Genomic DNA, 72,089 nt, shown 5'->3' on the forward strand with positions numbered 1-72,089 from the left:
TTATTAATAAATTTTCATATCGATTCTCAAAGCTATTGCGCTGTTCAACTCTTTTTGCATTCATCCTATCTTTCACGGGACTAACTACCCCGGTCATCAAACAGCTGCAGGCTAAGCTCACTTGTGACATAGCGCCCCCTAGTTCTGACCCCCAGGGGACAGTCCTATTATACGTACCTCCAAGTATGTCTGCTGTTACCCAGTTTGTTTTATCACTGTCTACTATTGTAAAGCGCAACGGAATCTGCTGCGCTATATAAGAAACTATAAATAAATATCATACTAAAGTTCTGCAACAACAGGAATGCTGTTTAATTGTTTTAACATGATATAAATGGTGTTAAAAGTTCACGTCCACTTTTTTGCGCTTGTGGTGTAGGTTATTTATTTTTAGAAACCCCAACAAAATAACTAAAAAAAATTGTGTTTTTTCAAAACTAAGGGCGATATGTACTAAGCCTTGAAAAGTGATAAAATGGAGAGTGATTAACCAATCAGCTCCTACCTGTTATTTTTTAAACACAGCCTGTGACATGGCAGGTAGGAGCTGATTGGCTGGTGGTTTATCATTGTCCATTTTATCACTTTTCAAGCTTAGTACATCTGGCCTCCAATGTTAAAACAAACATTTAAGTGGGTATTTATCACAGCTCAGAGAGAGATAAAAATTTGAAAGAGGAAGCACTAGCCACCTCTCACATTTCTATTTGGAATTCAGTATGGACTTTTTTTTTTAAAATAACCTTACACATACATGTTTAAACAGTTTAAAAAAACCTTGCACATCTCTGCAAGATATCAAAAATGGTAGGGGAGCCGCCACCTGTCTGCTATGCCTATTTTGTCATCTTTGACTTCTCTTGCACTTTGTAGGAGAGGTTTTTTTTGCAGGTCTCCTTATTCCTGTACACCAGTGATGCACAGGAATAACGAGCTGCCGATAATACTCATAACCTCCACCAGCGCCATATTCTCTGCAAAGGAGAATCTAACTTTGCAACCCATATTGGTTCTGGTATGTGTTATGAGCAGCTCCTCCCCATCACTGGACTTTGGGATCCTGGGCTGCCACCGAACTCTTCTCCTCCACCACATTATCATCTGCCCCGTAACATCTTCCAAACACAACAAAGAACACTGAAAAATAAATACAACCACACTCCCCCAATACTACTATTTTAACTGTGCATAACTTTTCTATTTTGCCATGGCGCACTTCTGATCCACAGGAGGTTTCTGTCCTCCCTGAACTCGCCTTAGGACCCTGTGTTACGGTTATGGATTATTGGATAGAAAGCAACTACGTCGACACGCATGAAGCTTGACATGACTGAAGGTCGACATGCAGGAAGGTCGACATGGGTTAGGTCGACAGGGTTATTAGCTCGACACAAGCATTAGGTCGACATGGGGAAGGTCAAAAGGTCGACATGGGTTTTTTACTTTTTGTGGCCCAAATGTCGACACTGAAACATAGCACCACGTCCCCTCGCTGTGCTCACCATGCTTCAAGCTCGGTGCCTCGCTATGCTCAGCACACTTTTTTATTCTCCCGCCATGCCCTAGTGGATGGTAGGGCATGAAATACCACCTATTGGCACATGTCAGTTCTCCAATAAAAATGAAAAACCCCATGTCGACCATCCCCATATACACTTATGCTTGTGTCGACCTAATGACCCTTTCAACCTAACCCATGTTGACCTTCAGTCATGTTGACATTCCTGCATGTTGACTTTCAGTCATGTCGACCTTCATGCATGTCAATCTAATGCTTGTAGACCTAGTGACCATATCCTATACATACAGACAAACACACACACACAGAAATACTGAGAGCAGTAGACAACTTAAAAGTATTATTCAAATATGGACCGGAATACGAACACAATTGGAAAACACAGGAGTATGGCCATTCATGACTGAAACACAGCTGACAAATACGATTTCATACGCCATCTAAAAACATGTCTGATTCGTCACCAGGCTAACATCGTAGTTGTCAAATCATCCCCTTTAAAAAGCGCACATTTGAATTACACAGGTTCTTGACTAATTTTCAAACTTTTCAAATGTTATGACAGCTGGTATGATTGGGAGGTGAAAAAGGGGGAGAAGGGGTATGGGGAATGAGTTCATGCGCAATCAAAAATAATAATCAGAAATCCACCATTAAAGACAAGTCTAAACCAAGTGGTATGAATATCACAAGTGGAGGTGCACCCCGGAGAGTCATATACTGTAGGTTTGGGGAGAGAAAGGTACACTCTCTTTGTGGGGGCACTCTTGTTTGTAAAATTTAACTTTGAATCAAATTTTTTTTTACAATAAGTCAATTTTCAAAGACACACCATGACACATATAAGACATAACATTACATTATAAAAAACAATACATTTTAGATTTTAGACACTGTATGTAACAAAGACAGGTCAATGTAATGTATGTATTAAGATTTAAATATCAGCGTAGTCTTTGTAACAAATAATGTGATAATTGAAGCCAAATGAAATATAACAAACAGTCAGAGGAAAATAAAAATAAATAGACAGTAATATCATGAAGTATTAGCCTAAGATCTGGCTGTAAGCTCATCAATGCCCTGGAGAAAAAAAAAATTGGTTTTGCAAATGTAAATCCAGCATAAATTGCTAATTAATAGCCAATCATTTCTGAAACAAAATAAAGCCTTCTGGAAGTATAATAAGAGTAATTATTTACAAGTTAGTTAGTGGGGATAAGAAGGTGGTAAGTGCTCCAAAATGTATCCACCTGGGGCAAATACCCCAAAGTGGTGATACCCAGAAAGGGGAAAAGGTGGTGTGAGAGAGAGCACCTGTCCGTGATAAATTCAGCGTGTTGCTTTCAGAATAGACAGCTCCAGGGCATTGGCTGGTTTCTTTTGTGCACAGTAGAAACTCTGGGAGACACACAGACGATCGTTTCACCGTGAGGCTTCCTTAGTGTGTGTGAGGAGAGAGTTCCTGAGGCTCTCATATAGTGATAGGCTCCTCCCCCCAGCCAGTCATTGTGGAGGGGCTGGATAATAGCAGAAATGGCAGGGGAAGGGTTAGTTTAGTTTAGGGACATGGGAGAAATGTCCAGTAATCTCAGATGTATATGCTGTGAGAAACACAAATAATAATAATGATGATAATAATAATAATCAACACATACATCGAAAAAACGCATATGTTGACAAGTCATAAAAGGAAGATGTGGTAAGAGGAGTAGTAATTTAGGTATTAATAAGATGACCAATATATAAGAACAAGCAGAAATCAACAATATCAAAATCTACACAAACACTGTGGTTTAGCATATGACTGATACAATCATCCAAAAGATCACAAGAAAACCAAACTTCCATAAACAAAACAAAGAATAGAATAGAATGAGGGACCCGTTAGTCCCAAGGTAAAATATACATGGTTACTTAGAAATTAGGCAGAAATCTAATGCCTCCATGATTACACTGAGTCTAAAAGGAAAATAAGTACCAAAAAACGTATATATAACTAACCTGTAGAAGCATGGTGTGTTTGGGGGGAGGAAAAAGCACGTTCCTGGCAAATTCCAGGATCCAAAAGGTATATATGTAGATATAAATGTACTCGTTGTCTAAATTGAAGAGGGTTATATTCCTGGTGACTTCCGGGATCCAGAATGTGTGAGAAGGCTATGATATGTCCGAAAGCACACCAAGCTAACTGGTACTAGATTAAACCAGTCCAGATCTCAAAGACACACTCACAAAATCTACTCCCATAAGGGATGGCCTTTAATCTCAAAATAGAATTATCATCAAAACGAAATATCAATGATGATTTCAATGACATTTTCTCAATAACATCTAATGACTCTAATCAGCCTCTTGGTCCCTAAGGTCCCTTTACAAAAATCTTCAGAAACAAACCAGGATTAATTGGGAAGTTACAACCTTAAATAACTACATCAAACAAAAAATTGTGCCTAGAGGATTGCGACCTAATCTATTCCCAACTTTCGAGCTTGCTACCAGTAACCTAAAATCTGACTGGGAAACATGCCTATTAAGATGTTCAAATGAACTGATGGGCATATAAAGTAAACATCATATGCTAGTTTTGAGTGATGTAGAAAAAGAAAACGAAACCCTAGGGAAAAAAATGGAGACTTTCGAAAAAGACCTTGAATTCCAAAGAAACTTTGAACGCTGTAAAGAGGAACTTAATGAATACGAAAAAACAATCATTCAAAGGAAGACAAATAAGTATCAGAGGGACAAACAAGACTTTATTAGTGTGAACCTCTTTAGGTGGAACTCGACATCGTGTAATACAACTCGCCCACATTACTCAGGCTATAGTTCATCTGAGACAGACCGAGGAATCTCTTCCAGGACTCTGCATTCTCTTTTTTGGAGGAAGGACCGCAATAAAGAACATGGGAACTCCCCATGCCTCAACGCCAATCGCCCAGGCTGAGGAGGGACTACCAAACACCAACCTAAGGGTGATTAATCTCTCCCAAAAACCAATTCAATCAAGACATATTAATGTCCTGAGCAAAGGACTCTCCATTTTCCCTAGAAGTAACATGGATCAATTTACGATAGAAAAGCTTCTCTATCTATTTGGTAGGAAACACCTATTAAGAAAGTTTTTCGTAGACAAACAAAATAACCCAGATAATCAATTTACATCAGCAACAAACAAACCCCCCCCCCCCCCGAAAATGATACAGTAATTACTGAAACAGACCAGGGGATTTTGGAAATACTAGAGGAATCAGGAACACACACTCAATCAATTACTCCAAGGAGACCTATCTGTAAAAAGAGAAGCACGTTAATGCCACAGGAAAATTCCTGTCCAGAAGTAAAGGTCTTCATGGAACTAGAGTCCAGAGATATGGACCATGTGTGGAAACAGAACAAAAACAACAAATGCCAAATAGATAATCTGACTGAAGAAGAAAGACACATTGAAAGAAATAGAGGATTGGGATGATATCATAATCAATCCTTCGGACAAGGGCGATAATATTGTCCTTTGGCACAAAGAACTTTACATCATGGAAGCCAAAAGACAGTTACAGGATACCACCTGTTATCAACAAATTATTTTTAATCCAACTGATAATTATAGAATATTTTACTACCGCATCATTGACAAAGCCTACAAAGAAGGAATCTTACTTAAAAGTGAATATCAGTTCCTCAAAAATGACAATCCAAAAACTCCTACTTTTTATATGCTGCCCAAAGTTCACAAGAACTTGGTGAACCCACCGGGTAGGCCAATTGTATCTGGAATACAAGGCCTATCCCAACAACCCAGTATATTTATTGACCAACATCTACGGCATCATGTCTACTCACTCACTTCCTATGTACAAGGTACTTGCTAAAGTTCATGACATACATCTAGAGGAAGACCAACTCTTAGTGACATTGGATGTCGAGGCTTTATATACAAGCATAAATCATGACCAAGGTATTGCGGCAGTAAGATATTTTCTTCAAATGGAGGGCATGGATGATTTTAAAGAATTCCTACTACTTCTTCTAGATTTTGTTTTACGCAAGAACTATTTCACCTTTGATAACAAGTTCTACCTACAAATCCGGTAGATGGTGGGAACAAGAAGTAGTTTTCACAGAATCCAACGAACGCTACACCAAACAGATAATATCATGGGTTCGATATATCGATGATATTATGCTGATATGGCAGGGTACCCAGACGGATCTTCTGGATTTCATTCAAACTCTCAATACTAACAACCTCAACTTGAAACTGCCACATACATTCAGCAGAGATCTTGTTACATTTCTGGATCTATACATCTATCGCGCAGAAGATAACACACTTCAAACCAGACTCTATAGAAAAGAAACTTCAACTAATAACCTTTTGCACAAAGATAGTTCCCACTTTCCTCCCACGATAAAAACCTTCCAAAAGGAGAGTTCTTGAGACTACGAAGGAATTGCTCTACTAGGGACAACTTTGAGAAACAGAGCGTAGAGCTGGTGGAAAGACTAAAGGAACAGGGCTATAGTAATAAACGTATTAAGTCCACTAAATATCACGCAAGCAGGACAAACAGGGAGAAACTCATATTCCCCAAAAACACAGACACAGGAATCTTCAGAGGCATCGGTTCGTTTTGTGACAAATTTCTGCAACCAGTGGAAAAACTTACAGGAGATTGTTAGAAAACACTGGCCTGTCTTACTTCCGGATCATGACCTTAGGAATTCATTAACTGAGGAACCACAGTTTAGTTGGAGACACTCGAGAAATATGAAGGACAGACTTGTCCAAAGCCATTTTCTGGCGAGAACTAAACCAAAACCTAAACTTGTGGGCACATTCCCATGCATCAAATGCATCACCAAAAAGAATCAAGTGATTAACCGATACGGGGACAGACTAAAGATCCAACATTTCATTACATGTGACAGCTCTGGGGTGATCTATTGTTTGACATGTACATGTGGCCTGAAATAGGTGGGCATGACCTCACGCAAATTAAAACAACTGTTGCTTAAACATGTAGGTAATATCAGAAATGCAGAAGCAGACAGAATTAAGATGAAGAAACTGACATCAGTTGCCCGACATTTTCTGTCAAATCATGGCGGATCCCCACAAGGTTTACAAGCTTTTGGCCTAGAATCTATAAGATTGGGCATTCGAGGGGGTAACTTCTTAAAAGAGAATGCAAATGGATTTTTCAATTAAACAACATAACTCCTTTTGGACTAAAAGAAAATAATAGTTTTGTTCCCTTCTTCTAAATATAATGATTATCATACAGTCTTTTAACATATGATCCTATCCGCTCCCCCCCTCTCCCCTCTTATCTTTAGCTTTTTCTTGTTCCTTCTCTTTCTCAACCCTTTTTTCTTTTTAATGACTTACATATTCACTTATCACAATCCCTATAGGGGTTTCTCACACATATTACTATTTCACTATTACATAAACAAATGTGATTTTAATCAAAAACTATGATAAACACTCTTCATTTTATTAACTAATTTTTCACTTTATGTTCCTTTCTTTCCACCAATAAGCTAATTATTAATAAGCCCCTCCCCCCTTGTCCTTATGCTCGCCATCACAGTTCTAACAGGGTCTTTTTCTTTCTCACACACTATTTTACATCCTATAGATCCCTAATAGTGTCTTTTTTTCATCCTCAACACATTCACATTATTGCACGTATTCCTATAACACTCCCTTTTTTTCTCTAATATTAGGTGACACCTAATTCCTCCACTCCTGATACCTAATTCCTCTATTAGGCTATAAATCTTTTCTGCACGCAAACATCGTAGTGTTAATCTCTTTAGATCAGAACTGCACATGCGGGTAGTGGCCATACAAACATACGTGACATACTTTCACTATATGGCCGAGCAATCTCTAAGATCCCTCCCACATTACACACGTTATGCCGATACACATCACAGGCATGTAATGTCATGCCGCTTCTTAGATTTGCTTCCGTACTTACCATTAAACCGGCAACAATACATTACGTTATTAGGTACACCTCCACAACGCCCCTCAGACGGCATATGTCATGCCGCTCCGTTAGCTTGGGGTGCTTTCGGACATATCATAGCCTACAAACACATTCTGGATCCTGGAAGTCACCAGGAATATGATCCTCTTCAATTTAGACAATGAGTACATTTATATATACATATATACCTTTTGGATCCCAGAATTTGCCGGGAACGTGCTTTTTCCTCCCCCCAAACACACAATGCTTCTACAGGTTAGTTATATATCCGCTTTTTGGTACTTATTTTCCTTTTAGACTCAGTGTAATCATGGAGGCATTAGATTTCTGCCTAATTTCTAAGTACCCATGTAAATTTTACCTTGGTACTAACGGGTCCCTCATTCTATTCTATTCTTTGTTTTGTTTATGGAAGTTTGGTTTTCTTGTGATCTTTCTGCTATTATCCAGCCCCTCCACAATGACTGGCTGGGGGGAGGAGCCTGTCACTATATGAGAGCCTCAGGAACTCTCTCCTCACACACACTAAGGAAGCCTCACGGTGAAACGATCGTCTGTGTGTCTCCCAGAGTTTCTGCTGTGCACAGCAGAAACCAGCCAATGCCCTGGAGCTGTCTATTCTGAAAGCAACACGCTGAATTTATCACGGACAGGTGCTCGCTCTGCCACCTTTTACCCTTTCTGGGTATCACCACTTTGGGGTATTTGCCCCAGGTGGATACACCCTCTTAATTTTTCTATACTCTAACCTTCTTTTCCATTGTGCTTCTGGCCCTGGAAGATTATCACTCACTCCCTACCTCTGGTACCTAACAAGTGGGGAGAAGCAGCATAATCTCCAATAGTCATTACACTATACTTTATCTCTTTCTCTTTATTTTTCTTCTCTCTTCCCCTTTCTCCTCTGTCATTTTGTTCTTTCCTTTTCCTTCTCTCTTTAGACACATTTACGAGTACTCTCATCCTGAGTAATCTCGCCTATGAGCTCCTGCAATGGTAACCTACTACCAGGCACTCATCTAGGTGTGATAGAAAAGGACAGCAGATACCCTCTATTTTTATCCCAAACCAAAGGTTCAATTGAGACACGCTCACTTCCCCACCAACATCTACCCAGGAGTATCTCGTAGCCCCAGGGAGGTGCTGGGGCAGCAGCAGCTGTCTCATCCATTGGTGGGAATTTTGGAGCACTTACCACCTTCTTATCCCCACTAACTAACCTGTAAATATTTACTCTTATTATACTTCCAGAAGGAAGACTTTATTTTGTTTCAGAAATGATTGGCTATTAATTAGCAATTTATGCTGGATTTACATTTGCAAAACCAAAAAAAATTTCTCCAGGGCATTGATGAGCTTACAGCCAGATCTCAGGCTAATACTTCATGATATTACTGTCTAATTATTTGTATTTTCCTCTGACTGTTTGTTATATTTCATTCGGCTTCAATTATCACATTATTTGTTACAAAGACTATGCTGATATTTAAATCTTAATACATGCAGATTACATTGACCTGTCTTTGTTAAATACAGTGTCTAAAATCTAAAATGTATTGTTTTTTATTGTAATGTTATGTCTTATATGTGTCATGGTGTGTCTTTGAAAATGGACTTATTGTCAATTGTTTTTTAAAAATGTTTTGATTAAAACTTACATTTTACAAACAAGAGTGCCTTTCTTTCTCCAAACCTATGGTTGGGAGGTGACATAGTTCAAGAGTTCATACAGTACCAACTGTCATTACATTTGAAAAGTAGTCAAGAACCGGTGTAATTTATATGTTGGGCTTATTAAAGGGATGATCTGGCAACTTCCCCTCTACACTATATCTTCAGCTTCCCCTCTACATTATATCTTCAATAATTCACTATCATCAGGAAAGGTAACAAAAGACTGGAGAATAGCAGAGGTAGTGCCATTATTCAAAAAAGGAGGATCCCGCTATATACAGACCTGTTAGTTTAACATCAATAGTGGGTAAACTATTTGAAGGATTTTTAAGAGATGGGATCCAGGAATATTTAGACCTTCATAGTTTACTCAGTTATAACCAGCATGGGTTCGTGAAAAATCGTTCATGCCAAACTAATCTACTTGGTTTCTATGAAGAGGTTAGCAAAAACCTTGTTAACGGAAATGCTGTAGATGTGATTTTCCTAGATTTTGCTAAAGCCTTCGACACCGTACCACACAAGAGGTTGATAAATAAAATGGAGGACCTGGGATTAGGGGCAAATATCTGCAGATGGGTAGGGAACTGGCTGTGTAATAGAGAAAAAGAGTGGTTGTGAACAGTGCAGTTTTAAATATGATACCAGTACTAAGTTGAGTGCCACAGGGTTTGGTTCTAGGGCCCATTTTGTTTAACATTTTTATTAATGATATTGGGATAGGGTTACTCAGCAATGTATCCATCCTTGCGGACGATACAAAACTGAGCAGAGTTATTAAATCATCAGAAGATGTCACCACGCTTCAAAATGATCTTGACAATCTAGATGAGTGGGCAAAAAAGTGGAAGACGAGGTTCAATGTGGACAAATGCAAGGTAATGCACCTTGGGAGACATAACCAGTGTGCTAGTTATAACCTAAGCGGGGATGAATTGGGTAATTCAGTACTCAAAATGGATCTAGGAGTCCAAATAGACAACAAACTAGGGTGTAGTGCTCAATGTAATATAGCAACTAAAAAGGACAATAAAACTCTAGCATGTATTAAAAGGGGCATGGAAACTAGGGATTTAAAAGTGATTATGACTCTGTACAAAACATTGGCTAGACCGCACCTCGAATACGGAGTACAATTCTGGGCCCCACACTATAAAAAGGACATCATAGAATTAGAAAAATCCAAAGAAGAGCAACTAAGCTTATTAGGGGAATGGAGACTTTAAGCTATGAGGAGAGATTAAGCAAGCTGGGACTATTTACACTAGAGAAGAGACGTTTAAGGGGGGACATGCTCAACATGTACAATTATATCAGGGGCCAATATAAGGAACTGTCAAACACCCTTTTTTCTGCTAGACCGGAATCTAGGACGAGAGGGCATGAGTTTAGAAGAAAAAAGATTTTGTTCATCTAGAAGAAAAAATTTCTTTACAGTCAGAACAGTCAAACTTTGGAACTCTCTTCCTGAAGAAGTGGTGTCGGCAGACACTATAAATACGTTTAAAATAAGGTTGGATAAACATTTATTGGTTAAACATCCACGGGTATGAATAAGTAACAATCTGTCTTTAAAATATCAGAACATACTATACAACAAGGGATTAGCTACTATAAACATAGGTTGAACTAGATGGACGCAAGTCTTTTCTCAGCCTCACCTACTATGTAACTATGGCAAACATGGGTCAAACACATATCTTAGTAAATTTACCCCAAAGAACGAACCTCTCCTATTGGTTGGATGTAACTGTCTTTATAAAGTTTGGACAGAGAACCAAAATGTTGCCATAAAGTATTGAGGTGAAAATAAATTTGAAATGGTTATTACCCTTCGTAATTTATGTGTGCAAAACAGCAAGAACTAAAATGTTATTTTAAATACATAGATATGCCATATGATAAAAATAGTCAGCCTGGCTTTGGGATTTAAAGATCAGCTAAAAGAAATAAAATAATTGATTGTGAAACATGAGTAATCAAAAAATTGCATTATGAGGGTTATATACAGTATATAAGGATCTGCTGGCTCTAATATCATTGATTAAAGCCAATAACCTCATGATGTTACAGGTAGTAAAACCAGAAGAAAGGATATTTCATCTGGATAAATATACTGTAACTTAAGTAAGAAATGATCATGCTCATTCTACATAAACTTAGCACTAGTCAACCCAAGGCGACTTGGAGGAACTCATCCAGTCTGTTTTGGCTGAAAATTGATATCCTTCTATTGACCTAAAGGTCTATCAACTTTTACCATAATTTTGCAGCAATTAAATAAAATGGACCTATTTCATCACTGCTGGACAGATGGAGCAATCTCCCAGAGTCCCCTCCACTGGTGTAAATATAGCAGTGCCATGGCTGTCAAAAGCTGGCTACTCCACCTTGTGTTTGCAACATTTTAAAATGTTACTGTGCATGCCTATGACAGAGATTGCTCATGTGCAGTAAAAACATGCCCAAATCTCCATGCTCAAGCCAATTTAAAGCTTGAATTCCTAGTCAAACCTTGCACCTGTTCCATTAACTGCACATTAGTGCAATACAACACCCTTTTGTATATTTATTTTGCTGAAAGTGCAAGGGCAGAAACGCCCACTTTTAGTACCCTTGCATACTGTAATGCTGATTACTCTATCCTTATACATAACCATTGGTCGCACCATTGAGACTTGCATAGGCCCTATGTCAGTTGCAGTTTCTTCATCTAGGTCAGTGGTTCCCAAACTTTTTTGCATCACGGCACACTAGATTATCAGAATATTTGTCACGGCACCCCTAGGTGCAAAGTTTGCTACAGAGAATTTCAGAAAACAATATTAAATAAAATAATTTGTGCTTCTATGTCATCCTTAGGTCCAGTTATGTGGTGAGGGACAGAATTCACTTATGTTTATCCACATATTTAAAAACGGGAAGCCACAAGCACTGATTTTGCCTATTACATTAACCATAAATAATTTGAATCGGTTCTGGACAACCAAACCGAGGCACCCCTGCAAGTGCTCCGAGGCACCCCAGGGAGCCTAGGCGCACAGTTTGGGAACCACTGATCTAGGGCTTTCTATGATTGCAGATGTGCATCTTTGAATGCAGCCACTTGCATTGACTGCTCCCATAATACACCAACTAAATTAACCATGTTTTTGTGCACCACTGATCACTGCCCATCACTTTTCCACCGCCACCATCACCGCCAACTTCCTGATAATAGTCTGAATTGATTGCAACAGCATCTTTGTTTGTCACTATGGGGGTTATTCTGGTTCACTCCTTCTGGCAAAATCCTTCTTAGAAGTGTGCACTGCAGGGGGGCAGATGTAAAATGTGCAGAGAGAATTAGATTTGTGGGAGTTATTTTGTTTCTGTGCAGGGAAAATACTGACTGCTTCATTTTTACACTGTAATATAGATCTCACTTTGAAGTAAATCCCCACCCAAATCTAACACTCTCTCTGCACAAGTAACATCTACCCTACCTGCAGTGCACATGGTTTTGTCCATCTAAGAAGGAATTTGCCAGAAGGAGTGAGCCAGAATAACGCCCGAAGGGTGACATTCTATGCTTTGAGATAAATGCGCATGTTTTTTTAGCGCACCACATCGCCGCTATTCGCCCTTTTTCAAATCGCACTTTTCAGTCATAATTCGCATATTTAATGTGATGCGGTTTGGAGGCTGAAAAGTGCGAAGAGGTGCGATTTGCGGCAAAGTGGTGCGATTTTAAGTAACAAAAAAGTGCGAGTTCTTCCGCCGGTCATGTGCGAGTTTTGGACCAACCGGAGTGCGATTTACAAAACTGTCTCCGCATGAGTAAGAACCCCCCAACCTATTGGCCCACCTCTGTCCCCTCCATTTCACTCTTTGATAGGAAGTAAGGAGCATGGAGAGGAGCAGTGGCAGTGTGAGTACAGGAAGAGGTGTTGGTGGCAGAGTGAGGAGTGGCAGAGGGAGCAGTGGCAGAGTGAGGAGTGGCAGAGGAAGCAGTGGCAGAGGGAGCAGTGGCAGAGGGAGCAGTGTCAGCAGCCAGCCAAGTGGGAGAGGCAGCAGTGTGGCAGGCAGCATGGCCACAGCAAGGGCAGCCCCACACCAGGCCCTGGGCGTCCAGCCCCAGCAGGAGGAGGTGGAGGATCCGCTGGCATCCCCATCCTACAGCCAAAACCTTGACCATACCCCACAGCAGCTGCAGGAGGGCCACATGTCAGAGGTGGAGGAAGATGGTGGTGAGGAGGAGGAAGACACTGGCATGGAGGAGGAGGGGTACATGGCTGGAGTTGAAAATGAGGAGGAGGTAGAAGCTGGCCGCACCAAAAGTGGCCGGAAGGTCAGATTTTCATATGAGGAAAATGCTGCACTTGTCCGGGCTATCATGCCAGTGTTTTACCGTTTGCTTGGCAAATCTCACCACAAGACCACTGCACAGCGCAAAAGGGCTATGTGGAAGGACATCACCCAGGCGGTCAACGCTGTCAGTCAGCACAAGCGCCTGGTCCGCAATGTAAAAAAAAGATTTAACGACATCAAAAGGCAGTTGAAAAATAAAATGGCCATGGAGTTGGAGGAGGCCACCAAGACTGGAGGAGGAAGCCCCACCACTGTGTGCTACAATTCGTATGAGGTGAAGCTGAAGCGCATCATACCCCCTGAGGTCCTGCCTGGCATGCACGTGGCGGATACCGATAGGCCGCAAACGCCATCCAGAGCTGGTAAGTGTGACCCCATGCAATGTTAAACATACATGCAAATGTTTTATAACTATAATGTTCACTTGTATTGTTATGCTAAGTAAAGTGCTGCTGTGGAACTACATAGCCCAGCAAGGTCATGCACAAGAAATTGCCTGCTCCTACTTTCAAATTGCTCATAATGCTGGGCCCTGTAGTTCCGCAACTGCTCATATTGATCAACACTGTAACATTCTTTCTAGCAGCCTAACATATATGTGGCCACAAACACAGAGGTACTGGTGGTTTAGCTGCCATGACTACATACCACAGATTATCCAATAGTTGTCATGTGGCCACTAATTTAATAATAATTTAAACAAATAATAGTGTTGGAAAAAAAAAATGTGGTGAGGAAATAATGCAGTCCTTATCCAAAGGAAGTATTGTCCATTACAGTCATTTCAATGCATGTGTTTTGTAAATGCTTATCCATTGTAAGGTCCATAATGGCTGCCCATCTTTCCTTGTACAGATTGTCCATCCCGAAGTGCTACGGCATCCAAGACAAGAAGGCCCGTTGCTGCAGAATCTGCAGAAGCAGGTAAATGTTAAAAAAAAAACGCCATTACACATACAGTACACAAACAATATCTCACACTACATTCATCTCCTGCTGCTACATTGCAACGGAAATGAATGTCAGCTGAGCTAGGCATGTGACATATTATTCATGTCAATGTTACATGCTGTATCGGGGTACATGTGTAAGTACATAACACCCCTAGGTATGTGCGTCCAGCATCTCAAGCCCTATGTAAAACAGTCTAGACGACAGTGTGGCCTATATATGCATCAGTACTTACCTCTTCATCACCGGTGCTATACAACTAGGGACCAACCAAACAGATTCTTTAATAATGGTGTTAGACGAAATGGACAACATTCTTGATCCGGTCGAGACCTTTGCGGCAGAGGAAGAAATACAGACCTCATCACAGAGTGATCTTCCCCCAAGTGGGGTGTCTCCCAACCCACCCCCACCCACAAACACACCCCATACAGCCGCTTCGGCTTCCCAAGTAGCTAACTCCTTGGTCAATTTCAAGGACAAACAGTTAGAATTCATGGCCTCCCAAAGCCTGCAAATAGGTAAGATCCAGGGGTACATGCGTGACACCTTTCTTCAGTTACGCAAAATTGCACGTAGTGTACGGGTAGGTGTAGGCACTCATGTGCGCATTGCTAACAGCATTGACACCCGTTTTGCAGAACAAACTTCTGCTGTAAGGGAACAGAATAGGCATATTGGCAGCCTTGCGCAAAGTATAGCTGCACTAAGCCAATCATGCATAGCGCAGACCAATGCCTTACTAGCTATGCAGGCCCAAATACAGCAGCTGGAAGCCAATGTGGGAGGTGGCGCAGCATCAACCCTCAGCAGTGTATCCAGCACCCCAATAAGTGGCTCCCCCACTTCCCCACCCCGTCGGAGTGTTAGGACCCGTGGTGGGCTTGGTGCAGGTTCTAGAAGTGGTGTAGGGGTGCCTGATGCTGGGAGAAGGTAGCTCATATATATGTTTGTTAATTTTGTCAAATCCCAAACATCTTGTAACATGCCCCCACAGTTGTTATGTTTCACCTGCAAAAATGCAGATTGCGTCTGAAAAAGTAGGCAGAAGTAAAAATGTCTAACCGCATACCATTGTGTTTGTGTCTTTTTATAAAAACCAATTATTGTGTGCATTATAACATATTGTAATGGTATATGACAATGGGATTGCACTAAAGTAGTGTGGGGTAACTCCATGGCCGGCAAAGGTTGTGGATCTACATATTCCAGCAGGCTCTGACACTCATGGTTTGGACTGTAATGGTTGTAGTGTGTCAGGGCATGCTGGCACATGTAGTTCCACAACACCAGTGAGCCATGTTTGACTGCAAACTTCATTCATACATGTATCAAATGTACTTACAAGCTAGATACCAGCAAGGGATAGGTTAGCACCACCATGTGCATCCGTTGGGCACTGTGTATTAGGCTAAATGTTGGTGGAAACAGATGGTATTGGTCAATAATTTGTTTATGAGTACACTTACAGCACAGGTACATTTTGGAGTACAGGGCACATGTGCTTACCAGAAAAGTAACGGCTGATGATGTATGTCCACCACAACTTCTTTAAAGCAAGTAACACTTGAGTAAAATGCTTAGAGAAAGTGGCCTGTGATACCACCAAGGCCCATGAGGTCACAGACTGAGTGGAGCCTGTGGCCAAATAGTAGAGGGCACACATTAATTTGTGCTGGCCAGACACTGCATAGTTGGCTCCCCCAAAAGGGTCCAAATCATCTCTCACCTGCTCATATAAGTCCAACAGGTTAATGCGGTTCAGCCTAAACATCCCCACAACCTGTTTATCCGAGAGGGAGTCCAGGTACAGGCGAGCACGATACATACGTGGGGTACGCAGTAGTCGGGGGGCTACCAGGATCTGGTGCGCAGCTTCCTCCCTCCTGCGCAGCTCCTCCAAATGGGCCACATCACAGATAAGCAACTCCAAACCACTCTGCAAAATCTCCATGTCTGAAACCCTCACAGGTGTCCTTAATGATGTTGGGGTTTATGTAGGGGTGTTTGTGAGTGAAAATGAGGGCACCTGTGGTGAAATTAACCATGTGTGCACTTGACCAAAATGAGTTCTGGGCCAAATCGCCAAACAGAACCTGGTCTGAAATAAGTGCGATTATTAGACACCTAAAAAGTGCGATTTGCGAATGTGCATTGCATTAAATAAGCGAGTTGTATACTTTTCTATACGAAAACATCTGGATGCGATACAAATGCAAATTAATTTCGCACTTTTGGTCCGCATGCGTTAACGCACATAATATGCGATTTCAGTCCCTATTAAATTGGCGATTTGACGGGAAAATGCGATATCGCCATTTTGTTGCCTAATTAACGCCAAAAAACGCAAATCTCATCCCATAGAATGTCACCCGATGTTTCACGCATGCAATGTATGGGTTTTCAGCAATGATACCGCAAGTGCAGTTGCATGCATCAGGCCCTATTTTTGCTCCAGGAGCTGTGATGTGTCATTTTCTGCCATTTTATTAATTACATAGATCATAATTCCTATACTATACTAGGGAGACACAATCCACTCCACAATTTAAGGAACTGATTAAGAAATAGCTGATTTTTCTGTGGCAACATTTTTGTTGAAATTGATGTAAAAAGCTGGTTTCACTACCTCAAGTCACTACCTGCCACTACCTATCACTACCTTCCTCTAGTCCATTAATTCCCAAACTTTTTTGAATCACGGCACACTAGAGCATCAAAATATTTTCAAGGCACCTCTAGGCCAAATGCTTCTTATCGAGAAATTCTGAAAAAAAAAAAAAAAAATTAAATTAAGTGCATTGTGTTTATATGTCACAGTTATCTGGTGAGGGACAGGATTTGCTTCTGTTTGTCCACATATATTATGATTGGCAGCCACTAGCACTGGTTTTGCCTGGTACATTGACCATAAATAATATGAATTGATCTTGTTCCACCAACCCAAGGCACCCCTGCAAGTGTCCTGAGACACCCCAGGGTGCCTAGGCACACAGTTTGGGAACCACTGCTCTAGTCTAAGGGCTCTGTATACAAAGTAATGTTGCACAGAACCTATCCTTAACTGTGTACAACATAATGTACAAGTATACCACCTTCAGCTCACATTTTCTTTGTTTATCCATTTCAAATGGACCACTAAATTGCTTTGACACTTTACTCTCCTTCTACAGATCTTCAATATTTGTGGATTACTGTGTATATTTAAACCTATTGCATCTTCCATTATGGTACTTACAAGAATTGTAAGTGCTTTAATTCTTTTATGTCACTAGATGGGGCACTCGTTACTTTGTATAAGCCACACTTCACGAGACAACGCTTCGTTGATTTTTTATTTACAGTACTTGGCATTTGGCAATATAGCTACCAGAAGAGGGAGCTCTTGTATGGAGAATTAATATATTAGAAGTATGTTGAGCTAAGACACAGCAAGTTTTTCCTGTTACAGTTCTTTGCACTCAGACAACTGAACAATCTTCTCAGAACCTATGTGAAGATATTATTCTTGATAGTATGTTATATTTAAGCCATTGTGTTCTGAAATAGATGCAGTAGTATTTTTCATTTGGGGGTTTACTCATCATAGAGTGAGAATTTACAGATAAAAATCATCCATATATAATAACAAAATGTAATATCAGCCGCACCCCAAAGAAAATAAAATGGAAAAAAATCTTTACACAATCATGTAACTTATTCCTATGTATTACAAGATGTCAAATTAACAGTGGGGATTATATTGGTATCCAGTGGCATTGCTAGGTGGGCACACCTGTGTATCAGCTACTGACAGTTGACACCAAAGTGGTGACAGGAGCTGGGTACTGCACTGTAACATTACTTGCAGCACCCGGCTCATGTCACAGCAGTCTCCTGTGGGCAACACACATCTCCCTGACCCCTATGTTTGAGCTGTAAGGCTGTGTCCGCTACCCATGAAGCCATGCCCTACCTATAAAACCACAAGCCTTACGAACATCATGGCCTTTCACAGAGACTGTCATAAAAGGTGGGGACGCCACTCTTGGAATATCATTCTCTTAAACCTGGGCTACATTCCCAGCTATAATGAAAGCCAAAAACTTTTCTTTTGGTATCTAGTGACATAGTTGACACATAGTTTCAACTTTAATCTCTTTTCTTTATGTTTGGGTTTGGATAATGGTCCCATACTACAAATGGCACTCCCTGGATTTGTTTATTAGTGACTAGCATGGTCTGGAGCAACAAGTGCAAAAGTGGTCCACCAAGATATCAATAAACACTGCAAGAAGGATCAAAACCTTTTAATTTGAACGACTGATTGCTCAAAAACCCAGAGGGTTAAGGGACATAATCTGGTAATACTAGGAGTCACCTGCTGTCTTGTTGCTGCCTAGGACTTTTGTGACCCTATTCAGCATTCTATACTCTCTTATGATATGGTTCCCACTGCTGGGACTGCTAGGTGTACTGGGGATGCTAACTAAGGATAGATTCATTGGGCCATTCTGCTTCAGGGTAACAATTTATGTCACAATTGTACTGTATGTCTCTGTGGAAATTATTAAAATTAATCTCCCTACACACAGATATGCTAAAACAAATAAAAATAAACCTGCATGTCTCTGCAATGAAAAGTTATCCACATGTGGCATCTACTAAAGGAAACCTACATTAAAAGGCAGAACATACCATATTAAGAACAATTACATTTTGAGTACCAGAAAGAAAAAAGGGACAATAGTTATTAAAAAGTCACATTAAAACCAGAAACCATGTACATTTACAAAAGAATAATTGGCGCATCTGTGTCCCAAAAACAAGCAAAATATTTTAATGTGTCGACCATGTGCATGTTAATTTTACAAAAGAATAATTGGTGCATCTGTGTCCCAAAAACAAGCAAAATATTTTAATGTGTCGACCATGTGCATGTTAATTTTTTGCTTGCATTGACCTTTTGTCTATGTTGACCTTATCCACGTCGACTTAGACACTGTCAACCTTTTGACACTCAACCCTTTATATCAGTGGCGTAAGTTCATACCAGGTGCCCGGAGGCGACAAAGATTGTAGTGCCCCCCCTACACACACACACACACACACACTATACATACATGGTAAGTGATCCTCAGATCAACAGACCGTACCTGCCACCCCCAAATACCACAGCTAAAATCAGTTACCCCCATACACTAACATACCTCCCAACATTATTAGCATGCACGCGTTGATGTCCAGCACCTGGATTTTGGGGGCTGGGTCTAGCAACCAGGAGGTGTAACCTCAAAATTTCCTCACTGCTGTGAAGACATGTTTTCACCCCTGAGGGGGCAAGGCCAGCACTCTTTGAGCTGCTGGCCATGCCCCCAGCTCCTCTGTCTCCAGAAATAGATGCTATGCACATCCGCACAGCATCTATTAACCACTAACATCGGGAAAGTAGGAAGTAGCTGAAACTCGGATCTCTGTCACACAGCAGCACACATCCTCCCCCCAGTCCCCGTCAGCATGTGTGCAACTGTGTACACAATATACATAAAATCACACATATATAGTCACACACATGAATACATACACCTATGCATACATTCACTCATATATACATAGTCAAACACCAGTATGCATACATATACAGTCACACACCTATTCACAGATAGTCACACCCATGCACATATACAATACAATAGTTACACAGATAAATACATAGAGGGACATAGAGTGCACCTTGTCACACTCACCATTCATCCTGAGGTCCTGCCGTTTGGCCCCCTCCCCCTTTTCGGACTGTCCAGCTCCTCCAGAGCCTGTTGACTGCTTCATAAAAACTTTGGAAAGGCTGGTGACTGGTGAGGGGTGTCAGGGGCTGAGAATACTAGCCCCATCTTCATCTGGCTGCCGGGTGCACAGACAACACTACAGGGAAGAAACTGAAAGTATAGTTTACTTTCAGTTTCATGCCTGCAGTGAGTGCACACAGGACCCGGCTGCTGCAGCAGCAGTGACTGGAAACGGTGCTTTGATCTGGCTCCTTCTCTCCTGCTGTGACTGAGCCTGAGGTGCGTTGCCGCTCAACGCAGAAGCCGAAGGACAGGGGATGCCTGGTTCTGGCTCCTCTGTGCCCCCCCTAGTGGCTAACGCCCGGCGGCAAATGTCTCCATTGCCTCCGGGAGTTACGCCACTGCTTTATATCATGACCAAGGCTGTAACTAATATGGTGCAACAGTTACCTCGCACACAACGCAAGTCACCCAGGGGGCGTAACAGACTGCCCCTGCAATGTCAGTTTTCCCACTAATGTTTTTATTACCACTGCGTGACACCCAGATATTAATCAATAAGTCAGTCAGCCATTATGCCTTCCAGCTTGTGCACAGTGCTGATGAGCCACTGTAACTGAAAGACTGTCAGTGAAGTGTGTGAGGTGCAGCGGCTGGTAGCAAGGACATCGATGATGCTACAGGCTTTGATTATGTAGATTATGTACGCTGTGGAAGGGTGTGTGCAGTGGGGTGGGGATGTTAGTGGAGCATGGTTTTGGTTGAAGGAGCGGAGGGTGCTGCTAATGGTCAGATTAATCACAGTATTAAAAATAGTGTTGCTTCTTCTAGAGCTGGATAATACTTCTGGATAATTGCAGTGGCATATGAACTGCACCTAGTCTAGTCTAATAGATAAGCTATGACATCCTTCTTGCTCTGCAATAATGTTTCCAGTATTGTGTATCTGCATAGTCCTGAACAGTATACACCATTCTGCAATGTCTCTAATAAAATAGTCATTAAGGTTCAAAAAAGACATTAGTCCATCGATTTCAACCTATTTGACTTGTAACTACTGACTTGAGTAAGTCATGTATAGGATTCCCTTAGTGGCCAAAAATGTATCCAATTTTGATTTAAATTCATTAACAATAGTTGCTGTAACCACCCCCACCGGCAATGCGTTCCAGAATTGACTGCTCTAATGGTGAATAATCCTCTTTTTAAATCAGTATGGAATTAATTTTCCTCGAGCCTCGGTACATGCCCACGTGTCCTAAGTATAGACAGGTTAGTTCTTTTCCGGAGTTAATTTCCTTACTAAATTTTGTGTCGTCTGCAAATATTGCAATTGTTCTCACTGTCACAGTCTCCCGGACCGCGGGAGTCTCTTACCAGGTCCGGGGACGTGCGTTCTGCGGGCAGCAGGCCAGGCATGGCGGGCGGCAGGCTGGGACATTCAGGCAGCGGGCGGTTCAGTCCGGGTATCGCCGTCCTGATGCAGGCGGTAGCCGGCGAGTCAGCAGGCTGTCGGGGTCTCCCTCTGTCGGAGCTCCGGCAGCGTGTGTCCAGGCTTCCGGGTACAAGGGCGTGCGCTCACTAGGGGCGCGTGTGCCTCACGTTCTAAAAGTTAAAGGCACAGGCAGGAAATTAGGCAGCAGCCTGCAGGGGATAAAAGGAAGTCCCTGGCAGGGGAACTCTGCCAGAGTATAGGCTCACACCTACTCCAGCGTTCCTGTGCTTGTATCTCATCACACTTACTATTGTTTTGACCCGGCTAGTTCCTGACAACCCTTTCGCTTAACCCCTGGTACTCCGTTGACCTCTCCGTGTATGACCCCAGCTTGCTCCCGACTATCCCTCCGTCTCATCCCAGTGTACCGCAAACAGTGTCTCCCGTGTATGACCCGGCTTCTTTTGGACTTTCTTTGTCTCTCCCCATGGCTCCTAACTGACCGCATAGATACCGACCCGGCTAGACGACCGCCTCTCCATATTACCTACTCCCGGCCTCCAGCTCATAAAGGGAAACCTAACCAGAGGACTGCGACCGACGTGTCGAGTGCCGCAGAAGCCCAAATCCCAATTGGAGGGGTCACTGGCAGAAAACCCTCGGCACGGTTAGACTCCGCACCTCTGCGTTAGGTCTAGCCAATTCCCGAGCTGAATAGGCAGGTAGTCAAAGTACAATTTGTGACACTCACTATGTCATTAATGAATATATTAAACAAGGTGGGTCCCAATATTAAATCTTGTGGGACTCAGTTTTGGACCTTACCCCAGCTGGAATGTATGCCATTTAACACCACTCTCTATCCCCAATTGTGCAACCAGTTTTTATCCAATTACAAATTTTATCTCCTAACCCTAAGTTACCTAGTTTTATTAATAGCCTTTTATGAGGCACTATGTCAAAATCTTTAGCGAAATCAAGAAGTATTACATCAAAAGATTTCCCTAAATCCACCACCCTACTGACTTCCTCATAGAAGCTAATTAAATTAGTCTGACCTGATCTATTTTTGACGAACCCATGCTGAGCCTTACTTATCACCTTCTCCTGTTCTAAGAAATTTTGGATACTATTTCTTATTATACCTTCATAATTATACACCATTCTATATTACAAGCAATCCCATATTGACTGTAACTTCAATTATAGTCTCCTACCCTCTGAAATTAGCGAAAAGGTCAGGAGATTACTGTAGTTATCCAGTCCATGGCCCTTGTCTTTGTCAGAAATTACTTGTCAGTGATGCTGCTTCTGTGAGAATAGATGTGGATAATCCAGTGAGCCTGCATGCTCACCTCTTTTAAACTGCATCTTACTGTATATTGAAAAAAGGGGATATAGTGACTGCGCTCAGGTCTTGTGTTTCTAGTGCAGCAAAGGTATTGGAGGTGCCCGCCCTCCCGAGGGAACAATGTTAAAGGAAATTATACCTTGCGCTCTATAATAAATGAAGTGTGCCTGTTTATGAGCATTAAATATTTTATTATTTGGAAAAACACTAGTAGGATTATAATTGATAAAAACTGATTAATAATAACTGTCACAGTGACATGATTGAAACATAAATTAAAAATTATACAAATTTAAAAAGCATATGATCAACACACTGCTAATGCTAACTGAGTGCTAATAAGTGAATACAGTATTAAATCCAATGGGCTGATCGATATAAATGCGAAGTGAGCAAAAAAGATTGTCCCAAATAGGGGATCTTATGATGCCTATAGCTTGGGATGAGATGGTATGCAACCCCAATAATGTCCACAATAATGATCTGTAGGATGGTGTCACATTGGCCGGACGGTAGATGGTGTGAATCACAGTGCGGCGTCCCGCAACTGTGATGACTGTCAATGTGCGGTGATGTTTTTGTCCAGTGAGCCGGAGGACGCTCTGTGAGGAGTCGGGTGGGTGCAGGGAGAGGCGAGTGAGTGTTGGCGTGTCCGGACCTACTTACCTCCTGAAGCTTCAGCCGCCGCTGGTGCCGGGGTCTGGATGCCGGATACAGCTGGCTTCTAGCGAACAGGAAGCCTTCGGTCTATATGGAGGTGAGGGAGGCCCCAACTGGACCGTTGATTGTACCTCTCTCACCCTCCTACGGACCTAGCCTTACTCACCCGATATGCTCCGGTGCCGCTTGCCCGTCGGATGTCCAGGGAGCACTCCTGTCTTCAGTCCTCAGATGTTGATCACGGCGTCTCGTTGTTGGCGCTCTGTTTCCGGGTCACGTGACCGCAATTGTCAATGATGCTACGGCACTGTTGATGTTCACTGCAGATCTGTGGTTGGTACGTGTGTGGATGGGCATGTATGATCCAACGCGTTTCAGCCAGGGATAGGCCTTCTTCAAGGATGGTGTGCATCATCCTTCACCATCCTTGAAGAAGGCCTATCCCTGGCTGAAACGCGTTGGATCATACACGCCCATCCACACACGTACCAACCACAGATCTGCAGTGAACATCAACAGTGCCGTAGCATCATTGACAATTGCGGTCACGTGACCCGGAAACAGAGCGCCAACAACGAGACGCCGTGATCAACATCTGAGGACTGAAGACAGGAGTGCTCCCTGGACATCCGACGGGCAAGCGGCACCGGAGCATATCGGGTGAGTAAGGCTAGGTCCGTAGGAGGGTGAGAGAGGTACAATCAACGGTCCAGTTGGGGCCTCCCTCACCTCCATATAGACCGAAGGCTTCCTGTTCGCTAGAAGCCAGCTGTATCCGGCATCCAGACCCCGGCACCAGCGGCGGCTGAAGCTTCAGGAGGTAAGTAGGTCCGGACACGCCAACACTCACTCGCCTCTCCCTGCACCCACCCGACTCCTCACAGAGCGTCCTCCGGCTCACTGGACAAAAACATCACCGCACATTGACAGTCATCACAGTTGCGGGACGCCGCACTGTGATTCACACCATCTACCGTCCGGCCAATGTGACACCATCCTACAGATCATTATTGTGGACATTATTGGGGTTGCATACCATCTCATCCCAAGCTATAGGCATCATAAGATCCCCTATTTGGGACAATCTTTTTTGCTCACTTCGCATTTATATCGATCAGCCCATTGGATTTAATACTGTATTCACTTATTAGCACTCAGTTAGCATTAGCAGTGTGTTGATCATATGCTTTTTAAATTTGTATAATTTTTAATTTATGTTTCAATCATGTCACTGTGACAGTTATTATTAATCAGTTTTTATCAATTATAATCCTACTAGTGTTTTTCCAAATAATAAAATATTTAATGCTCATAAACAGGCACACTTCATTTATTATAGAGCGCAAGGTATAATTTCCTTTAACATCTTACTGTATATGCCTGAACTAGTTTGGTTTACCTCCTAGCACCTGCCTTGATGTTAGCACTTTTTTTGGTACTTTGGCGATTCTGCATAATAAAATCGCATTGCATCACATCGCATGCTGTTTTTGCATGTGATGCAATCCGATGCGATTTTCCTATGCAATTTATTCACTGCTCTTTTTTTCCCCGGGCGGTGCGATGTGATCGCATCGCACTGCAAAATCGCATGCAATCGCATGCGATTTTAGAGGGTGCGATGCCATTTACTTTACTATACACTTATATGAGATCCTATAAGATTGAGGAAACCCCCCCCCCACTATCCACGCCACTCCAAAGCGTGGCGAGTGCAGCGGAACGCGTCCTCCGGACCTTTCCATACCCCCACTATCCACCTCGGCGTGGAGTGGATTTTATATAGTGTGGCGAGAGCAGCTCACCACCAAACCCGAGGTGTGGCGAGCCCCACGGAATACATGTAACGTAATCCGCGTCCTCTCGCCACGCTTCGGGCTCAGTGGCTCGCTGCGCTCGCCACACTATATCACATCAACTCCACGCGGACGTGGATAGTGGGGGTATGAAAAGGTCGGGAGGACGCTCTGGGGTGTCGTGAATAGTGGGGGGGTCAGTAAAACCTCATTGTATGTTATACAAGTGTATAGCTAATGGCATGGCATGGCATCCTATAAAATCAAATGCGATCGCATGCGATTTTGCAGGAGATGCGATGCGATCCCCTGGGTCCAACAGAGCAGTGAATAAATCGCACAGCACTAAAACAGCCCATGCGATGCGATTTCTCTACGGTAGCATATGTAAGAAATCTGGACGCCCTGCTAGGAAACAGGTACCCTTTTTTAAATCACCAATATCTTCTGTTTGGGCCCCTTATTTTTACAAATACATTTTTATTGAAAGTTTTCAATGGTACAATTAATCTCGAAAAGAACTCGAAAAGGAAATGTTGTCTGTGGTGATTATCGCACTGAACACGTAATATCAAGGCTTTTTCTTTCTAACATCAATATGAGGGAAGTAAGAAATTTACAGTATGGTGAGATGACATTTGAATGAGTGTTATAATTCAATCTATGAAACAATGTATATGAGATGTAAAAGTAATGTGGCTTCTCCCGGTCTTTAGTCAAAACCAGGGCTGGCGCTTCCTGCTCAGCAAAGCAGGGAGGCACCTGGCTGTAGAGGCGCACTTCCTGCTGTGTGACTCTGCTATTGTTGTACACAACTGTTGCTGCCGCTGCGGCACTCATACAGAGGCACCGCCGGTAGCTGTGTATAGTACAACAGTGCCAAGCTTCATTAAGCCCACCGCGACAACCTCCCTTACCCGACGAGATAGCAGCATGCCCTGCCCCCCCTTACACAGAGCGGCAGATTCTTATATTGCAGGTGCCGCTGGACACGCTGTCTGTACTCCTCCGCGGCTGGTGGAAATACGCTCTCCTCTCCCCCAGCTGCCAGCTATTCAAGGCAGCATTGTGGCTGCCATAGGCAGAAACAGGCAGCGCAGGAGCTAGAAAACAAGCATCCTGAGCGGGAGATTGGTACTTTTAATTTCGCAGTTCAGGTCACTATGTCACACTCCCTTCCTTTGTTTTGTCACTCTCTCACCCCCACCTCTCTGTTCTGTCACACGCACCCCTGTCTTCTTTCTGACTTGTCACCCCCCCCTTAACACTCCTCTGTGTTCTGTCACACCCCCCCTTCTTTCTGACATTTAACCCCCCTTTGTTCTATCACCCCCAGAGCCAACAGAACTCAGTAAGTGGGTTAATTGCTCCCTTCCGTCAGCTATCCACCCCCCCCACCCCCCTGCTGGATTCCCTGCCTGGTGTTTGCGGTCTAGAGGAGACAGACACTAGCACCTAGCGTTTGACAGAGGAGCACCTACTGTAGGTCTACCCGGAAGTGGGTTTCCAGGAGCGCGGACATGCTGTGTGCCTGCAGTCCAGGACAATAAGCATGTAACTCCTCATGGCAATGATCATGTAATACCTCGTAGCAACAAGTATGTATTCTCCCCTTGGAAATGAGCATGTAACTCCCCCTGACATTTAGGCATTACAGTGTGTGGTATAACATGGAATAGGCATTGCAGTATGTGGCATAATATGTAATAGGCATTATGGTGTGTGGCATAATATATGATAGGCATTATGGTGTGTGGTATAATGTGCAATAGGCAATACAGTGTGCGGCATAATGTGTAATAAGCATTACGGTGTGCAGCATAATGTGTAGTAAGCATTACGGTGTGCGACATAATGTGTAACAGGCAATACGGTGTGCATATTCCTGGTGCAGTGTGTCTAAGGAGCTCTACCTGGCGCTGTGTGTCTAAAGGGCTCTAGTTGGAGCATGGTGCCTAAGGAGCTCTAGCTTGCACAATGTTCATAAGTGGCCCTACTGTGTGGTGTAATGTGAATTGTTACTATTATGTGGCCATGTTTCTTCCTCACAAGGCTATGCCCTAATTTTTTTGTGCTCTCCTGAGACATGCACTATGTAATTTTAGTTACAGTACTGCTGCTACTGGGCACATTATGTGTATAAGCAGCACTACTATTACGGGCAATATACACCCATATTTTGAGTGCGTGCCTTGGGCACACGCTGTATTTGCAAAGGATGGGAGGGCACACATTTTATAGTTTGCAGGGAGGCGCCGAAAACCCTAGCACCGGCCCTGGACAAAACTATAGCAGGTTAGAGTATAATCAACTTATTTGGTAATCAGTGAGATAATTCTGTCACGACCACCATCTCAACTACCCTGGCTCCCTGTGCTGTCCCGGTCAGACCTCTGATACAATACCCTCTGTTTTGGCGCTCACCTCCGCTGCTGATACCCATGCTGGCTGTCTGCGTTCCGTCACTCTGTCACCATCAGGTGACAGCTGTGGTGTGCAGTCTCCTCCTGAGGTCACACGTGCAGCCAATCACCGCTCAGCTCTACCCTTAAAGACTGACTAGCCGGGCCAGACCGGCAGTCAGTACAATGATGTCTACCCGCTAACATCATTGGACACTCCTGGCTATCGCTGTAGTATCCACTACAGTCCTTCTTTGCATCCTGGTGAAAGCCTTCTCCGATCTCCCTGCTGATCGTCCACTGCTACACCATATCATCATGGAACCCTCTGCCGCCTATTAGGATAGGACAAGGTTAACCCCCCAAAGGGTGTCATCATCTTCTTTATTCCTGACGGTCAATATCCGTGGTCGCATCCCTGTGTTTTGTAGCTATGATCCCATTCAGCACAGATTCAACTGGACTTCACCTTCTTCTTATATCCTTCATCCAATCCTTCATCCAATCATTCAACAATCCAATCCTTCATCCAATCTTTCTTTCAATCATTCAATCCTGCAATCATTCAACTTCCCAATCATCTTCAAGCTCTCCAATACAGTAAGTATTGTTTATTATTGTCTTCTTTCAATTCATCAATATCTACAGTTATTCTTTGTGCCATCATTCATATCTTGTACCGCAGTATCTTTATTAAAAAAGGTTTAATTTTATCCAATTGCTTCACTCCAATCTGTTGTTCATGCAACAGCCCTACATTAAAGCACCCAGCCTCCGTTACACTCCAGCTGGTGCTTCACGAAACGTGACAGTTTGTACTGACTCCATGGATCCAGCATTGGGACAGTTCAACAACTGGCGGCCCGCCTGGATCAACAGGATGCCGCACAGGAGCAAGTCATTCATGCCCTCCAAGGTCTGTCCAAAAGACTGGATACAATTCAAGCAACACTGCAAAAGGGCCAAGGGTCAACAACCACACCGACGCAACCGCCTAAACCCATATCTCCAACGACAGGCATCACAGCTCATCTTCAACTTCCTACTCCAACTAAATTCGATGGCAATCCAAAAAAACTGTAGAGGCTTTATTAATCAATGTGAAATTCAATTCGAACTTCAATCCTCATATTTCCCTACTGACCGTACCAAAGTGGCTTATGTAATATCTCTCCTCTCCGGTTCTGCTCTCAATTGGGCATCTCCCCTGTGGGAAAAAGCAGATCCACTCCTAGCTGACTACTCTCGTTTCATTTCCACCTTCAAAATCATCTTCGATGAACCAGGCCGACTCAGCTCAGCATGCAACTGAGATCCTTCACTTACGTCAAGGTTGTAGAACAGTAGGACAGTATTGAATACAATTCAAGATATTGGCAGCTGAATTGTCCTGGAATGAGGAAGCCTTTCTTGCTACCTTTATGAATGGGCTCTCTGACAAAATCAAGGATGATTGAAACAAGATAGATTCTCAGTTATACAGCGCTCTCAAACGCAGCTGGATTGCTAGCCAGGAGCACCACTCCTTTACCCATATACCAAAAACAAAATAGAGGGTAGCTTCCCAGCGCTGGTTGGGTCCGATGAATATTGAATGCTCGGTATTCCCGAGTAGGTATCCTATAGGACCACACTGACCTTGGTGTTGGTTCCTATGTGCACAAAAAGGTATCTTTACTGGCTCAAATTCACAGGATCTTGTACACTTCTATCCAAACATGGGTAGATTACAACTGACCTGATGGTAGGTCCCTATATGCACATCACGGTTTCTTTGAGAAGCTCCAAATCTCTTGTGACACACACACACTCTGTTGCAGATAGTACTGACCTGGTAGTAATGCCCTATGTTCACATAGGGGTTTCTTTAATACGTCCCAGCTGGCACAATAAGTTTCCAGAGTTGAGTGGCGTGCTTTCCAAACACTGGATGGTTTATTGCGAGTAAAAAATTTCCAATACAGATAAAATGTTTAAAAAATGGGAACAGGATGGGGAACAGAGAACTCTGGATAGCCACCACAAAACCTTCTCATCCGGATTGAGTAGGGAACAGGTGGGACCGATGGAAAGGGTCTATCCAGGAGTTGTCTGTATCTCCCTCCATACATACCAACGCGTTTCAAAATAAATCTTTCCTCAGGGTGTGATGATGATGTCCCAATGTGGGTTTTTTATACCCAAACCTTGATACGGGGTGGGAACAATCCTGCCACGGTCTAGGGAGAGTACCAAAACCCGGGTTGAACTCCATACATAAAAATATAAATATCTCATTTACAAGACACTAAAATAGTTTTTGGCCAATAAAACAAATCCAGCAATCCCAAATACATCCAGAATTACATGCATAAATTCATAAAATGTACATAGTCCGTGTGCAAAGTAAGTCAAGTCCGTTCCAGATTTTCAATGAATACTTGTCCATGCACGTGTCTCCGGTCGTACTCTGACGCCAGAAGAATCGAGTGATGCGGCGAAGTGGGTCCATTTCCGGAAGTACGTCACTGCCACTTCCGCTTGTTGGAACGCATAACAGGAAGTTTCTTTGACACGCAAGCCGAGTTTGACAGCGCGGCTCCGAGATATCAATAAGGGAGTTGTCATTCCGCAAATATTGTACATAAAACAAGAAAAAGAGTGAAATCTGAGTGAGGTTTGTTATAAAATCATCTGAACAGTACCAAATAGAATAAATTTACAGAAAATACATAATACATATTAATCACAAAGAATGCACGATAAAAAAGGGGGACAAGATGGGAGAAAAATTTGGGGATAATAATACCAACACTAGAGGAACCATTTAAGTTCAAACTCAGCGTTGAGTCCCTGTGGTACCAGGGTCCTCAACTCATAGATGGTTCTCATCTCAAGTTTGGCTAAAGATACATCCCTATCATTGTGTCTCCATATATCAGAGAACAGCCCCCAAGATGGCTGCCTCACACTTTACATGCTCCTGAAGGTCTCTACAAAACAGCTTAAATTCTACACAGCTGACTTCAGAATCACCAAAAATATCCAAGGACTTACCTTTAACTTGTACTTCACTACATGGATGTCTCTTCAGAACAAACGGATTGCACTCCTGCACTGAGATGCACACTGGATTGGATTTAAACCTCTGCCCCTTCTGCTAGGACTGGCTTTACATCCTCAGGGAACATCACTGAACAAGGTACTGGAAAAACTAACTATCTCTATCAAGGTCCCCATTGACATCAGTTACCTATGCTTCCCGTCCAGTTACATATATTTCTCTGTTCAGAAAAGATTCTCTTAGATTCCCTTAAAAGAATCTAAAATACAATATCCCCAGCCCCTGGATTCCACAATCACACAGGGCCCCAGTTTATTCCCAAGAGACATGTTATCTATACAAAGAATATACACTTCAAAAGCCTCACACTGGGATTTCACACCTACATGGGGAATGGCTTCTAACACCTTTCTACAAGCCTGCTTTGTTCCTGAATAACTTGTGTGACTAAATCACTAAATTAGCAACTGAAAAGGAAAGTTACTTGTAGTTAATTTAATGAATATCTGTCCAAAATACATCTTTGTACAAGAAAGAAGCAACCAAACACAGCAATAACCTGGAGCACTCACAGACTTGAGTAAAAGTGTTTTTCATCATACTGGATACCACAAATATGGCGCCGCAGAAGGCTGCCTCGGAGCTGTGCAGCTCAACCAAACTACATGTCTCCCCTTGTCTCCCCCTGTCCTTGTCCTCGAGTGTGATGACCCTGCCAAGTGTGGTAACCAAGCACAGCAGAGAAGCCCTTCTGAAATGGAGCTCACCCCTGGTGCAGACCACCCATATGAGCCTGATGGAGCGGGACGTGGGCAGATCGGCAGCCCTCACAGTCCATGCTGCCCTTGCTGCCCTGTGCAGAAAGGATGCAGCAAAGTTGAATGGCAGTTGCTGGAGAGTGGACCGGCGACCATGGAGAACCATTCACAGAGGTAGCAGAAAAGTAAACCCCCAGGGCCTACTTATGGGGGCCCAAAAAGGAAGTGGTGTGACTCAGTGCCCACCTGAGAAGATAGCCAGAACTGAGCCCCTGACAACAATGAGGGCAAACCCAGCCAGGCCGCTGGCTCCCTCCAGTAGGAACAGACATGCCCCTACCACCGCCAAGTGGCCTGGAGGGGCCCCCCACCTAACAGCTAGGCTGACAGGAAGATATGTGAGGCTCAGGACTCGCAAGAGGGGCCGCCGTGCTGGGGCCCTAGTTAAGTGGAGACGCAGAGGTCACAGATCTGCACTCCCAGCTATCCTACTCTCGAACACCCGATCCCTTGTAAACAAGATGGATGAGCTGTCCCTGCTCATAAATGATGCAAGATCAGGCACTGCTGGCTCATCTATCCTATGCTTTACTGAGACATGGCTAGATGAACTCATTGCCGACTCCTCGGTGATGCTGCCGGGCTACAGTCTCCTCAGGGCTGACCGCGACAAGGAGCTCACCGGAAAAACCAAGGGAGGAGGTATCTGCTTCTTCATAAATGAAGGGTGGTGCACCGACGTAAAAACTCTGAGTAAATCAAGCAGCCCTCAACTAGAGACACTCATCATTAAATGCAACCCATTCTACTCCCCCCGGGAATTTGCCTCAATAGTCCTGGTGGGGGTGTATATACCTCCCCAAGGAAATGCGAAAGAAGCCCAACTCCAACTGGCCACCAGGATAACAGACACAGAACTCAAACATCCGGAAGCACTGCTTATAGTGATGGGCGACTTCAACAGTGCCAACCTGTCCCAAGAGCTACCGAAGTACAGACAGCAAGTCAGATGCCACACCAGGGAAGGACGTACCTTAGACCACTGCTACACCACTATCAAGTCTACTTACCGGGCTATCCCCCGGGCAGCTCTGGGCCTCTCTGACCATTGCATAGTCCACCTTCTACCAACTTACACCCAGAAGCTAAGGTCAGCTAAACCAGTGGTCAGATCAGTCAAAAGCTGGACAAACGAGGCAAAAATGAAGCTTCAGGCCTGTCTCGAATGCACAGACTGGGGAGTCTTTGAATCCTCCGCTACAAACCTAGACGATCTGACCGACACAGTGACAGCCTACATCAGTTTCTGCGAGGACCTGTGCGTGCCAATCAAAACAGCACGCACCTTCAACAACAACAAGCCATGGTTCAGCGGTCAACTCAGGAAGCTCCGTCGGGCAAAGGAAGAAGCCTATCGCAGTGGTGATATTGTCCTGTACAAACAGGCCAGGAACTCCCTAACACGGGAAATCAAGCTGGCAAAAAAAAGATTCTCAGACAAGCTGGCGAACAACCTGTCAACCAACGACCCCGCGTCAGCTTGGAGAGGCATGCAAGCTATAACCAACTACAAGATCTCTCGAACCCCCTCCACCATGCACCAGAAACTAGTGAACGAGCTGAACGATTTCTACTGCAGGTTCGAGAAGAAAGCTACCTGCATCAGTCCTACCCCTGACCGGGGCAAAATGGCTTGCCCACCCTCCTTCCAAAACTGCCACCCCCAGACTCTCCAGGTGGACCAAACAGAGGTAGAAGGAATGTTCAAGAGGGTCAACCCTAGGAAAGCTGGAGGCCCAGACGGAGTGTCTCCATCTGCCCTCAAGACCTGTGCAACACAGCTCGCCCCTATCTTTACCAGGATTTTCAACACTTCACTAGAAATGTGCAAGGTCCCCACCTGCTTCAAAGCCTCAATTATCGTCCCGGTTCCCAAGAGCTCAACTGCGAAAGACCTCAATGACTACAGGCCGATTGCACTAACATCAGTGGTCATGAAAGTGCTTGAACGTATGGTGCTGAACCACCTGAGAGTTGTTACAAATGCTCACCTCGACCCCCTGCAGTTTGCCTACCGAGCAAACAGAAGTGTCGAGGATGCAGTCAACCTAGGGCTGCACCACATTCTACAGCACCTGGACAGTCCAGGCACCTATGCAAGGATACTATTTGTTGATTTCAGCTCGGCATTCAACACTATCATCCCTCACATCCTGGAGCCAAAACTCCGTTCACTAGGAGTCCCAGAACCTACATGCTCCTGGATCACTGACTTCCTGACTGAAAGGAAACAGGCGGTGAAAGCAGGCGCATTCATTTCAAACACATGCACAATTAGCACCGGTGCCCCTCAAGGATGTGTCCTCTCCCCCCTGCTCTTCTCCCTCTACACAAACGACTGCACCTCAGCAGAACAGTCAGTAAAAATTATAAAATTTGCAGACGACACAACGGTTATCGGCCTTATCATGGATGGAAACGAGTCGGCATACAGACGGGAGGGGGATCGGCTAACTAAATGGTGTAGCGGAAACAACCTTGACCTCAACCCCCTCAAAACGGTGGAGATGGTGGTGGACTTCAGAAGGAAACCAAATGCCATGCACCCACTCATAATATCTGACAGAGTAGTGTCGAGGGTCGACTCCTTCAAATTCCTAGGAACAAAGATTTCCTGCGACCTCAAATGGGGTCCCAACATCATTACAACTGTCAAGAAGGCTCAGCAGCGGTTGTTCTTCCTGAGGCAACTCAAGAGATTCAACATCCCGCAGGAGCTGCTGCTCATCTTCTACACTGCCATAGTAGAGTCTGTCCTTTGCTCCTCGATCACAATCTGGTTCGGAGGAGCAAACGAGAATGACAGACGAAAGTTGCAAAGAGTGGTGAGGATGGCAGAAAAGATCATTGGGGCGGAGCTCCCCACTGTCCAAGAACTATACCTAGCCAGGGTCAATAAGCGTGCAGGAAAGATCTTGGCGGACAAGCTACACCCTGGCCACAACCTGTTTGAACCCCTTCCGTCAGGCAGACGTTTTAGGTCCATCCCAGCAAAGACGACAAGAACTACAAAAGGCTTCTTCCCAATAGCTGTCCACCAACTAAACCGTATTGAACATACCAAATACTAACTCGAACTTTTCTAGATACATGTGAAATGTATGTGATGTATGTTTATGCCTCTCTTCCCACCCCCTTTGTGTTCCCTGATTGATGCTGCATTGTTACCACAAAAAATTCCAAGCATACGCAAGTATACCTGGCCAATAAAGATGATTCTGATTCTGATTCTGATTTGGTGCTACTTTAATACCACAAAAAAATTAGATGTGGCCGGGGTCTCCACTATGAACACCTTTAAAATGCATGTTGTGTGTTTCTACACGTTTTTTTATATTTCTCACGTGCTCGGAAAATCAAATTTTAAGTACCCTTTTAGTGCGCCCTATATACTGCAACCCACAACTACACTCTATCAGGTAAATATAGTACTTAGAACTGCAGGTTATAAAATCCCTAGGGTGACATTCTATGGGATGAGATAAATTCGCGTTTTTTTTATCGCACCACTTCGCCCTTTTTCAAATCGCAAGATTGGGCCGTTTTTCGCATATTTAATGAGATGCGAAAAACGGGCCAAATAGTGCGAATAGGTGCGAGGTGGTGCGATGTCTTTAGTCCTGCAAATGTGCGATTTTCATGTCTGAAAATCGCACGTTTGCAGGAAAGCGCAAACTAAAAAAAAAAAAAACAAGCGCGGGGTCCCCCGCCAGAGCATAACCAGCCCCGGGCTCATTGAGCCGGTGTTGGTGACATAAAATCAGGGACCCCGACAATTAGGGGTCCCCTTGATTTAATGAAACCAGCACCAGGCTCAAGGTCCGGCGCTGGGTCCCAAAATACGGGGGACAAAATGACTAGGGGTCCCCCGTATTTTAAGAACCAGCACCGGACCCAACCAGCCAGCAGGGTAATGCCACAGCCGGGGGACACTTATTATATAAGGTCCCGCGGCCAAAGCATTATCCCCGTGGCTGGTCAGCATGGGCAGGGGTCCTGGGGAAGTGGGGACCCCCCCAATGAAGGGGTCCCCCCCTCCAGGACTTACCAGCCCATGCTGAAAGTCCGGGGCTGTCCCCGATGCCCCTGGGCGGTGGGCATCGGGCTGATGGATTGTGTAAAAAAAAGAAGATAAACTATTGTTTTCTACTGGCGAACTATGAGTCCCAGCAAGCCTACCCCGCATGCTGGGACTTGGAGAACCACAAGTCCCAGCATGCGGGGCATTAAAGGGCCCGCTGGCACTTGTAGTTCTACAGTTCAAAAAATAGTTAAATAAAACACACTGACACCCTGTAAAATAAAAGTTTAATACACACATAACACACACACATACTGATACTTACCTACCTTGAGCCCATAGGTCGGTCCCTGGGTCCGGGCTCCAGGGCAGAAGAGTCCGGTTCCGGGGCCTTGGTCCTGGTTCCGGGGCTGGTCCTGGGGTTCCGGGGCTGGTCCGGGCTCCAGGTTCCGATGAAGTCCACAGGGGTACCTGAGGAAGGAAATCCTACTCACCTGGTCCCCGGCGACGACATCGGCATCTTCTCCGGCAGACGCGCTGCTCCCGGCTGCTGTGGTACCCGCTCTCGGACTGGAGAAGCGAAGAGATTTTCATCTTCGGCGCCTTTCCTCCGGATGATTCTATTGGCCGCTTAGCGGCCAATCAGGAGCCGACTTTCTCGGCTCCTGATTGGCCGCTAGCCGGCCAATGGAATCATTCTGAGAAGAGGCGCGGAAGATGAACATCTCTGCGCCTCTTCAGTCCGAGAGCGGGTACCACAGCAGCCGGGAGCAGCGCGTCTGCCGGAGAAGATGCCGATGTCGTCGCCAGGGACCAGGTGAGTAGGATTTTCTTCCTCAGGTACCCCTGTGGACTTCATCGGAACCTGGAGCCCGGACCAGCCCCGGAACCCCAGGACCAGCCCCGGAACCAGGACCAAGGCCCCGGAACCGGACTCTTCTGCCCTGGAGCCCCGGACCCAGGGACCGACCTACGGGCTCAAGGTAGGTAAGTATCAGTATGTGTTTGTGTTATGTGTGTATTAAACTTTTATTTTACAGGGTGTCAGTGTGTTTTATTTAACTATTTTTTGTACTGTAGAACTACAAGTGCCAGCGGGCCCTTTAATGCCCCGCATGCTGGGACTTGTGGTTCTCCAAGTCCCAGCATGCGGGGTAGGCTTTGCTGGGACTCATAGTTCGCCAGTAGAAAACAATAGTTTATCTTCTTTTTTTTACACAATCCATCAGCCCGATGCCCACCGCCCAGGGGCATCGGGGACAGCCCCGGACTTTCAGCATGGGCTGGTAAGTCCTGGAGGGGGGGGGGGACCCCTTCATTGGGGGGGGGGTCCCCACTTCCCCAGGACCCCTGCCCATGCTGACCAGCCACGGGGATAATGCTTTGGCCGCGGCACCTTATATAATAAGTGTCCCCCGGCTGTGGCATTACCCTGCTGGCTGGTTGGGTCCGGTGCTGGTTCTTAAAATACGGGGGACCCCTAGTCATTTTGTCCCCCGTATTTTGGGAACCAGCGCCGGACCTTGAGCCTGGTGCTGGTTTCATTAAATCAAGGGAACCCCTATTTGTCGGGGACCCTGATTTTATGTCACCAGCATCGGCTCAATGAGCCCGGGGCTGGTTATGCTCTGGCGGGGGACCCCGCTCTCGTTTTTTTTTTTAACCGTTTTTTTTTTTATTTTTACACCAGAACCCTGCACAGAACATTGCGATCTGTGCAGGGTTCTGGCTAATTAGCCCATCAGAACCTGGTCGGATTTTTTGGCAAATTATAGTCACACTTTATACAAATCGCATACCATTAAATATGCAATTTGTATACTTTTCCATGTGAAAACATCTGGATGCGATGTGCTGCGAAAAGCAGCCATCGCATTTCCAGTGTGTCCAACTTGTTGGCAAAAATCGCATTTTTTTCACATTTTCGGACCTCATTAATATGCGAAAATGTAAAAAAATGCGATTTCGGCTGTTTTTGCGAGAAAATTCTCATCCCATAGAATGTCACCCCTAATCTCATACCGTTTTCCCGTTTGGTTGGACTTATGTACATTTTATGAATTTATGCATGTAATTCTGGATGTATTTGGGATTGTTGGATTTGTTTTATTGGCCAAAAACTATTTTAGTGTCTTGTAAATTAGATATTTATATTTTTATGTATGGAGTTCAACCCGGTTTTTGGTACTCTCCCTAGACCGGGGCAGGATTGTTCCCACCCCCGTATCAAGGTTTGGGTATAAAAACCCCACATTGGGACATCATCATCACACCCTGAGGAAGGATTTATTTTGAAACGCGTTGGTGTGTATGGAGGGAGATACAGACAACTCCTGGATAGACCCTTTCCATCGGTCCCACCTGTTCCCTACTCAATCCGGATGAGAAGGTTTTGTGGTGGCCATCCAGAGTTCTCTGTTCCCCATCCTGTTCCCATTTTTTAAACATTTTATCTGTATTGGAAAAAATTTTTACTCGCAATAAACCATCCAGTGTTTGGAAAGCACGCCACTCGACTCTGGGAACTTATTGTGCCAGCTGGGACGTATTAAAGAAACCCCTATGTGAACATAGGGCATTACTACCAGGTCAGTACTATCTGCAACAGAGTGTGTGTGTCACAAGAGATTTGGAGCTTCTCAAAGAAAACGTGATGTGCATATAGGGACCTACCATCAGGTCAGTTGTAATCTCCCCATGTTTGGATAGAAGTGTACAAGATCCTGTGAATTTGAGCCAGTAAAGATACATTTTTGTGCACATAGGGACCAACACCAAGGTCAGTGTGGTCCTATAGGATACCTACTCTGGAATACCGAGCATTCAATATTCATCGGACCCAACCAGCGCTCGGAAGCTACCCTCTATTTTGTTTTTGGTAAAATCAAGGATGAGCTTGCGGCAAGAGATTTGCCTTCCAGATTAGAGGACCTGATCTCTCTTTGCACAAAAATTGATCTAAGACTCAGAGAGAGAACTCAAGAAAGGAATCGAGCTACTCCCAGTTCATCTTTTCATGTTTCTAAACCACAACCACCAGCAGAGGAACCTATGCAGGTTGACCGCTTCAAATTGACTCCAGATGAACGTAAACGTCATCATAATGAAAGTCTCTGTCTCTACTGTGCCGATCCCCAGCATTCCGTCGATTCTTGTCCCGTGAAACGCCAGAACCTAACCTGTAAGAGAGAGGGCAGGTTAGGGGTTGTTATCACCTTTCCAAAAAACAAAGACTGTATTCTTCAAGTATCGTTGCAAGTTAAACATCAGTTCAGACAATTACTGGCTCTCCTAGATTCAGGAGCAGCAGAAAGTTTCATTACCACTGATGTTGTCAAGCGTTGGCATCTACCTACCACCCCTCTCCAGCGTCTGGTTTATCTTACCGCTGCAGACAGAAGTCGTATACTAGGTGAGAATTGTCACTCTGCAAACTCAACCACTAACTTTACAAGTCAGACTGCTACATTTTTAAAAAATTCAGTTCTTTGTCATTCCCAAGTCCTCATACCCAATTGTTTTGGGTCTCCCCTGGTTACGTGCCCATAATCCCAGTATCAATTGGGTAACGTCCCAGGTTCAAGTCTGGAGTGCCACTTGTACCAAGTCATGTCTCAAATCCGTGGCACCCACACGTCAAGTCTCCCTTCAACTTCCTGAAGGGTTACCTACTCCCTATCAAGACTTCTCCAATGTTTTCTGCAAAAAGGCTACTGATAATTTACCTCCTCATCGTCCATGGGACTGCTCAATCGATCTAATACCAGGAAAGAACCCTCCTCGGGGTCGCACTTACCCTTTGTCTTTGCCTGAGACACAGGCTATGTCTGAGTATATACAGGAAAACCTAGCCAAAGGGTTTATCGCCCCCCTTCCTCTCCTGCTGGAGCCAGCTTCTTTTTTTGTCAAGAAAAAGGATGGAGGGTTACGACCTTGCATCGATTATCGAGGGTTTATACGAAATTACCATCAAAAACCGTTACACATTGCCGCTGATCACAGAACTTTTTGACAGGATCAAAGGGGCTACCATCTTTTCGAAATTAGATCTCCGAGGAGCTTACAACCTTATTCGCATTCGTGAAGGAGCAAATTGAAGACCGCTTTTAATACCAGAGATGGACATTATGAATACCTTGTTATGCCTTTCGGCCTAAGTAATGCACCAGCGATTTTTCAATGTTACATAAATTAACTTTTTCGTGATCTTCTGTACAAGCATGTTGTGGTTTACCTCAACGATATCGTGATATTTGCCAATAGTCTTCAGAAACATCGAGAAATTGTCAAGGAAGTACTTTCTCGCCTCAGGAAGAACCTCCTTTTCTGCAAATTAGAAAAATGTATTTTTGAGGTATCATCCATACCCTTCTTGGGGTATATCGTATCAGGCTCCGGTCTGGAGATGGATCAAGCTAAAGTTGAAGCAATCCAGACGTGGCCTCATCCTCACACCCTCCGAGGGGTTCAAAGATTCCTTGGATTCGCAAACTATTATAAAAAGTTCATCAAAGGCTTCTCTACTATTGTAGCTCCAATAACTGCTCTCACTGGAAAGGGTGCCAAGCCCTCCAACTGGGATTCCGAGGCTTCTAAAGCTTCTATCCTGCTCAAATAAAAGTTCATCACAGCACCAGTTCTGGCCCAACCAAACCTCAGTTTACCCTTCACCCTGGAAGTCGACGCCTCTGCTATTGGCGTGGGGCTGTGCTTTCCCAGACTAAAACTGACGGACAGTTACATCCATGCAGTTTCTTTTCTAAGAACTTTTCCACAGCTGAACGGGGGAGCTATTGGGGATCAAGAAGTGCTAGCTATTAAAATGGCCTTAGAGGAGTGGCGGTATCTACTCGAGGGGGCAGCCCATACCATTAACATTATCACTGATCATAAAAACTTGCTATACTTGAAAAATGCTCAGTGTCTCAATCCTCGACAAGCCAGATGGGCGTTATTCTTTTCCAGATTTAATTTTAAATTGTCTTTTTCTCTTGGAGCAAAAAATCACAAGGCTCTGTCTAGGTCGTGGGAGACTGAAGAGGAGTCCAAGTCATATGAGGGAAGTCCAATTATTGATCCTCTCGCTTTTGCTGCTACAACTGTGCAGGCATCAATTCCCCCAGGTAAAACCTTTGTTAAACCAAGCTCAAGGAAAGAAATTATGCGTTGGGCTCATGATTCCAAATTCTCCGGTCATCCGGGGATTCAGAAGACCTATGAATTCCTTTCTCTAAGGTACTGGTGGCCTGCCCAGAAAAAAGATGGTGTCCTGGGGCCACTCATAAAGGAGGGGGTGCTGTCATGACCACCATCTCAGCTACCCTGGCTCTCTGTGCTGTCCCGGTCCCACAGACCTCTGATACTCTACTCTCTGTCTATGACGCTCACCTCCGCTGCTGATACCCATGCTGGCTGACTGTGTTCCGTCACTCTGTCACCATCAGGTGACAGCTGTGGTGTGCAGTCTCCTGGTGTGCAGGTTCTGGGTGGAGTGAGGCACGAGCCGCCATGATGGTGTCCGTGTCATGTTAGGCCTCTGGCTGGGAAGCGCCGGCTGCAGCGCCTATGCGTATATTCTCTGCCGGCTGGTTTCTGTCGCCGCATCTGGCGGTGGCCATCTTCTTAGTTGTTACAGCCTATGCTGCGCGGCTCCAATCTGTGAGGTCACACGCGCAGCCAATCACCGCTCAGCTCTACCCTTAAAGACTGACTAGCCAGGCCAAGACCGGCAGTCAGTACAATGATGTCTACCCGCTAAAATCATTGGACACTCCTGGCTATCGCTGTAGTATCCACTACAGTCCTTCACATCCTGGTGAAAGCCTTCTCTGATCTCCCTGCTGATCGTCCACTGCTCCACTATATCATCACGGAACCCTCTGCCGCCTATTAGGATAGGACAAGGTTAACCCCCCAAAGGGTGTCATCTTCTTTTTTCCTGACGGTCAATATCTGTGGTCACATCCCTGGTTCTGCAGCTACGATCCCATTCAGCACAGATTCAACTGGACTTCACCTTCTTCTTATATCCTTCATCTAATCCTTCATCCAATCATTCAACCATCCAATCCTTCATCCAATCTTTCTTTCAATCATCCAATCCTGCAATCATCCAATCATTCAACTTCCCAATCATCTTCAAGCTCTCCAATAAGTATTGTTTATTATTGTCTTCTTTAAATTCATCAATATCTACAGTTATTCTTTGTGCCATCATTCATATCTTGTACCGCAGTATCTTTATTAAAAAAGGTTTAATTTTATCCAATTGCTTCACTCCAATCTGTCGTTCATGCAACAGCCCTACATTAAAGCACCCAGCCTCCGTTACACTCCAGCTGGTGCTTCACGAAACGTGCCAAATTCAATGACAGTTATTAGTGTAGTTGAACATAGAAAAGTAAACATTTCCTTATCTAAGAATAAGATGAGGGAGGGAGGAGATGTGTCTGTGTGGAGAACAAGACTAAGACATGAGACATGCAGTAACCTAGATGAGCCAAAAACAACATCTACAGTATAACAGTGTGATCCTTGACAGTCTCTGAACATTAATGCATAATAAGGGATATAAAGTAAACTCAACTTCAGTCTAAATGTGAACAGGTCCAGTAGGGTTGTATAGAAAGAATATTTGGCATACTGTATTAAAAAGAATGTTGTGTGTGGAAATGCATTCTTCCTCTGTGAATCTACATCTTATTCCCTGGATAAAAACAATACCCCCAATTAGGCACCCCACAATTGAGCCCACCTTGACTCTTTGGAAAAATCTTAGGTATAAGCTGGGCCTTTCATCCCCGAATACTCTAATGTTATCATTTATCGAGAACCAGGATTTCCCACCTGGAATCTCTGGTTTGCAGGCAAATAGGTGGAAACAGCGGGGTCTTACTAGAATAATCCATCTACTGTCGGGGGGGAGAATTATTGCTTTTACAGATTTGATGTCAGAAAAGAAACTAGCCCAACCAGATGCTTGGTTCTATTTTCAAATAAGACATTTTATACACTCAAAGAGGCCGGAGGTTACCCTAAAAAAAGCCCCTACGCAATTTGAAATGTTATGCTCGCGGGCCTCTGAGCCTACTCATGCCCTTTCAGCAATATATAAACTACTGATACAGGGCCATTTCCCGGCTATCCCTACCTTCTGTGAGAAATGGAATGGGGACCTAGCACACAGGGGAATAACAATAGACTGGGAGAAACACTTTGAGGTAATGGCAAGATGCTCGACGAGTCTTGAGGTAATAGACACCCAATATAAACTTTTAACTAGATGGTACAGGTGCCCAGATTTTCTTCACAAAATATATCCATCGGTGTCCCACTTATGTTGGAGATGTAGTAATTCAAGAGGCACTCTGATTCATATTTGGTGGGACTGCGACAAGATTAGACCCTTCTGGGAAAAAGTTATACAACTATCCTCAATAATATTAGGTTTCCAAGTTCCGGAAGGTCCCGACTTTTGGCTTCTCTCACATTCCAAAATTCCGCTTTATAAATACAAAAAGTCCCTGTTAAAACACCTGAACAATGCTGCCAGAGCAGTAATTCCGACACACTGGAGGGATACGGAACCTCCAACAATAGGGGAGTGGTTTAGCAGAATCGACTTTTATTGCACCATGGAAGACATCTATTATGATGCTCTAGATAAACAAACAGATTACATGTCGACATGGTTACAGTGGATTGTTTTTAAAGCGTCAATAAAATATAAAGAACAGGCAAATCTCGGCCCAGCTTCCGGAAATCAGGAGGATGTAAGAAGCTCTTAATCCGGAGCTCACACATTTAGGAGACCTCTGCTCAAGATACACTTGAGATGACCCCATAAGACGAGACAGATTGAGACCCCCCGGACCACCACCACACCTTTTTCTTTCCCTCCTTCCCGTGGGAAATATCACTTTGCCCCTTTACTTCCCCACCCATTTTCCCCTGTTGTGTCAATTTGTTCCCCCCCCCCCAATCCCCCCAGACATACGAACCTTTTCATTTAATTACCATTGTATTTTGATTAGAGAATCCTAATCCTTAGGCCTAATACTTCCGCATGGACAGAGTAGTTTATTCCTTCCTGCTATGATGACGGATCGTAATGCGAAGGGAAGTTAGAGACATTTCGAGGCTAAAATGTAAATGCTGTTAAGAACTCTGATATACATGCCCAATGAATCTATGTAACTATCGAATCTCTTATAGGATCGTATTGTCTGTGTATTTGTCTCTGTATTTGTTTATTCACTTGAAAAATTTAAATAAAGAATATATAAAAAAAAAAAAAGAATGTTGTGTTTTCAAATAATTTTTGAATGGAAGTGTCACGGACGGCCGTGGCGGGCCACGGCGGGTCTGGTACTTACCCCTCCATGCCCGCTGCCGCCTGTCCATTCTGGGGCTCTGGTGCGGATGCGCTGCTGTGTCCTGGCTGGCCAGGAGGCACTGTGTGTTGGGGGCGGGTCCCTGTGAGTCTCAGGGGAGTTGTGACTGAGGAGGTGCTGGGAGGCCGGCGCCGCCATCTTGGATGTGGGCAAAATGCAGATTGGACGCTAGGTTCAGGTTTACTGCACTCCTGCACCGTCTAAACCAATGACAGTCGCCCACTATATATTTAGGGGATCTGTCCTGGTGAACTGGTGTCAGTGCAAAAGTTTCTTAGCCTTGTGCAGTTGGAGACTCCTGGCTACTCCTGTCCACTGCAGCCTTCAACTTAGTCCGTTCTGTTACTGACTCTGGGAATCCTGACCTCTCCGTGCCTTCCTGCTTGTTTGCCGGTGATACCAGTGCTACTTGCCTGGGGGCTTCTGCCGGTACCCCGAAGTCCATCCGCACCCCACAAAGTGACATCGCATCCTAGGGTATCCTGCAGCCTGGAAAACGACCAACTTAGTCTTCTACGTACCTCCTGGATCATCACCCACTTCTTTCCCATGACCTTGCCTGGACTGTTATTCATTTCCATCATTGCCTGTCTTTGCCATAAAACCTCCACTCCACCATCAAAGCTCTCTTTCCCGTGTATTGGATCTCCCTCAGTCTCACTGGCCACCTCGTGAGTTTTGCAAGCCGTATTGCCTTTTATTATTATTTCCATTGTTTCTAAAGACTTTTGCTCAAATACGTTATTTGGGACTTTCCTTGTTTTCCTTATGTCAAAGCCGTTATTTGAATAAGTGATTTATTTTTCATTTATGAAACCATCTATAATAAAACCAGCTCGCTTTAACCCTACTCCATCTGGTCCTAAAGTGATTCCTGAGCACCACACGATCCAACCCGTGACAGGAAGCTTGAGTGGTTTGATCTAGACTTTGAATGAAAATATCCCATTTTTCTATATCAATTAAGGTAGCTTGGCATTCAAAGCATAATATTTTTAAAAGTGCCCTTTTCATTGCAGTCAATGAAAGGGATGTCCTGACTATCCAGTGTGTTAGATAAGCTTCTTAGCCAAGACTAGTATTAACTTAAGTAATGGTCAATATGAAGCTTATTATGTCCTAATTCCCAATTGTTAAAATAAAGGAATAAGCAAGGCAAGGGGTCATAGGTTAACTGGAGGGAGAATAACGTGTTAAAATAGCCAAGCAGCTTTTTCCAAAAGACTTTAATGAGCCCAGAATCCCAGAAGTTATGGTACAAAGATGCACCTCACATTTTACACTTAGGGCAAAGTCCCAGGTCACCTGGGATAAAGTGACTTCTCTGTTGTTGGGACACACATTTAAAATATTTTAAGTGGGTTTCCTGAAGTGATGAGGAAACCCAATTTCAATATTTTATCCATTGGTATCCAGGTATCCATTGGGGGAAGTGTTGGAACATCATTTCTCCATTCAAGCTTATGTAAGTTGTCGTTTACATCGTTTACTTGTTTACGTAAGTTGTCTTTTGGCAATCTACCAGCTGTTGGTATGAATTCCTAATTCTATATTACAGCACATTATTTGCTGACAATAATGAGAGGATCGGGTCAGGGTTGACCTGAGTGTCAAAAGGACTTGGTTGGGATTGGGTGTACAAAATTAGGATTGGTACTTATGTAATATCTGGGCTCCCGTTTTTCTTATAAAATCAACTCCATGCGTAGTTGGATAGTAGGGGTATGAAAAAATGGGATGCATTTAACATGGGAGCCCAGATAATACATAAGTACCTTGGGATTTATATACTGTAAGTGATATTTCTCTGAGAGGTAATAGAAGGAAATTATTGTGCCACCAGGATCAAATATGTTGCATATAGCCATATGCCTTTCATCTTCCATTACAATTATATGACGTTATCTAATCCTGGGGGGAAACACGGGTTGCTCTAGAAGGTAGGAAAGGGTGTGCTATTGTATATCCTGCCAAACCATTTATTAATGGTTATCCCCATTTTATATACATCTCTAAACAGTATATTGTCTTTGATAGCTATAGGAATTTTACTGTGTTGAGCTTGTAATAATGCAACTGGGGAATAGGGCTGAAATAATCCAAGTTCTAAAACATAATTTGTGTAAACAGAACGTTGTAAAAACCAATCAGTAGCACATCAAAACAATGCTGCTTGGGAAAACGTCTGTACATGACATGGCAAGCAAAATCCACCATCAGCTTAGGTGGCTAGTGGCATTCTGGCATTTTTACCTGTCAAGATAAATTTAGAAACCATAGTGTTATAGTCAGGGCCGACGCTTCCACTAGGCAGCTTTAGACAGCAGCCTATGGGCACAGTGGGACTTGAGGGAGGTCCGATGTCACTGTCAGATGTAAAATTGAAGAAGACAGTAGTGGCCATAACACCTGCCACTGCTTCTAGTACTGCCACCATGCCAAAGTCCTCCAGTATCCATACATCTGCAGCTGCAACACATCCGGAGGGGAGAAGCCAGTGGAGCTGTCTGCCACTGGGGTCACCAGGCAGGAGCTGCAGTCAGGGGTGGAACTATGCTGCCACCATTTCCATATATTTTTTTAAATATTAAAGGAGCACAGCGGCAGCGTGGGTGTGCGGGAGGTACAAGAACCTGACAGGATGCCACAATGGGGAGGTACACAGACACCCCACTCCTTGGGAACTGCAGGGCGACCCTGGGATTCCCTCAGCCTGCACAGCACATGTGCCTGCTCTGTGCTGCTCCTGGGCCATTCCTGTATGTCAGGAGTCAGGCTGCTGGAGGGAGCAGAAGAAGAAGCATGTCCCAGTGGCCGGACGTTGGGGAGCTCAGGAGGGTGCGTGGATAAATGAAGTGCTGCAGTGAGGTGAATCGGTCTGGAGTGTCCTCCAAAAGCAGCCTCTTTTGAAGCACAGGGGGCAGTGTTAGTAGCTACTACACACCCCCTGAAGCCTAACACTAACTATAATTCCACCACCCCCACAGTCTACCGCTAAGTATACACCCCCGTAGCCTTACCTTAATTTTATACCCCTCCCCTGCAGCCTATAACACTATCCATACACACACACCCTGCAGCCTAGTACACTAACCATACACACCCCCAGCCTATAATCCTAACCATACAAACACCCCACAGCCTATAACCCTAACCAAACATACTGTACACACACACACACACCCTGCAGCATATAACCTTAACTATACACACACACCCCGCAGCCTAACCCCTTACTCAGTGCATAACCCTAACCCCTGTAGCCTCCCATATAAACTTAACCTTCCCTCCCCGCAGCCTGACCCTAACCCTCCCCTTGTCAAACCATAAGTCCTCCCACTAGTGCATAAATCTTACCTCCACCACACACACACTCACACTGACTGTCAGTATTCTAGCATCAGGATCCTGATCTATTCGGAATCCTGGCACCGATGCACTTTTAAACATTTATTAAATTTCAAAATTCATCAGCGTTTTCACAGGTGTCATATGAAAGATCAATCCAGGCTGCGGATTGATCTTTCATATGACACCTGTGAAAACGCAGAATTTTGAAATTTAATAAATGTTATTTTCTTTTTACAAACTATTGATTTATTCGAGTTTAAAAGTATTGGTGATATAGCGCACTTCTATCCTGTCTTTTATGTTTTCTCCCTGCACCTTATTAACAGCAAGGTTCTATAGGGGTGCTGCTCTTCCTCTAAGTGCAATATTAGGGGAACTACACCTTTTCCATATATATATATATATATATATATATATAACTTGCGTGGGGCCGGCACTCCGTGGCCACTGAAGATAACTTGCCCGGTGCCTTCCAAAAGTTTCCCCGTTAGTGTAACGGGTACATCAAATATCTCCGGTGGTGGCGGCACTCTCAGACGAAATAACGAGACAATACCACTGTATGTGTGTCCAACGTTTCAGTGCATGGCACTTTTATCAAGAACAGTGTAACAGTGAGAAAACAAAACTTACCCCCATAAATAGCACGCCAACCCCTCAGAAGAGACGCTGTTTCCGCCCGCTCCAGTCAGCTGCTGGTCACGCGGCTCTGACGTCAGACTCACCCCATGTGATCATTGTTGCTTGGCAACATCTACAAACAAATATCACGCAGTATTAAAAATTCACATATCAATTTAAAAAAAATAAAGTGCATCGTGCATAGTTGCCTATATAAGGTGCTGGGTGTAACATAATGACAAGATCTTGTAATACATAAAAAATACATAAAAATTACGCTTTGTTGCTGTTGCGCCGCTACAGGTTGACACGGTGTCGACTATTAGCAAAAAGTGCTATAAGTACAAAATGCGGTTATTAAACACACATAGTCGGTTCCTTACACGATATCTTTACATATTCTAATCTATAGGACATCGTGTCTATCCCGTGTCGGCCGCAATCAAACAAATATGTAATAAAAAGTGCATAAATACAATGTTTTAAAGCAAGAGCCATTAAAAATGCAGGTGTTTAACCGGTAACTTCATACAATATACACTGATAGAGAAAACAAACTCATCCGGGGTCAGTACATTATTATAAAAAACAATGCAATCCTAAAGTTTCATTAAGCCCTCTAGGGGCCAGGGTACCCAATTTTTCAATCCACATAGATTCTCTTTGGAGAAGCATGATATTTCTATCACCTCCCCTCTTCAATGGTGGTACTTGATCAATGCTCATATAGCGTATTGCTGTAATGTTGTGTTTGGCTCTAGCGAAGTGCCTGGCTAGAGGATATATAGCGCAGAGGAAAGAGAGCATCACTCCGGGGCTTGTGAAGAATCAAGTAACAGCTTTATTGGCATTATGTCAACGCGTTTCGGGAAGTACCCGTCAGCAGGACAATTACCATACAAATAAAAACAGTGTATTATATACATACCAGCATGTGGGTGCTCCCCCTCCATCTGGAGGTCCTCCAACCCGGTCGTCGCTCCAACTTCCGGGTTGCGGCCCGGAAGTGACGATTCTCCGGCGGTGGAACGCACACCAGTGGCCGGGGGAGCTCTGTGAATTAAAATACAAAAACTTTATTAAACAAACAACATTGACTTATAGTGTTCGTCTCAATCTGTGCTGAAATCGGCACATATGTTGTGTGGCAAAATTGCATAAAATAAAATAATAATATACGACTGTGTGTCAAGACTCATTATTAGTGGTGTATCAAAGAGTCATTCATCTGATATTTTAACCGTGTGTTGTCAAAAACATATGATGTAGGGAAAATCCACCTTTACTGGGGAATGATCTTTTCTGTGAAAAGAGTGTTATTTAGGGGTTTCATTTAAAAGACAATAGTGATACGAGGGGTGTTTGTCACCTGCATACAGACCCCGTTACTTATATGGGACATGTATCATTAGTATGTTACGGGGCATGGTTCTTAGTGCCCCTTGTTTTGAGACAATAAGCAAAAATAATATAAACAATAGATGAAATAAATACAAGGCGAAGTATACACATAAAAAAAGTGAAAAAATAACTCTAAACTATTATGTGAAAAAACTTTGCTGAAACACTCAGGATTGTTGAACATGGACCTGGGTGAGTGGATGATGAATTATGTTAATCATAAAAAACAACTATAGTTGATGGCTTCATTCAAGCCATTCGGATTTGCACCTCTGGTTAGGGGTGGGAACGTGGTCTATCATACAATAGTGTAGACCTGCCATGTTGTGGTGTGGTGCCCCAAGACCCCATGCGGCAAGCAAGGGGTTAACCTCCTCCCTGGGTTTCGCGCCTCAGGAATTGATGGACAGGCAGGGGGGACTTGGGATTGGCCAGGGGGGGGAGACCAGAGCGAGGGAGAGTCAAGGAAGAGACTCACGTGCGGCAGACGGCGCCAGGAGGGTGAAGAAGCAGCGTGACGGAGCCAGGAAGACAGAAGCGTGCTGCCGGAGAAGAAGAGACCGTGCGGCAAGGAGAAGCAGCGTCATTGCGAGGCGGCAGAGACCCCGGCGCAGAGAAGTAGCGTCACCGCCGGGTTGCAGAGATGCCGACGCGGACCGCGAGAGAAGACAGGCGATGCGGCATTGGAGAAGGCCCGGAGACAGACCGCCCAGCCGTCGCCAGGAACCGGAGAGCCGGCGGAGTCACGGAGTGGGGCAATGCTGCGCCTGCAGCGCCCCCACTAGTGCACCCCGGCGAAGAGGACGAGACCCTGCTGAGGCACCAGCGGCGTGGAGAGCCGAGTCCCCGGTCGTGACGGGCAGGAGCCTGCAACTGCATCCGGTCACCAGGTACCCGCTTTGCCAGTCCTGCCAGCCCCAGTGTCACTGCCCTCACTGCCACCAGGTGTCCAGCAAGCCTGCCAGCCCCAGTGTCGCTACCCTCCCTGCCACCAGGTGTCCAGCAAGCCTGCCAGTCCCAGTGTCCCTATCCACACTGCCACAAAGTACTCAGACAGCTGCCAGTCCCAGTGTCCCTATCCACACTGCCACAAAGTACTCAGACAGCTTGCCAGTCCCAGTGCCGCTACCCTAGCAGCCCGCCAAGCCCTCCTTGGAGCTGTTTGCTCCCCACTGGCAGCCACTGGGACTCTTGTTACCCACTGCAGCACCTATCGGTACCCGGTTGGGACCAGAAGTAAAAGGAAAGGGGGGTCATTAAAGGGGCTAGACCTGTAATCAAAGAAGAGACCCTGTGTTGCAGCCCTAACAGTTAGCTAAGGGTCATTTTGGGACTAAAACTGAGACTGCCTTAAGTGAAATACCCTTATTAGTGACGGGACAGTGCCACCCTGTGGCCGTTTCCAGGAACTATACCCACAGTACCTTTCAGGATTAACTATAGACCACGTTACCTCGGATTCCGCTGTGACTTACAGGCGGCAACCTAACCCACTGACACGACCCACTGATCGCCTCACTCTGAGTTTTTCTGTGGGGGAATGCATTGCTACATTGTTACTGTTAGTATTATGTGATGTGATGAATGTTTATCGTTATATCTAGATTGTGAAGTTAGTATAAAGAGGGAGTGTAAGGCGCACTTCTGAGTTAACAATACAGGCGTGGTGGTTCCTTAGTCACGATAAAGCGGGGGTGTCTTGCCCCATAGCACACCGCCCGGTATTCGTAACACAAGAAGTGTCCAAGGTTAATTCGGGCTCGTGGTAGTGAATCTACCCCAAGCTAGTACTGTTACCAATACTGCCGGCCAGGTTGGGGTCAGTCGATGCTTAGCATAAATTGGTCAGAAGACAGCATATGGTAGTACTTATGCTTATTTGGTTTCCAATGCTAGCAGTTAATTGAGTAATTTCTGTTGTGTACCACTGTGCCTTCACGTTTGCACTATTGTTGGCCGAACGGGTTGGTGGGTAATGTTTACCCCCATTTCTGCAATAAACAGTTAACCCAGCAACAAGTGTCCCTTTCATTGAAGAGTCACCTCTTGTACACCCGGAGAACGAGAGACTCGACGAACCTGAGTGCCCAGAAGACGCAAGGTAAGAGGCGAATCCTTCCCTTACATCCCGGTGCACCACATCTCTTTTGGCGTCACACCGAACAGGATCCGGGTGCATCAGGAGAGCGGCAACTCGGTGAAAGATGGAGCAGCAACAGGGCGGAGACGCGGTGCAACAGGCAAACCAAGAACAACAGGATGCCCAAGACACAACACCGCCTGCGGCCACAACCCTGCCATACTATTTCGGGGCCCCGTGGCTCCCGACCTACAGTGGAGATGATGATCAGTTACCAAAAACCTCGTTTGCAGACTTCAAGCACAACCTCGAATCCACGTTTCGGATGTACCAGCCTAGCGAGCAGCAGAAAGTGGAAATTCTGATGGGACAACTGACGGGGTCGGCACGCAGAGAAGTGGCCTCATGGCCGTTGGGAGAGAGAAAAAGTGCGCCGGACATGCTGAAGAAAATCTTCACCACGTTTGAAACGACGACCATCCCTGAGCTGAAGATGAAGTTGTATGCTCGCAAGCAGCGGCCAAATGAGTCTCTACGGGACTATGCCCTGAGTCTGCAGGAAACGCTAAAGGCCATTATGGCAGTCGACCCGCAGGAAGTGCGGAACGCTGACGAGGCCCTAACGATCCAATTTGTTGAAGGAGCATCTCAAGAAAACGTTAGGGTTCAACTGCGATTGCTGAAGTCACAAATGCCGGGCAAGACCTTCCGTGACTTTAAGACGGCTGCCCTCGCCATTGTCGGTAACCCCAAAGGAAGGGAGGAGGAATATCCGGAACTGATTGGCTTCAGAGAAGGGGCGAAACCAACAGGAGCCACCGCCAGCGGCACAGAAAAGGCGAAACAACCCCACGACTTGGCGGTACAGGGTGGCCAACAGCCCGACAAGGACGCGATGCAGACACTCCAGAAACAAATGGAGGGGTTGGCCGTAGGGATGGCAGAGATGCAGAGGGAAATGCGCCGAGTGGCGAACTCGCCAGCACCGAACCAGTCGGAGCCAAGATGGAGAACAGAAAGGCAAAGGCCGGCTCGAAATAGGTGGGAACCACCCCGAGAGTACGGGCGGCGACCCTCCGATCAGTTCGACAGCCAAGGGCGCCCGATATGCCGCTGATGTCAAGAGGCCGGGCATACAGAAAGGTATTGCGGACAGGAGGAACATTTAAACTCCAACACCCTGAGGTCGAGGGCCGGAGCTCGGGGCGAACTCAGGGAATAGAACCAGACCCAAAGAAGTGGCGGCCCAACTTCATCGGACAGTGCCCAATCGTGTCGGTGACGATTGAAGGGGTGGAGATCCCGGCCATGCTGGACACCGGTTCACAGATCACCACGATACAGCTATCAACTCTCCGACAGCACTGGGATGAAGGCCAGGTTGTCCTACCCCCCGTCATGGCTACAGCTCATAGCCAGCAATGGCCTGGCCATACCCTGCGTAGGCTACTGGGAGACAGACATCAGAATTGGAAATACGCTACTGCCTAAACAAGGATGCCTGGTCACGGCCGTGGAGGGAGACGAGTTTGCCCCCATCATCCTCGGGATGAATGTACTCCATAGGTGTCCTGATGAGCTAGTGAACACGCTGAAGGCTGAGCTTACTAGGGGCGCGACGGCAAGGGACCAAGCCTTACAGAAGACTATTAAGGTGCTGCAGGGGCATCAACGTTTCGTGCCCAAGACGGGCGAAGTCGGTAAGGTCCGGTTGACAGGCGGGAAGCCAGTGAAGCTCCAAACCGAACTCGGAGACAATCCTATGGGGCAAGTCCCGGTGTGGGACCAACGGGTGCGACTACGATGCGCTGGTCGAAGCAGGGCCGATCCCGGCCCGGAGTGACGTCGTCGTGGCAAGTGCCCTTGTAACTGTCAAAGGGGGCCGTGTCCCCATCAGGGTGCTAAACCCCCACAGCCGGGTGGTGAAGATCTATCGCAACCAACCGTTGGCGACGCTAAGGTGGACCACCTTCCAAGACGTAGTGCCCTCCCTGTCCGTGGGCCAACAGAACAGCGTGCAAGCCGACCCAGACCAGCCGCCCACTTGGTGGAAGGGTATCCAGGTTGGGGACGCCAGTACGCCCCCAGAAGAAAGAGAAGGGGTATTGGAAGTGGTGCGAGAACAGGCCGCCGCATTCAGCAAGCACCCATCTGATATAGTTGTCGTAAGAGACATCTGTCATCGTATACCAACGGGGGAAGCTCATCCCGTGAAGGAACGGCATCGACCAGTGGCACCAGCCCTCTACCAACCGGTGCGCCAGATGTTGGAAGAGATAAAATCCAGTGGGGTGATCCAAGAAAGCCATAGCCCGTGGCCGGCCCGATGGTCCTAGTACGTAAGAAGGATGGGCAACTGCGCTTCTGCGTGGATTATAGGAGACTCAACAGTGTCCACCCACAAAGATGCCTATCCACTCCCCCGGATAGAGGAGTCCCTGGCAGCCCTCAAAACCGCTAAGTATTTTTCCACACTGGACCTGACCAGCGGCTACTGGCAGGTCAGAGTTGCGGAAGAGGACAAGGAGAAGACGGCCTTTGTGACTCCCATGGGCCTCTACGAGTTCAACAGGATGCTGTTCGGTTTATGCAATGCTCCTGCAACCTTCCAGCGTGTGATGGAGCATTGCCTGGGTCACATGAATTTCGAGATCGTCTCGTTGTACTTGGACGACATCATTATATTCTCTGAGTCCTATGATGGACACCTTCAGCATTTGAGGAAGGTCTTCCAACAACTCACCAAGTTCGGCCTCAAGTTGAAGCCAGAAAAATGCCACCTCTTGAAGCCAGAAGTCAAATACCTGGGCCACGTTGTGAACGCCGAGGGAGTCACTCCTGATCCGGAGAAAATCAGAGCGGTGCTGGAGTGGCCCATACCCCAGACGGTGAAGGACGTCCGGCGGTTCCTGGGGTTCGCGGGGTACTACAGGCGGTTCGTCCAAGATTTCGCAAGATTGGCCTGCCCGCTGGCTGAAGTGCTCCGTGGGGTCCCGAAGGAGGGGTACCACAAGAAGATCCCCATAGACTGGACCGACGCTCACCAACAGGCCTTCGATAGTCTTAAGCAGGCCCTTATTACAGCCCCACTGCTGGCGTACCCCGACTACAGCCTCCCGTTCCGGCTCTACACGGACGCCAGCAAACAAGGGCTGGGAGCGATCCTGGCCCAGAAGCAAGGAGGCCAAGAAAGGGTCATCGCCTACGCCAGTCGCAGCCTCCGACCCACCGAAAGGAACGATGCCAACTACAGTGCCTTTAAGTTGGAGTTCTTAGCGCTGGTGTGGGCGGTGACCGAAAAGTTCAGAGACTACCTGGCAGCTACCCCGTTTGTGGCCGTCACCGACTGTAATCCCTTGACCCATCAAGCCACCGCCCGCCTCGGTACCCTGGAGCAAAGGTGGGCCTCCCGGCTGGCGAACTACAACTACCAGATAGAGTACAGAAGCGGTCGCAGTAACGCCAACGCCGACACCCTGTCCCGACTGCCGGCCGCGGAAGAGGGAGAAGAAGAAGTGGACCCGAGGGAGACGGTGGAACTGCCCCACTTCCCAGCACGGTCACTCCAGGTTGGTCGACAGCGGGCCAAGGCAGCCGCCACTGAACCCACCGCCCGTAGTGACGGCGAAGATTGGCCCAGATGGCAACGGGAGTGTCCACACATTCAACGAGTCAAGAAACACCTGTCGGAGCAGCATGACCCTTCGCCGGATGAAAGAGACAAGGCCCTCGTCGAGTTCCAGCAGTTGTGGCGGCAGCGGGACCGCCTGGTGGTGCGGGGCGGACTAGTGTACCGTAAATGCATCGACCCAAGGACCCACCTGGTTTGAGAACAACTCCTCCTGCCCCGAGCTGCAATTGACACTGTCTTACGGGCGTATCACGATGAGTCGGGGCACTTCGGGAGCAAGAAGACGGAAGCCACCCTGCAAAGTCGATTTCACTGGCACAACCTACGCCAAGACGCTGAGACATGGTGTAAAAACTGCCTGGTCTGCGCGGGCCGGAGGCCAGCCACCACCACAGAGAGGGCGCCCCTGCACCCCATACAAACCGGTAGCCCCTTGGAATTAGTGTCACTCACCCATGTGAAGATGGAGCCCAGCCCAATGGGATATACCTATGTCCTGACCATAGTGGACCATTACACTAAGTTTGCGGTGGCAGTGCCAGTAAAGGATTTAACCGCCCGCACCACGGCCGAAATCTTCTGGAGGGCATTCCTTCGACCCTATGGGTTTCCACAGAAAATTCTGTCCGATCAAGGCCCGGCCTTCGAATCTCAGCTTTTCAAAGAACTCTGCGCTTACTACGGGTGCAACAAACTACGCACTACTCCGTACCACCCCCAAGGGAACGGCGCCTGCGAGTGTATGAACCAGACACTCATCCATATGCTCCGCGCCCTACCCCCGAGTCAACGACCAGAGTGGCCCCGATTGTTGGCTGAACTGACCTTCCTCTATAACAACGCGTGCCACACCTCGACAGGGTACACGCCCTATTACCTGCTGTTTGGAAGGCCTGGGAGGCTACCAGCTGATATGCAACTCAACCTCCCTAGTACCGAACCCCCGGTGACGCCCCAGACCTCATGGGTGTACGAGCATCAGGACCGAATGCAAGAAGCTAGTCGCATCGTTCAGCAACAGCGGGAGAACCTACACGATCGCCAAAGAAAGGACTACGACCGAAACGCTCAGGCTTGTCCATTGCCGGTGGGAAGCATCATCCTTAAGAGGAACAACCGGCCCAGAAGTAAGCTAGACCCCAAGTGGGAGCCGGATCCGTATGTGGTTGTAACCGAACCCAGGTCGACGATAGCCGTGTACCAGATCTCACGACTGGATGGTGCCCACCCACACTGGGTCCATAGAAACCAGATCAAGCTTCGACCCAGGCCAGCATCAGGGTCAGGAATTGCCTCAACGGATGACTGGGACGAAGAGCCAGATGGCGAAGGAACTTTCACGCCTCCGTTGCCCACTGACCCATTCGAGCTGCTGATGGCGGTCAGTTGGCCGGTTGCGTCACCGCCTGCCCACTATAGACCGCCAGTTGAAGTACCCACACCTTGTGCAGCTGTGGAGGTGGCCCCCGAGCTAAGGCGCTCCGAAAGGCGATACCAGGATTAGACCATTACCCATAACCTGTTGTGTATATGTATATACTGTAGACTGAAAGCACTGTTATTGTTATCGTTGTGAACATAATGTAATGATGGACAGTTACCCGTTGTGTTATGATGCGCGGGGACACGCATCCGAAAAAGCAGGGGTGAATGTGGTGCCCAAAGACCCCATGCGGCAAGCAAGGGGTTAACCTCCTCCCTGGGTTTCGAGCCTCAGGAATTGATGGACAGGCAGGGGGGACTTGGGATTGGCCAGGGGGGGGAGACCAGAGCGAGGGAGAGTCAAGGAAGAGACTCACGTGCGGCAGACGGCATCAGGAGGGTGAAGAAGCAGCGTGACGGAGCCAGGAAGACAGAAGCGTGCTGCCGGAGAAGAAGAGACCGTGCGGCAAGGAGAAGCAGTGTCATCGCGAGGCGGCAGAGACCCTGGCGCAGAGAAGTAGCGTCACCGCCGGGTTGCAGAGACGCCGACGCGGGCCGCGAGAGAAGACAGGTGACGCGGCATTGTAGAAGACCCTGAGACAGACCGCCCAGCCGTAGCCAGGAACCGGAGAGCCGGCGGAGTCACGGAGTGGGGCAACGCTGCGCCTGAAGCGCCCCCACTAGTGCACCCCGGCGAAAAGGACGAGACCCTGCTGAGGCACCAGTGGCGTGGAGAGCCGAGTCCCCGGTCGTGACGGGCAGGAGCCTGCAACTGCATCCGGTCACCAGGTACCCGCTTTGCCAGTCCTGCCAGCCCCAGTGTCACTGCCCTCACTGCCACCAGGTGTCCAGCAAGCCTGCCAGCCCCAGTGTCGCTACCCTCCCTGCCACCAGGTGTCCAGCAAGCCTGCCAGTCCCAGTGTCCCTATCCACACTGCCACAAAGTACTCAGACAGCTGCCAGTCCCAGTGTCCCTATCCACACTGCCACAAAGTACTCAAGACAGCTTGCCAGTCCCAGTGCCGCTACCCTAGCAGCCCGCCAAGCCCTCCTTGGAGCTGTTTGCTCCCCACTGGCAGCCACTGGGACTCTTGTTACCCACTGCAGCACCTATCGGTACCCGGTTGGGACCAGAAGTAAAAGGAAAGGGGGGTCATTAAAGGGGCTAGACCTGTAATCAAAGAAGAGACCCTGTGTTGCAGCCCTAACAGTTAGCTAAGGGTCATTTTGGGACTAAAACTGAGACTGCCTTAAGTGAAATACCCTTATTAGTGACGGGACAGTGCCACCCTGTGGCCGTTTCCAGGAACTACACCCACAGTACCTTTCAGGATTAACTATAGACCACGTTACCTCGGATTCCGCTGTGACTTACAGGCGGCAACCTAACCCACTGACACGACCCACTGATCGCCTCACTCTGAGTGTTCCTGTGGGGGAATGCATTGCTACATTGTTACTGTTAGTATTATGTGATGTGATGAATGTTTATCGTTATATCTAGATTGTGAAGTTAGTATAAAGAGGCGCACTTCTGAGTTAACAATACAGGCGTGGTGGTTCCTTAGTCACGATAAAGCGGGGGTGTCTTGCCCCATAGCACACCGCCCGGTATTCGTAACACAAGAAGTGTCCAAGGTTAATTCGGGCTCGTGGGAGTGAATCTACCCCAAGCTAGTACTGTTACCAATACTGCCGGCCAGGTTGGGGTCAGTCGATGCTTAGCAAAAATTGGTCAGAAGACAGCGTATGGTAGTACTTATGCTTATTTGGTTTCCAATGCTAGCAGTTAATTGAGTAATTTCTGTTGTGTACCACTGTGCCTTCACATTTGCACTATTGTTGGCCGAACGGGTCGGTGGGTAATGTTTACCCCCATTTCTGCAATAAACCTGAGTTAACCCAGCAACAAGTGTCCCTTTCATTGAAGAGTCACCTCTTGTACACCCGGAGAACGAGAGACTCGATGAACCTGAGTGCCCCAAAGGCGCACCACAGTGGCGTGCTTGTGCAAAGTGGCGTGCCACCGCCTGTTCGCTATTACCTGATAGCAGGGGAGCCTTGATGGCAGCCCTGTGTTGGGCCATCCTTTCTTTGACTTGCTGTCTTGTCCATGTCGGTTAAACTACGTGGGCAAGACAGCAAGGCAGTTCAAAGAAAGGATGGCCCAACACAGGGCTGCCATCAAGGCTGCCCTGCTATCAGGTAATAGTGAACAGGCGGTGGCACGCCACTTTGCAGAGGGGGGGACAGAGATAAACTCCTATTAAGACGAGAGTGTGAATGGATTTTCAAACTGCAAACGGTTAATCCGAATGGCTTGAATGAAGCCATCAACTATAGTTGTTTTTTATGATTAACATAATTCATCATCCACTCACCCAGGTCCATGTTCAACAATCCTGAGCGTTTCAGCAAAGTTTTTTCACATAATAGTTTAGAGTTATTTTTTTCACTTTTTTATGTGTATACTTCGCCTTGTATTTATTTCATCTATTGTTTATATTATTTTTGCTTATTGTCTAAAAACAAGGGGCACTAAGAACCATGCCCCGTGACATACTAATGATACATGTCCCATATAAGTAACGGGGTCTATATGCAGGTGACAAACACCCCTCGTATCACTATTGTCTTTTAAATGAAACACCTAAATAAAACTCTTTTCACAGAAAAGATCATCCCCCAGTAAAGGTGGATTTTCCCTACATCACATGTTTTTGACAATATAAAACATGTCAAAATATCTTAAAATATCAGATGAATGACTCTTTGATACACCACTAATAATGAGTCTTGACACACAGTTGTATATTATTATTTTATTTAATGCAATTTTGCCACACAACATATATCCCGATTTCAGCACAGATTGAGACGAACACTATTAGTCAATGTTGTTTGTTTAATAAAGTTTTTGTATTTTGATTCACAGAGGCCACTGGTGTGCGTTCCACCGCCGGAGAAGCGTCACTTCCGGGCCGCAACCCAGAAATTGGAGCGAGGACCTGGACGGAGGACTGCCAGATGGAGGGGGAGCACCCACATGCTGGTATGTATATACACTGTTTTTATTTGTATGGTAATTGTCCTGACGACGGGTACTTCCCGAAACGCATTGATATAACACCAATAAAGCTGTTATTTGATTCTTCACAAGCCCCGGAGTGACGCTCTCTTTCCTCTGCGCTATATTTGGGAGCTATCCTAGCCCTCAGGGCCAGCACCCAGGCAGTGTAGCATTGCCATTTCCCTGTTGGCACAGGAGTGCCGGGCTTAACATTGGTCTATATATATATATATATATATATATATATATATATATATATATATATATATATATATATATATAGCAGGGTTGGATATTCCAATAAGGGCACTCACCAGTAAATCATGAAAAGTTTATTCAGGGTACATTACCAATCAGGCATAGTAGTCAGTCTACGTTTCGGCCACCAGGTGGCCTTTCTCAAGACAGGTCAGCTTAGACATCCACACAGTACAAGAGTCGTATATATTGTTATATATATATTTTGGAAAGGGATAGTGGTAGCATTTGCAGTGGGTATGGTAGTTTAGGAAAAATCACACTTTTATGCGAGAGACAGCATCCATTTATCTAAAAGCTTGGTCATCAACTGCAGTACTGGTTTAAAATTGTTCATGTAAAGAGAGTCCAGATGTAGTGGAATATTTAGACCTATGTATTTTAATGGTGTTTTGCATATTTGGAATAGTTGCAGGATAAGGTTAGCAAGAATAAGAGACGGAGGCAAACCCAATAGTAGGAGATGGGACTTGGTGTAATTAACTTTGAAGCCTGAAATTGCACCAAGCTGATCAATAACAGATAATATAGAAGGTATGGAGAAGTGAGTGTAACAATCCTACCTGAATCCTGTGTATCTGGCATGTCATGTCTGCTATTCACTTCTGTGTATTCCAGCCAGCTGCAATTAGACTGCAATCATGCTTCCTATGCTGCTTTCCCACTGCCTACACGGGTAAAGACCCGTTTTTTTTAAACGGGTCTTTAAACGGGTAAGAGCCATAAAGACTCTTTCCCACTGCAGCTTTTAAACGGTAAATTACCGTTTAAAAGCTGTTTTTGTCACATTCCCACCTACCCGTTTAAAAACCCGTTTAAGCAGTGTAAAGATAGGGGGGGGGGGGGGGTAGAATTTAAAAAAAAAAACGGCGTGGGGTCCCCCCCACTGCCGTAACCAGCACCAGGCTGAAAGAGCCGGGGCTGGTAATAAAAAATCAGGAAACCCGACAAATAGGGGTTCCCTGATTTTTTACAACCAGCCCCAGGCTCCAGGTCCGGGGCTGGTTCCCAAAATACGGGGGACAAAATGACTAGGGGTCCCCCGTATTTTAAGAACCAGCCCCAGACCAAACAAGCCAGCAGGGTAATGTCACAGCCGGGGGACACTTATAATATAAGGTCCCGCGGCCAAAACATTCTCCCTACCGACCAGTCAGCCTGGCCAGGGGCCCTGGGGGAGTGGGGACCCCCCCAATAAAGGGGTCCCCCCCCTCCAGGACTTACCTGACCAGGCTGAAGCCTGGTGCTGTCCCCGGTGACCCTGGAGCGGTGGTCACCGGGCTGATGGTATTGTGTAAAAAATAGAATAAAAACCATTGTCTTTTACTGGTGAACTATGAGTCCCAGCAAGCCTCCCCCGCAAGCTGGGACTTGGAGAACCACAAGTCCCAGCCTGCGGGGCATTAAAGGGCCCGCTGGGTCTTGTAGTTCCACAGTAAAAGAAAGAGTTAAATAAACACACTGACACACGTGAAAAATAAAAGTTTAATACATACATAACACATACATACTGATACTTACCTATCTTGAGCCCGTAGGTAGCCCTGGTCCTGATGTCCTGGTCCGAGTCGGCGTCTGTATCCAGTCGGCATCCCTGTCGGCGACGGCGTCGGCGGTCCGGAGTCCGAAGAAATCCATTTGGGAAGCTGTGGAAGGAAATCCTACTCACCTGTCCCAGCGCGACGTAGTCCAGGTAAGGTCTTTGCAAAAAAAACAAACCGACACCCGAACCAGACCGGACTGACGGAGACGCACGTGTGTTTGTTTACATCGTGCGGCTCCGCCTCCCGAATGCCGCTATTGGCCGCCTTGCGGCCTAGCGGCTCCTGATTGGCCGCTAGGCCGCAAGGCGGCCAATAGCGGCATTCGGGGGCGGAGCCGCACGATGTAAACACACCGTGTGGCTCTCTGCCTGTTCGCTTGGTTCGGGTGTCGGTTTGTTTTTTTTGCAAAGACCTTACCTGGACTACGTCGCGCTGGGACAGGTGAGTAGGATTTCCTTCCACAGCTTCCCAAATGGATTTCTTCGGACTCCGGACCGCCGACGCCGTCGCCGACAGGGATGCCGACTGGATACAGACGCCGACACGGACCAGGACATCAGGACCAGGGCTACCTACGGGCTCAAGATAGGTAAGTATCAGTATGTATGTGTTATGTATGTATTAAACTTTTATTTTTCACGTGTGTCAGTGTGTTTATTTAACTCTTTCTTTTACTGTGGAACTACAAGACCCAGCGGGCCCTTTAATGCCCCGCAGGCTGGGACTTGTGGTTCTCCAAGTCCCAGCTTGCGGGGGAGGCTTGCTGGGACTCATAGTTCACCAGTAAAAGACAATGGTTTTTATTCTATTTTTTACACAATACCATCAGCCCGGTGACCACCGCTCCAGGGTCACCGGGGACAGCACCAGGCTTCAGCCTGGTCAGGTAAGTCCTGGAGGGGGGGGACCCCTTTATTGGGGGGGTCCCCACTCCCCCAGGGCCCCTGGCCAGGCTGACTGGTCGGTAGGGTTAATGCTTTGGCCGCGGGAACTTATATCATAAGTGTCCCCCGGCTGTGGCATTACCCTGCTGGCTGGTTGTGCCTGGGGCTGGTTCTTAAAATACGGGGGACCCCTAGTCATTTTGTCCCCCGTATTTTGGGAACCAGCCCCGGACCTGGAGCCTGGGGCTGGTTGTAAAAAATCAGGGAACCCCTATTTGTCGGGTTTCCTGATTTTTTATTACCAGCCCCGGCTCCTTCAGCCTGGTGCTGGTTTCGGCAGTGGGGGGGGACCCCATGCCGTTTTTTTTTTAACGGGTAAAGGGCTACCCCTTTCCCACTGCCGAAAAAACGGCTATTACACGGTAAAAACACTGCTTTTTACACGGGTAACAAAAACCGGTATTTGTTACCCGTGTAAAGCAACCTGGAGCTTTCCCACTGCAGCTCTAGCCGTGTAAAAAGGCTAAAAAAACGGCATTTACACGTGTAAAGCCTGCAGTGGGAAAGGGGTACTAGAGAGACTATGCTTGCTAGTAATTAACACCTGTGGTAGGCTGTGTGAGATCTTCTGCTGCCAATTATGTGTAGTCTGGTTCCCTGTCATAATTGCCCAGCTAATCCCGGCTTCTCAGTGGGTATATGTATGCTGGGAAATCCTAGACACATGGGGCAGTTTATCTCTTCTCCAGGCTTAATACATCTGCCCCATTGCTAGTGCTTCAATTGTCTCATGTTGGTACCATTGGGTCTCTCTGCTGCAGTGTGCTTCGTTTCAGGTATTCCAGCTCCTGTGAGCCTGTGTCCAGTTAAAGGGATACTCCCCTTAGCAGTTTATTGCCTAGCTCCAGTCAATGTTCCAGCCATCATTCACAGTCGATGTTCTAACCATCGTTCCTGCATTTGATGTTCCAGCCATCATTCCTGCATTCGATGTTCCAGCCATCGTTCCATCATTTGATGTTCTAACCATCATCCCTGCATTCGGTGTTCTAACCATCGTTCCTGTAATCGAGGTTCTAACCATCGTTCCCAGTCGATGTTTCAACCATCGTTCAAGAATTCCAAGTCATCGGCAGTTACAACAAAGTAATGTATTGCCCTCTGTTTGGTTATTGGCTCATAGCCATCTATGGACTTCATCAGTGCACTGCACTGCAACTACCACTCCTGTAGGGATGGCCATCGTTGCCATTGATGGCAATTCTGCAACTGGCCATCGATAGTGCTAAACTATGCAATGGCTGACCTTCGATATTTTTACATATCGATGGTCATACATTTTGTTTGATTGATTGGCCTGCGAGCCAATCAGAACACGGGGGGGGGGCTTCACGGTGGGGGCGGAGCTATGCTCCGTGTCCCGGAACTTTGAGGGGAAAAAAAGCAAAACATTGTTTTGCTGTTCCATCGATGGAGGGAAACCATCTGGCTCTCCCCCATCGATGGCAAAGTATTCGACATCGGCCATGAACCATCAATGATTTTGAATCCTGTTTCCATAATCACTGCATACCAAATACTCTATTTGCATACGTTACCATTTATCAATTGCCAAATACAATCATCTGTTTACAATCTGCTACAATAAATCCGGTTTTACTTTTATCTCTGCCTGTTTCCTGCCTCTGGGTGCACTACGGTGCTTTTAATGCACAAAGGTCTACTCAAGCCTCCCGATTCATACATCGGTCCGAGCCTACACTTGAGGCCTTCGTCACATTGACTCAGACCCCAGGTGTGACAATGAGGTTTTGATAAAAATAGCAGCATACAGTACAACCCTGGTAGCGCCCCTTGATGCAGGAAAGGCCTTCAATAGAGTAGCCTGGCCTTTCATACAACAGACGCTTAAAAATATTGGCCTTTATGGACCCTTCTATAATGCCATCACTTCACTCTATTCACTCTATCAAACCCCCACAGCATCTATCCTCATCAATGGTCTTACATCTGCCTCAAACCATATTAGAAATGGCACTCGCCAGGGCTGTGTGCTTTCCCCTTTGTTATTCGCCCTAGTGATGGAACCGTTTGCTGCAAAAATTAGACTTAAATGCAACATCTCGGGTATCTCGTGGGAATCCGGGATCATAATATAGCTGTCACAACTGGAGAATGGTGGACCCAGGAGTGACCTTGGTGGCTAGGTGGCTAGCTGACTACCAATGGAAACAGATCTCAGAGACACGTAGATATAGTGAAGGAAGTTTATTGCACAATGGAAATAATGGTACAGGTGATTGCTTGAGGAAAGGTAAGTATCAGAGTCTGTAATAGTCTTTATGGAAGCTAGTGAGAATGACTGGTGCCGGAAGTTCGGAGCTGATGTGAGTGAAACACAGGTGCCGGAAGTATGGAGCTGATGCAGGTGAAGCACAGGTGCCGGAAGCATGGAGCTGATGCAGGTGAAGCACAGGTGCCGGAAGCACAGAGCAGGTGCAGGTAACCGGTAGTCACAGGCGCAGGTAACCGGTAGTCACAGACGCAGGTAATCGGTAGGGTTTGCACCAAGGCCGGAGGCTGAAGGCAGGCTGGGATACACAGGGCTGAAAAGCAGGTTTGACAGACCAAATACACAGACTACAGGCAGGATTGTGATAATAGCATTATACGCAGACAACGTTATCTTAACGTTAACTGACCAACAGATTTTGGGCCAGATTCTCTAAGCTTCAAAAGTGATAAAATGGAGAGTGATAAACAGCCAGCCAATCAGCTCATGTCTGACGTTTTTCAAACACAGTCTGTGACATGGCAGATAGGAGCTGATTGGCTTGCTGTTTATCCAATTTATCACTTTGAAGTTTAGAAAATCTAGCCCTTCCTCATGACACATTAATGCATTTAGTCAATTATCAAATTATAACAATACCGATAAAACAGAGATGTTAGACTTGCATGTACCACCCCAAGATTTACTCCTTCTACAATCTTTATACCCATTTAAATGGCAGACCACTAAGCTTAAATATTTGGAAATCCAACTGACTAAGCCTTATTCAGGTCTCTATACAGCAAATATCCAGAGGTTATTTCCTCCTCCCATATCCTGATTTGGCCACATTGCAGCAATCAATGAATCTCCTTTCGCATCTATTATAACTTTCCAAATACATATCCCAACCAAAATATAAAAAAATCTTCATGAGAAATCTTCAATATGCACTTACAATGTGCACGAGGAGGTCTTGGAACCTGGAATACCTAATCTGATTCGATATTACTGAGCAACGCACTTATCCTCATGTGTACTCTAGCAAGCCTCTCCCCAACAGAGAATGTGGACACTTATAGAAGCTCACACACTAATTTCCCTTACAGCTAATTATGGTGCATCCCACAATCCAGCCCTTCAATTAACTCACTATTACCAACTATATGCTTCTTTTTATCAATCTGGGATATATGCATTTGGATCTATAAACTTCGCTCCCAACCAGGGCCAATGCTACCACTAGGCAGCTTTAGGCAGCTGCCTAGGGCGCCAGCCACTGGAGGGCGCCCCATTTCAGCCCAACATTTAAATTTAATTTTATTTCTTTGTGGCAGAAAGTCCCTTGAGCCACTGCTACTTTTCACTAGCATCATTGAAGCAGTTTCCAGGGGTTGGACAAGCGCCTCAGCTGTCAGACAGCAGCTGCCCGGTCCTCACCAGCGATAGCACTGCCTGTGCTATGGAGCCACCGGCAGCAGCAAGATCAGTAAGCAGTGCTTTCCCGCCCTCAATGTAAGTGAGCAGCAGTACCCAGCCACCAGTGGAGCTGGCGCCGGTGCAGGTCAACCCCCCTCGTGGGTCAGGTGAGTGGCACCCGCCCCCGGAACAGGCAATGGCCGCATACCCTTCCCTACTACACCCCCCCGGAGCAGGTGAGCAACATCCACAAACATCCCTCACTTTTGCCTGGGGTGCAAATACCTTGCACCGGCCCTGCTCCCAACCTGGGGTGAAATTTACATTTAAAACCTCATGGCAACTAGTATGTTATAAAAATATGTGATAATGGCGCTCAGCCCAAGTAGCCGGCCACTAGGTCGAGTGGGTCCCAACTCAAAAATGGATAAACAGTAATGATATGTGACCAGCGTTCAGACACTAAGGGGGACATTTACCAAAATGGATTCATAGAAAAAAGGTGTATTCGTAGGGAGAAATACACCTTTTTTTTTACGAATTTGTATTTTCGGGATTTACAATCCCAAAAATACAACAATTCGTATTCCTAAAGATGGAACATTCGTATTTGTATTTACAAATACGAATGTCCTACACCATCGATAGGATACGACAGAAATCACCATTCAAAAGAATGGTGATTCCTGATTTACTAAGCAGCCGTATGGATAATACGGCTGCTAAGTGGTGTAAAACACCCATGCAAATACGACAGGAAAATACACCTTGCTTTCCCTGTCGTATTTGCTTTAAGCCTGCACGGATCAGTCAGATCCGTGCAGGCTTCAGTGTAAAAAAATAGAAAAATTAAATAAGAAAAAAAAAAAACAGCGTGGGGTCCCCCCCACAGCTGTAACCAGCACCAGGCTGAAGGAGCCGGGGCCGGTAATTAAAAATCAGGGAACCCGACAAATAGGGGATCCCCGATTTTTAACAACCAGCCCCAGGCTCCAGGTCCGGGGCTGGTTCCCAAAATACGGGGGACAAAATGACTAGGGGTCCCCCGTATTTTAAGAACCAGCCCCAGGCACAACCAGCCAGCAGGGTAATGTCACAGCCTGGGGACACTTATGATATAAGGTCCCGCGGCCAAAACATTAACCCCCTGACCGGTCAGCCTGGCCAGGGGCCCTGGGGGAGTGGGGACCCCCCCAATGAAGGGGTCCCCCCCCCTCCAGGACTTACCTGACCAGGCTGAAGCCTGGTACTGTCCCCGATGCCCCTGGGCGGTGGGCATCGGGCTGATTATGGTGTAAAAAATAGATGAAACTATTGTTTTTTTCTGTGGCACTACAAGTGCCAGCAAGCCTCCTCAGCAAGCTGGGACTTGGAGAACCACAAGTCCCAGCCTGCTGGGCATTAAAGGGCCCGCTGGCACTTGTAGTTCCACAGTTAAAAAAATAGTACACAAAACACACTGACACACATTTTAAATAAAACTTTAATACATACAAAGCCCACACATACTAATACTTACCTATCTTCTTTCCGTAGGTAGCCCTGGTCCTGATGTCCTGTGTCGTCTTCGGGATCCATGTCGACATCCTTCTTCATGTCGACGTCGCTGTCGGCGATGGCGTCCCCGTCCGGATCCGAAGAAATCCATGTGGAGCTGTGGAAGGAAACCATACTCACCTGTCCCAGCGTGACGTAGTCCAGGTAAGTGTCTTGGCAAAAAAAAAAAAACGACAGCCCGAATCCAGCCGGACAGCAGGGAGCCGCACGGTGTTTGTTTACATCGTGCGGCTCCGCCTCCCGAATGCCGCTATTGGCCGCCTTGCGGCCTAGCGGTCAATCAGGAGCCGCTAGGCCGCAAGGCGGCCAATAGCGGCATTCGGGAGGCGGAGCCGCACGATGTAAACAAACACCGTGCGGCTCCCTGCTGTCCGGCTGGATTCGGGCTGTCGGTTTGTTTTTTTGCCAAGACACTTACCTGGACTACGTCGCGCTGGGACAGGTGAGTATGGTTTCCTTCCACAGCTCCACATGGATTTCGTCGGATCCGGACGGGGACGCCATCGCCGACAGCGACGTCGACATGAAGAAGGACGTCGACATGGATCCCGAAGACGACACAGGACATCAGGACCAGGGCTACCTACGGAAAGAAGATAGGTAAGTATTAGTATGTGTGGGCTTTGTATGTATTAAAGTTTTATTTAAAATGTGTGTCAGTGTGTTTTGTGTACTATTTTTTTAACTGTGGAACTACAAGTGCCAGCGGGCCCTTTAATGCCCAGCAGGCTGGGACTTGTGGTTCTCCAAGTCCCAGCTTGCTGGGGAGGCTTGCTGGCACTTGTAGTGCCACAGTAAAAAAAAATTGTTTCATCTATTTTTTACACCATAATCAGCCCGATGCCCACCGCCCAGGGGCATCGGGGACAGTACCAGGCTTCAGCCTGGTCAGGTAAGTCCTGGAGGGGGGGGGGAGGCCTTCATTGGGGGGTCCCCACTCCCCCAGGGCCCCTGGCCAGGCTGACCGGTCAGGGGGTTAATGTTTTGGCCGCGGGACCTTATATAATAAGTGTCCCCAGGCTGTGACATTACCCTGCTGGCTGGTTGTGCCTGGGGCTGGTTCTTAAAATACGGGGGACCCCTAGTCATTTTGTCCCCCGTATTTTGGGAACCAGCCCCGGACCTGGAGCCTGGGGCTGGTTGTTAAAAATCGGGGAACCCCTATTTGTCGGGTTCCCTGATTTTTAATTACCGGCCCGGCTCCTTCAGCCTGGTGCTGGTTTCGGCTGTGGGGGGGACCCCACGCCGTTTTTTTTTATAATTTATTTATTTTTCTATTTTTTTTTTACACCTTGCAGCCTGCACGGATCTGGCTGATCCGTGCAGACTGCTAGAAAAATTCGTATTAGCGGCCGTATATATGTGCCGCTAATACGAATTGTTACACCATCGGAGGGTTACAAAGCAGTCGTATCTGACTGCTTTGTAATTTCCCCTCCGGAACATGACTTTGCATATGACTCAAACAGTCGTATGCAGCCGTAGGGGAAATACCAATACGAAAAACTAGGCTTTTCATATTGGTAAATTTCCCCCTAAATGTATGGCCCCTAGAGGTGGGGTGTATGCGAGACTGTGTATGGACTATTGGAATGATAGATCTGTACACAATGTGTGAGATAAAATGCAGTAAATGTATTTATCAATGCTGAATGAACTGAGCAAAATGTCCCTGTGCCGGGTGACGTTCCCAGCCGGGAGACGTTTTGCCAATCACAGAGGGGCAGTCCTCAGTAGTCCACTGTGGTGAAGTTGGCACAGTAGGGGGTGGGGTGGGGGAAAGGGAAGTGCCTTGCTTGGTCCAGTCTCTCTGTGTTTGGGAAATGCACAGAAGTGGCCTGGATGGAGGTGGTGGTGGTGGTGGCGAGACACAGGGGTGCGCTGGATGGCAGAAAACAGTCTGTGGGTCAAGGAAGGTGCAAAGGTGTCACCAAAGTCTGGCGTCCCAAGCACCTCCGATGGTGCACCGTACACATACCTAATACCCTGGAATACTCCTCACGTCCAAAGGTCCCTCGCTGTCCATGGTCTGGAGACTTCACCGAGTCTGCCTGGAGGGGAGAGATGCCGGCTGTCGATCCACACCAGCCAACGTCACTTCCGGGTTCTGCTGAGCAGTGTAGCCGGGAGTGGGGGCTGATGGAGCAGTGTGCACTGAGCAGGGCCGGATTAACAATGGGCCTGATGGAGCTACAGCTCCACGCCCACTCTCCAAATATGCCCATTTTGTAGATGAGGAATGGGGCTTTCCAACAAGTCCAGTCCTGCATCGCTAGCCCCCCGGGAACCAGAGATACCGCTGGGCAAACCTGGAACATTTTTCCCATAGGATAACATGGGACCTGCTAATTCCGACCCCCACCCAGTTCCGACTGCTGCCAGTCTCCCCCCCCCCCCAACCGACCCCCCCCCCCCACCCACCGCCATCATTGAGGTTGAACCCAAATCGCTGGGCCTTCAATCTGATACCAGGCTCGTTCACATGGGTTAATTGGTTTGAGAGATATTACGGATAGACCGATATTTCAATATTTTTTTATTTCTGATATGTAATTTCATGGCTGTTCATGTTCTTTGAGGACAGATTTCTCAGGAACCAAATGGTCCAAAGCCATTCAAATCATTCAAAGCCCACTTAAACGTTCTCTAATATGATACTGGTCTCATGTAAATGTGTCAGTTGGTTCCGAAGATATATTATTATTATTTTATTTATAAGGCGCCACAAGTGTTTTGCAGCGCCATACAAACGAACAATACAGGGAACTTGGTATAACATTGAATAGATAACAAAAATAGAGTACAAATAAAGAGCGCCACAGTTCAATACACATTACAGCTTAAATATAAGTAGTGAGGACTCAATAAATATACAACTAGGGGCTTGAGGCCAATGATTGAGATGAGTATGCAGACGAAGATGGTCACTGAGTGATTGAGTATAGGAGAGCTGTGAGTGAAATGTGAAGAGAAGTGGGCTTTGACAACAGGAGGAAAGAGGGCCCTGCTCGAAAGAGCTTACAATCTAGTAGGAAGGGGAGACAGACAGATTACAAGACGTGCAAGCAAGTGGGTGGTGGCTAGATAGCAGGATATAAACAGGCGAGGGGTTGGAGAACCAGCTAGTTCACGCAGTGGAAGTGTACTCTTTGATGAAAAGGTGAGTTTTCAGTGCCCATTTGAAGCTTTGCAAGGTCGGGGAGAGTCTAATGGAGCAAGGGAGTGCATTCCACTGAAGGGGTGCAGCACAGGCAAAGTCCTGTACAGCATGGGAAGCAGTGATCAGGGTGAAGGAGAGACGACCATCATCAGCCGACTGTAGAGGGTGGGAGGGTGTATGAATGGAGATGAGGTTAGAGATATATGGAGCAATGGAATTAGAGATGGCCCTGTATGTGAGTGTGAGGTGTTTGAAGAGGATTCTTTAGGGGAATGGGAGCCAGTGCAGATTTTTTTGAAGGGGAGTGGCAGAAAAATTTGAGCGGCGGGAGAGGAAGATAAGCCTGGCTGCAGAGTTGAGGACAGATTGGAGAGGAGCCAGTTGGGATTGAGCGAGGCCGGTGATGAGAGCATTACAGTAGTCAAGCCATGAGATGACCAGTGAGTGGATGATAAGCTTAGTTGCACTCTGTGAGAGAAAGGGCCTGATGAGAGCAATGTTGCGTAACTGGAACCGGCAAGAATGGGCCAGGGCTTGGATGTGGGGTGCAAATGAGAGGGTGGAGTCGAGAGTGACACCCAGGCAGAGGAGTTGGGGAATGGGGGAGATGATGGTGTTGTTAACAGTGATCGAGATATTAGAAGGGGGCATTGCTCTGGGTGGGGGAAAGATAATAAGTTCGGTTTTGTCCATATTCAAATATATGGACAAAATATATCAGTTAAATATCATATATCAGTTAAATTATATAGCCGGCTAAAGGGGAAAATCTAGGGACTAGAAAATGCAGGGATTAGGCTGGTGCAACAGGGACCAGCCCGGGAATGTCCCTGCATGATCCTAGGACCATATTCCAGGGTAAATCCCTGCATTTTCTGGTGTGAAAGGGGTATTATTTCAAATAGCCGGGCAGCCCCCTGCTCTCTGTCCAGCTGTCAATGGCTGTCACTTCGGCCGGCGGCGGCCGGCCCCCAGTTACCGCGAGCATGTATCCCCCCATGTATTCCCACATGGCAACAAGCATGGAACGATTCTAGAAAAAGGAAGGTGGACCCGCAACAGCTGAATTTTAATACGAATGGTTAATTGAATAAGTAGTGGAGACCAACATAAGGAACTACTTGGGACTATTGTTCGTAGTTATGGGGTTGGCGGTGCTCCCAGCGTTCAGTAACTATAACTGAAAAGTGGGTTTTTTTTGTTTGCAAAGAAGCAAACCAAAAAGAAAGTAAACGCTTT

Source organism: Crinia signifera, chromosome 3 (genome assembly GCF_055691185.1).
Source record: "Crinia signifera chromosome 3, ASM5569118v1, whole genome shotgun sequence".
Taxonomy (NCBI): Eukaryota; Metazoa; Chordata; class Amphibia; order Anura; family Myobatrachidae; genus Crinia; species Crinia signifera.